The sequence below is a fragment of the Sphaerodactylus townsendi genome, linkage group LG04, assembly GCF_021028975.2.
Source record: "Sphaerodactylus townsendi isolate TG3544 linkage group LG04, MPM_Stown_v2.3, whole genome shotgun sequence".
Lineage (NCBI taxonomy): Eukaryota > Metazoa > Chordata > Lepidosauria > Squamata > Sphaerodactylidae > Sphaerodactylus > Sphaerodactylus townsendi.
Window position 1 is genome coordinate 59,623,853 of NC_059428.1, and position 60,948 is coordinate 59,684,800.

At 40.4% G+C, this 60,948-nt stretch overlaps 1 protein-coding gene across 2 annotated transcripts; it reads left to right on the forward strand.

Moving 5' to 3' along the window:
- The first annotated feature begins 19,839 nt into the window (after positions 1-19,839).
- CHODL (chondrolectin) lies at positions 19,840-58,872 on the forward strand. 2 transcript variants are annotated; one of them, XM_048495359.1, is made up of 8 exons: positions 19,840-20,478; positions 46,801-47,113; positions 48,452-48,609; positions 51,362-51,409; positions 51,787-51,870; positions 54,450-54,552; positions 56,449-56,527; positions 57,865-58,872. In XM_048495359.1, exons 1-8 carry the CDS (start codon positions 20,388-20,390, stop codon positions 57,865-57,867), a joined length of 879 nt encoding a protein of 292 aa, XP_048351316.1. In that variant the 5' UTR covers positions 19,840-20,387; the 3' UTR covers positions 57,868-58,872. The 2 variants fall into 2 exon arrangements, with proteins under 2 accessions (XP_048351316.1, XP_048351315.1); XM_048495358.1 differs by lacking the exon at positions 56,449-56,527 and having other exon boundaries at positions 19,864-20,478; positions 57,865-58,866.
- Positions 58,873-60,948: the final 2,076 nt, after the last annotated feature.

Sequence of the window (60,948 nt, forward strand, 5' to 3'; positions counted from 1 at the left end):
TCCTCACATCCTGGACATAAACTGTTTCCAACTCTTTACTCTCTAAACGCCGGCCAAGCAGAGCACTGCACACCAAGACAACTAGACATAAGAATAACAGTTTTTCCCCGAATGCCATCACTCTGTTAAACAAATAATTCCCTCGATAATGTTAAACTATTTATTATATACTTATTATATAATTACTGCACTACTTTTTTCATCATTCCTATTACCCATCTCCTCCCACTTATGACTGTATGACTATAGCCTGTGCTGGCATTTCATTTTATTTTTCATTTTATTATTTTATTTTATTTTATTTTATTTTATTTTATTTTATTTTATGATTTTACATTTTATGTTTTCATTACTACTGATTGTTTCCTGATTGCTTACTAGACCTATATGACAATCATTAAGTGCTGTACCTTATGATTCTTGACAAATGTATTTTTCTTTTATGTACACTGAGAGCATATGCACCGGAGACAAATTCCTTGTGTGTCCAATCACACTTGGCCAATAAAGATTCTATTCATTCTAATATACACCCAGATTTAGAGGCAGCAAAGCTTCATGAAGGTATCACAAAGAGATATAACTTTAAACAAAAGGCTATCTCATAACACGGAAGAGAGTTCCTTAATTGTACCTCTATATAAACCACAAGTTTTATCTGTCCATTCATACAAAGTTAAAATAACTTTCTGAATATACAAACAGCTAGGACTAAATGGATGCAAGGCACAAAAGCATTTTGGTTTTTAAACAAAACTGTGAAAACTTCACCAATAGAAGCAAAGCTCAAGAAAAACTGAAAACTGTGCATACTTTTAATCACTGTGAGAAAGAGTTGCCAAGCATTTCCTGTTTATTTGCAGCTACAACAGTTCTATATGGTTAATCACTTTAATTAGGCTTATGGAAAAGTTAATGATTACTTTTGACAAGAAAAAAATTGCTGGGCATGATTCTTACAAACACTTATACATGATAGTATCATTTAAATTCAGAGCCACAGCCAGTTGCCCTTGCTAGGTAGAGGAGCCACACTCTCAAGTGGGTTTTCCCTGTAACTTGTCCCAGGCTGATTTATTAGCAACAGAAACAGGTAATGAAGGTTTTCTAAAAAAAAAAACATTATCCGTTTCTTTGAGAATTTGTAGCCTTCCCCCCCCCCCCAAAATGAGCTTAAGGTGAGTTACAATGATAACAAAAATTATACACAATTAAAAAGCCAGAAAAACCAACAAATAAGTTATCTAGGAGTGAAAAAAGTCATACCGAAGAATTCTAGCTTGTACAATTTAAAAATCTCAACCAAGTAGTCACCTTTTAACAACTTTAAGAAGATCATTCCATAAAACTGGAGGAGCCCCTGGAATCTCTAGATCCCTAGATCTCTTAGTGGTCTATTTTGCAGGGTTGCCAAATCTGACTTGAGGAAACTCCTAGAGATTTTGGGGATACTACCTGGAGAGGGTGAACTTTGGGAAGGAACTTGGTGGGGAAGTAATAAATAAAGTTATCCCACTGAAACTTCCATTTCCTCCAGGGAGTTCAGGGCAGTATATTATTTTGTTTTTGTCTTTTGTACTCTGGCAACAACAAGGTTGGTTAGGATGAGAGAGTAACTGTCCCAAGGTCATCCAACAAGCTTCCACAACAGAGTGGGGATTTGAAAGTGGTTTCTCAGATCTTAGTCTGACACTGTAAACATTTACATACATACATACATAAAACCTTTATTAGGCATAAAACGAATATAACAACCAGCATTATCCAGACAGATGTTCCATATATAAAACCACCACAGGTATTATTCCAAGGTTCCTAAAAGGAAACCTAGCTACAGAATTTAAAAAAATCACAGCAAGAAGAGTTGTTTAGTAGGAATGCCACCCTTCCCCAGCAACAGAGTAAAGAGTTCCTTAAACTTAGCGAGGAAGGGGAAGGTCAAAAAGCCTGGTCCTAGCTTCCTCAGGTTTGGGGGGGCAGCAGCGTTGAGCATTATATGTCCCATGGATTGCACCACTATAGTATTGAAGTGGGGGCATTTCCCATCTTTTAAGCTAGTCTAATTTTAAGAAACCTCCCTTTGGAGTATAGAACAAGCGGGAAGGAATTACAACGGTGCCCTTGTGTAGTATCCATCTCTCAGCTTTGGCTCTTGGAGTATATACTCAGATAGTTCCTGCCATCACATTGGTTTTGGAATTTGATGTTGAAAAAGAAGGGGGAACAGTTACTTCGCGCTTGGTCTTGTAGAACTTGTAGCTCCTGGTCAAGGACGCCTTTTAGTTGAAAAAAGAGTCTCGGAAGGGGAGGTAGCATTTGCAAAGACTCCTTGAGAGAATCCCCAGGGAAAGTATTTTAATTCTCTGAACTGCCCGCCACCACTTAGGATCCATGCTGAGCTGGGGGGGAGGATATGACTTCCGATAAGTGCCAACAAAGTGTCCCTCTAATTAAAGCTAACAGGCGAACCCAGAACTTAAGGGTGGCCAGCCAAGCTTTCGTGAATCCAGCAGTGATGCTGTCCCGCTTCCAAACAGAGTAAGCAGGCATAAGGAATGCAATGTGGCATCTCCGAATATTTTGTATAAGAAGGCTGACTGGATCCTTTCTAACTTTTTTGGCTCCAAGCATTAATCCACAGGGGATTCCATAGAGCAAACGAGGAATCACTTTCATGTTAAAGACTCCTAACCCCAAGTGCAGGGATAAACCTATTGCCTTTCGTGAAGAAAAAAAAGTTCTCTCCACACCCACCATGGCAGTAGCCCTACAAGCAGTCATGGTTGTGGTTCTCTGTGTTTATACCAACAGGCTTTTATGCGATGGAAAAATCCATTCCTAAATATTTGCAGAAAACTTGGACTTGTTCAACCAATGCACCATCTAACATCCATCTATCTACTGGGTTTATGGTAAATGTTAGGCAAAAGTCAACCACCTTTTAGATTTAGCAGGGTTGATGGATAAAGAATTCGCGGTACAATAATCATCACTGTAACATTTGGATAAATAAGGAATTTAATCCCCTCTTCGCTCTAGAGAGTAATAACGCATCATCTGCAAATATAGAAGTAGTGGTAGAGCTCACATTACCAAAGCTAAAGGCAGCGTGAGCGCTTGACCGAATTTTAGATCAGTGGGCCTAGATCAGTTTTGGCTAACAGCGATTAACAGGGATGTCATAAACGCAGCCCCTTGTTTAACACCTTTTAAAGGATTGAACTTTTCTTGATGCTAATTTTCTCCCGATGGGTCACATCCTCAATTTGAAGGGTGGTATCATTTGTATATAAAAGCCTTGATAAGAGCAAGTAGCCTACCATCGCATTAACCCATTTCACCGTAAGTTTTCCCATAAGAGTTCTCTATTCAATTTGAATCGAATGCCCTTCTTTGATGATCCAAGCAAGGCAATTGATACAAAAGGGATTTACCTGCCCTGTTGTACATACTTGGCTATCATTGTATCTCAGAAGAAACGTATGCATCTTAGTGTAGATTTCCCTTTGATAAACCAGCAATTTGTCTCCGGACCAATGATCTTATTCTCGCTGGCCCATATGGCTTCAGTTTGTTCTGACAGATATTTAGCACATAATTTACTCCGCAATAGATAACAAAACTAATGGGGCCTAATAATTAGAGGTGGGAAATGGTTGGGCCACCCTTTTATAAATAGGGACAAGGATGGCATTAGTCCAAGCATCAGGTATTTTAACTATATTATTCACAGCAGTGAAAAGCAAGCTGTTAGGGGCTTCTACCATTCATCGTAAGCATGCTACCTTGTAAACCTCAGGTGGTAGGGCATCCCAAATAGCCTTCCTAGATTTTGAGAGCTGTTCAATTAGGGGTTGTGGATCTCATTTGCTTCAGAGATACAGGGTCCCAGCAAGTGCAAGTAAGGTTGCGATGAGTTCTTCCAGACCGGGCTAAGTGCCTATGGCGGAAATCCTCCTCTTATTCAGCTACGGTATAAAGTGTCTTTGGAAGTAACTATACCAGGATCGGGATCTACCCAAGTTACAGCTGGAGTAGTTGCACGTGTGTGGCTAGCAACCATTATGGTCCCAGAATCCTTTACATCCTTCGCTCTGAATAGAATGAAAAAGTTTGTCCCAGCTAGCCCTTAGCAGTAGCCCTCTCATTTTTCCTGTAAGAGCTGGGTAAGGTTCCTTTTATAATCAGAAGTAAATATTGGGGAGTAAGCCAATTTCACCCCTCTTGGAATTTTCTTACTTCAAACAACTGCCTCGAGTTGTCTTTTTTTGTGTTAACCAAGTTCTCGTAGTCTGTAACTATCAGAAGTTTTGGGCTTCCAATACTCAACAATGCAAGTTTGCTTTTGAAAGAGCATCGCTATGTTCTGCTTAGTAACTTCAAATAATGTAATAAGATTTCTCTTGTAGGAAATGCATTTGCAAAAATTCTGATCTAAAATCCTGAAACTGTCTGCTAAACAACAGACTCCCCGGTATCTTCTAAAGGAGTGATTTTTCCACACGCATTTTAGGGAATTGGAATCAGAATTGGTCATTGCTCCTTATAGTACATAAAATCCCAATTCCAGATACAATACTAAGGGCATAAGTGATCGCTCCATGGTTGGAATTCTACTGAAAAAAATTTAACATCTCTAAGTTCAGGATGCATTAAAACATAATCAGTTACTGTATTACCTAAGGGGGAAACAAAGGCATAATCCCCTTTGTTGTCCAAAGCAAATTTAGACCGCTCAAAGGCACTAGATTGAACTGCAAGCACATCCTTGCAAAATTTTTTCCAGCAGCATTGGCATGACAGTCTCTTGGAGCATCTTGGCAAGAAGAAATGATCGGGTAGCATATCTGGATCCAAACTAGTTAGTAATTGATAACTTGAATCATCTTTTGCCATCTTCTGGCATTGGAAATCTCCAAGCAAACCATTTCACAAGTTGGTGCTGAAGGAGCTTAGAGAGATAATTATGGAACTTTTTGAACAATCTCTGCATTTCGAGCAGGAGAAAGGTTAGATGGAAAGTAAACATTAACTACTTGTTAACATTATATGAATCCCATTTTAAAAGGAGTGCTTGGGCCATCTGGTCACAGGGGTGTAAGTGCTTAACAGAGACTCCAAGGTCTTCGTCGTGAATTCAACGTAATGTCAAACCCCTCCCTGGGTCTTCCTTTTATGTGGGTTTTTAAAGCTGGTAAGGTATAAACAATTTCTGAATCCCAGGAAGGGCAATGGGGGAAGGGGACCATGTTTCCTGTAACAGCACGATATCAAATAAGGCTGGGTGAAGTTACAAAAATCAGTTGGCTGTCTCTTTTTAATTCCATCCCGGCCACATTCCAGGACAAAATTTTTATGGTGGGGCTAGATGTAGAAGAGGGGTCCTGATGTCAATCGGAAGTTCATGTACTTGGTTGAATAAGCTCGCTTCAGTCCACATATAATGACACATCCATTAAATGGTGGGTCCTTGTTATGTCGAGATTTGCCGGCTTAGTTGTGATCTTCTTCCCGCTTACTTCTTCCGCTGACAGGCAAGTTGGCTTCCGTATTGGTTCTGTTTTATATTGGTTGGCATGAACTGGAGACTTCAGCCCAGCATCTAACCTGCCTTGTGGTCTAGGCCTGGTGGGTAGTTTGCTGTGCACTTAAGCCAGCATGGGGTTCAGGATTTCTCTCGGCATACAATTCGTGGATTAAGGCTGGGTTGTATAGTAGTTGGAGCACTGGAAGACTGTAAAGCTGGTTCATTCAACCCTCCATCTCCAACTCAAAAATATGGGTGGCAGGCTGAAGTGTGTGGACTCCTTTACATACACAGCTCCCTTCTTGGGCTTCGGAACCCCTTGAGTTCCCCTTAGTTCCTGCACGGCCCATGACTTCTTATTGTCATGTAGCACCTGGTCCTTTTCGGAATAACATTGGTTATTCCTATAGTCCACATCAAGATCATATAGGTCTGCCATTCGGCGCAGGGGTGGGATTCTACCATTTCCTCTAGGTTGATTATTAGGTCATAGTTGTGTCTAATTCTGTTACAGCTGGCACCTGGCAGCTATCTTCAATATTTTTATTAATCTCCTTTACATTATTTGTATGTCCCTCATTTGGGATATGCCCCTCAGCCGCAGTATGCACTCGGTCCCTATTAGAATCCTTCTAGTTTGCAGAAGGAATTCTTCTTGTCGGCATCTGTAGTTGTTTGATCTGTTTCAGAGAAGACCTTCAAAAAAAAAATCTCCAATCTCCTGCCAGATTCGGTTAAACTCTTTGTTTCTATTTGTTCAAAATGTGGCAGATGACTTCCATTTGTCTCCCCTTTTCCTGTGGCATTGGAGGGGAATAAGTTGGCAATGTTCAAATTTTTAAAAACTCTTGTTAACTGTATATCATACTCAGTGTTCAAACGATGCTTAATCTTCATTAACCGATTTACAGCTTCTGGCTGGGCAAAACTGAGTACTATTCTCTCTGTAATTCCTGCCAACGCTTAGGAGAATTTCATACCCCTTTAGGGAATTTCCAAGCTTGGTCTTTGGTCAATTGGACCCAGGGAAATCTTTTAATTTCTCAGAGGTTCCTCCATCTAATACTCATAGTTCCTAATCTGTTATTTTCCTATGGACATTGCCAGCTGGTTCTTTTGCAAGATTAGATTACTACTGTGGGTCAGGCACGGCCCTTGCAGATACTGGAGAAATTGTTGAATCAGTTTGTGGTAAATATATTCTTCCAGTAGAGTTGATAACAACTATTTGGTCTATGTGGGCTATACACATCGCAGATAGTTTCCCCAAATTCTGAGTGATGTTCTTGCAGTTAACCAAGACCAATTCTAGCGTCTTTGCAGTCAGGTCGGCTTGACTAGCAAGGAGATCTAACAAAACCCATCTGGCCTATAGAGGGTTCTAGGGTTACTGGAGGCCAGTATCCCCCTCATCCTTCTCTCAAAGCTGTTTCTTGCTCAGGGACTTGTAAATTTCCCTTCCTCCTGAGGATTCGGCTTAGTATTCCCCAAGCCGGTCCAAACCTATTGGACAATTCAAGGTTATTAAACAGAGTTTCTGTCTCCGGCTGGCTTTGTAAGTACAAGTCTATTTTAGCTTGTTTACTGGGTTTTTGCTCGTGGGTGCCTGACGAAGGCCGGCTCAGTCTTCATTTGTTGTAGGCATTTTATTTTCCACCCGCACTATAATTAATGGTCTTAGGTAGTTAAAAACATTTCCGAAGGAAAATGTGTAGGCTAGTGGGCTTATCAGCTGGAGTAGTTACAGAAACGACCACTCTCATTGCTCGGAGTATTCCAACCACTCAGCTGTGGCATAAATCACAATTTAAGCTGTTCATTATAATGATTTCTTCAAGCCCAATACAATTTAGCCTAAGGTTAAAATTATCTTTACTTATCTTAAAATGTGGAGGAGCTCAGAATGCGGCTGCCCCACTCAGCGACCGGAACCGGAACTCGACACTGTAAACATATTGACTCTCCAAGTATGGATACAATTTTTCATGACCTTCTCTTTCGCAGAGTGGGAAGCAATGTGCTTCCATTGCAGAAAGACAGATTTAAAATAACCTGCAGCATCTTTGCACCCATGGTAGACTGGGATCAGAAACTTCTGAATATGCAAGTATTTAATGCGATTCACAATTTACAGCTGTGATTATTCCTTGGATCCAGGTTTGGCAGCACAATTCCAGAATTGTATATTCAAAAATCACTGATCCAAGTCTAATTTTACACATTGAAAAAATCATCCAGTCCATTTCAATGGCTCTATTACTCAGGTGTAGAAGCTTACTTCCACCCACAGATTACCTTTGAGATAATTGAGTCATTTAGTTCACTAAGGTAAATAATATTGCTCTCAAAATAAATTTGGAAAGTGCAATATCAGATATATCTTTAAAAGTATTTCTTCACGATTTTCTAAACATATTTTAGTATTTTAAAATGTCTTTCTGTTACTAAAATTCAGAGAAAACTAGTATCTTGGGCTGCAATGTTAACACTTTTGTGGAAGTAAGTCCCACTGAATAAAATGAGGCTTACTTTTGAATATATCTGCTTCGGGCTTGTTCTTATAACCTTTTATTCATATCAATCAGCAGTACAGGCTCTGGATAAGTTTGGAGTTGGGTAAAGTTGTCTCTGACCAAAGTTTTTCTCTAAAACAGTGCCATTCTTTTATGCCAACTACCGTTGAAACCTCAAAAAAACCTTCTGTGGTAAGGATTGATGTGGGGTTCATGTGAGCCAAAGGTCATACAGCCTGAGGGACAGCAGGGAGGAGCAAAAACTGGACAAAACGTAGTGTGACATCAAAAGAGCCTGGATTTCTAGTGAGAGCATTTGTGGTACAAGAGGAAACTGAGATGATTTTACTCAGTTTTCCTCACTATAGTTCCCCAGGCCACATGGCTTTTTCCCTCACAGGCCCTGTGACCTCCAGCATGGGATAGGCAAAATTATTTCATTTTATTAAATACAGTCATAGAACAGCAATAAATTTAAAAACAAACAAACACAGAAATAATGTTAATGAATAATTAACAAGCAATTTCACATCACACCAATGATTTGTGTATTCTGCAAGGACCTTTTGCAAGAATCTTTCTCTTGAGTCAGGAATGTTTATCCCCCTCAATTAAGAAATTTGTAATGTTCAATGCAGTTAATGCATACATGTGTGGGACAGGAGATTAGGCCTGGAAATTATATTTGCTAAAGAACCACTATTTAAAATTAAGATGGTTCTTTCTCTCTCTTTAGGTCAACTGGTAAACAGTCAAATGCAGAAAAGATCTTATCACTAAGAAGTGTGGAACATCACTGTACAGAGCCAAAGACGTGACAGAGAGTATATCTTATAGGCCTTATAGGCCTACCCAGCTAGATAAGATGCGCTATGCAAACACAGATATGAAGAGGTCAAAGGTTAGAGGAGAGATGAATCTGATGAGATGATTGAAAATTTGTTTTTCTATATTTTAATTAACTCTGAAATGTATGTGAAATCTTTTTACCCTGGAGATGTCTGTCCCTGGGCATAACTCTCCCTCAGGAATGTTGGGAACTATTTATTTTGATAGAAGCCAGAAATACTGGAGTTCAGTTTATTGTCCTTTGCCTATGGGAAGGGACATACAGCTTCGGGCAGAGAATTAGGGCAGCTTTTGTGTAAAGAGGGCCATAGTAGCCAATTTGAGTTTAAGTTAAGACATATCTGGGAGAAATATGATCAAATTGGGTATGTATGTAATGATAAGAGTATGAATTGTGTCATATGTATTCTTTGTATCTATAAAAGATGAAGGTCTTTGTCTGGCTGTGTGACTCTCTTTTAGAGAGACCACCCTGTGAGAGATATCTATTCTACACAGTAAAAATATTCTTCTGTCTAAAGCCTGATTTTTGGTATTCTTTTCTATACCAGTCTTTCTAAACAAAACTGAGCAGGGCTAGAAAGGGGTTCTAGCCCTACACATGTTAAGGCCCCTGCCTCCCCCAATGTTGGATGCACTGACTGTATTGGTTTTAGGAATCCATTATTTTCCACTGATGAAATACGACTTAAAATCGGGCTGTACACCTGATGGTCTTGGACCTAGGATGCAAAGTCCAACACTTGTGTATGTGTGTTTGGGTGGGGAAAAGGAATTGAAAGTTTTATCAAATCTGTTGACTGCTGACTGTTCAAGAGTGTACTCTTTTTTTAAAGTTCAAGACTAGCAGAAGTGAATTGCACTAATAAGAGCCGCATGGCGAAGGGTAGTAAACTTCAGTATTTCTGTCAACACTTTGCTCATGACCTGAGTTCAATCCTGTCAGAAATCGGTTTCAGGGAACCAGCTCAAAGTTGATTCAGCCTCCTATCTTTCTGGTCAGTAAAATGTGTACCCAGGATGGGAATGGCAAGGGCAAAACACTCCATAAACATAGTCTGCCCAATAAACATTGTTATGTGACATTACCCAATGGGTCAGTAATGACCCTATGCTCCCACCTTTATCTTTTAATTATGCTAATGCCCTTTAATTTCCAGCACATCACTTTTGAATGTGAGAGACATTTCAAGATTAAAGAAGATGGATATGGATCTTAAAATTGTCCCTAAGTACCAATTGTTGGTTTAGATGTTATCCACCCTGCATGTTGACTACATAAAAAGAACCAAAACTGTTAATATTCACAAAGGGTGAGTAATATTCAAATGTTTATTATCCAGAGTATAGACTTCCATAAACTGCCCTACAGAGCTGTACATTTCTGGTAAGTCTGTACCAGCGGGCTGCCACTATATAGACTAGGTGCTTTGAGCAGTGTAAGCAATGGCTTAGGGCTGCAGTCCTGCACATGCTTATCTAGTTGTAACTGAGCCACACTGAACACAATTACTTTCAGATCAGCATGCATCACACTGCCTGTGCCCTATGCTGTTTTCCCATGAGTATCTTTGCCAGCAGAAGGGACTTTTCTGCATCCTGCACATGAGCTAAGTAATGTCTATGACTAGTAGTGTGTTTCTAGATCATTAATCATGCAAAGAGTGCCAGCCTGGGAGCCTTAGCAGTTTCTTTTTAATTACTTGGTTGTCTTCTTGGTTTATCTTGAAAGCACCATATGGATTATCAGTGAAGAATTCTGACTTGCTGATGAGGGTTATAAGGATTTTAGTCCCCAAACCTTTTGATTAGTTCTGTTGCTTCTCTGTAGCTTTTCATAAAAGGCAACAGTTTTCATTATCTCTATCTACCCATGGAACGATAAAGAGCAAGCCAGCATTTAAGCACTTCTGTCAGAATCTCCTGGTAGGAAGGCATGCTTCTATACAATTGAGAAATATAATGCATCCTCAATTAAAATGTGACAAAACTTCCAAATTTCTGGAAAATTCAGGCGACTCTTTTTTTTCAGTTTGTCATGGGCCATCCCCTGGAGAGCAGTGAGTTTTCAGGGGATGTGCAGAGCCCAGTAAGCCCAGACCAGGCTGGGAACTAACAAGGGCTGGGCTTGGAGTAGCCAGGGCCCCTGCAGGCTACAGGGTGAACAACAGCCAGGTCAAAACTCAGAATCAGAAGTGCCTGCAGAAGCAGGCCATGCATCCACCCCTATTCCAGCTGCAGAGACTCAAGCACCTAGCTCACCTGAGCCTATGTGTTAGCAAAGGCAGAAACAGAGGGAGTTGTTGCCTGTTAAACCAAGAAGCACGTGCCTGCTAGCTCAGAGAAGGCACCTTCTGCAGCAGGGGGAAGCGGAGTCTTCACAGGATGAAGCCTAACATACTGGAAGAGTTTATATCAATCGGCTTCACAGAATATCCCAGCCTGGATACAACAAAGCACATGACTGCTGCAACACTTCCTCGGACTTGTGGATTCTGTGCATTCTGACCCTCGGACCATACTTCTGATGCTGAAACCTGACTCTTGGATTGGACTCAGCTCCCTGCTGTTACCTGACATCTCTTCCTGGCAGCTCAAGCTGGGACACAGTTTTACTAGTCCAATCCATGGTAGGAGTGTGTAAAAGGCATGTGGAGCTGGGGTGACCCTGGCACTAGCATCCTTGCTGGTCCATGTAGCATAAGTGGCACTTACATTGATATGGGGGCACACTCCAAGGCTGGGGAGTTTCATGACTTTGCAATGTCCTGCCACCATCGCAGCCTCTATGCTTGTGCTCCTCCATAACAGGAATGGATGAGGGCCAATAAACTGACTTTCAATCCAGATAAGACTGAGGTGCTGTTTGTTAGTGGAGAAGCTGCTTCATGACTATGGAGTCAGCCTGTCCTGGAGGGAGTTGCAGTTCTCCTGAAGGAGTGCAACTGAATCCTGGCTTTTGACTGGAGGCTTCAGTCTCCTCTGTAGTACATAGTGCTTTTTATCAGGTCCAGCTAGTTCACCGGCTACAGTTTTTTTCTCAAAAAGTATGATTCAGCCTGTGTAAACTGAATATGCAATAATCATATTCAATTTAGATTACTGTAATGGTGCCTTTGAGAAGTGTATGAAAACTTCAATTGGTACAAAAAAGCAGCAGCCAAAGTACTGTCAGGGAATGTATCATTCCTGTGTTGAAAACTTTGCAACCATTGCCGATGTATTTCTGAGAACAATTCAGAATTATGGTTCTTACATTGGAGGCCCAAAACAGCTTGAAGTCAGGGTAGCTGAAGGGCCATCTCCTTCCATACTATCCAGTTAAATTTTGCCTTTGAAGCTCTGCTGTTTCTGCATGGCACAATCATACCTGGTTACAACCAGTTTCTTACAATCTGGGTCTGTTTTATCCCGGTTTCTCCCTTCATATGTCTGCCCATTTTGTAAAGGAATCTAGTAAAGACCAGGAGAAATTTCCAATTTCTTTTGCCCAAGCCCGGGACTTCTGTATTTACATTGCAAGCCTATCTGAGCATGCCCGGTATCCCGTATTCTAATTGGCTGTTGGTTTTGAGTGGTAGCTTGAATGAACATCAAGCAGGGAGATCAGGGGGGTGGGCAGAGGGGTGGGGAGATCATGTGGCTTGCTGGGAAAAATAAACTTGTTCTGCTCCCATAGTGTTTGCACAATAGTGGGCTCACCCAAGAAGTTTGGGAAAGAATAGGCAATTTGGTGATTTTTTAATACCCCTGGAGGAGGGAAATATCACTGAGCAAACCCGTTTGAGGACCAGGAACCGTGCAAAATTCTTATACGGAATGGGGTATTTCTCTTGCTCAACCCAGGATATTTAGACTGTGCAGAAATGGCTACTGTGCCATGGATTCAGAGGTAAAGCAGATGGCAATTAGAGACAGAGTGTTTCCTGTGGTGACACCTCACCCTTTGAAGCTAGCATGGCATACTAGTTTAGAGCAATGGACTCTAATCTGGAGAACCAGGTTTGTTTCTCCACTCCTCCTCATGAAGCCTGCTAGGCAACCTTGGGCCATTCACAATTCTAACTAAACAACATGAAACGAAACACTCTCCAATGGCCAATTTTGTAAATATAATGAAGTGCAACAATGCAATACAAACATGCAAACTCACAAACCAAGCCCATCTTAAATCTACTATAACATACATGAAGGGCCACCTTTTACAATAAATAACAACATGGCACTATTAGAAACACAATTCTTTTAAGTGCCTCTTTTTTTTCCCATCCAGGTTCCTGTTCAACAATGTATTGCTGCAGACCACTGAAAAAGCATTGTGCTGTATGAAAAGCAACCTCTTTTTACTTGCTTGATAGAGTCTATTCCATTGCTGTCAAAAGGCGGTGTTCCCTTGTAGTCATAAGTATCCTCAAATAGCCTTCACAAGAGTCCTCAAATTACTTTCCTTGCCATCTGTTGCCATCAGGCCTGGTCTGTGGTTTTGAGTGGTCTGCAGCAATACATTTTTGAACAGGAGTGACCATCTGGATGGAGAAAAAGAGGCACTTTAAAGAATTGTGTTTCTAATAGTGCCACGTTGTTATTTGTTGTGTGTTATAATAGATTTAAGTGGGGTTTGGTTTGTTTGTTTGTGAGTTTGCATGTTTGTATTACACAGTTGCACTTTCCTAACTGTGTCCCCTCTGCTATGCTTTGCCTCAAGGCAAAACAGCATCTTTTGGAAACCAGGGCGTGAGCTGCCACTTTCAAATTTTGGGTGCGCTTCTGTTTCTGCAGCCTGGTCCAAGTTGTGATGCATGAACTCCAGAACTCTGACTGGTGGCTATTAATTGAGGCTAAGATTTTCCCCTTGGGCTTTTCATGGGACTCCTTGCTCATGCTCACTGCCAATGAGATTTATCATCAATTTAAAAATAAATATTTGAGCAGGAATACCAGTATCTTTTGAGCAAGGCACAGAATTCCTGTTCACCTTTGTACTTTGGGATTATTCCTGGGAAGCTCTGTGTTGCCCATTATCTGGACCAACTTTTCAACCAACAATTTCAACTCAGATGGGCATTTTCAAGAGCAAGATGCAATTCTTTTTCCATCATCACTACTTCATCACAAACATCCCTTGGCATGATCAACACTGTTCTTTCTGCCCTTCTTATACTGACTCCCTTGAACACATCTTGCTCTTCTGCCTAAGTACAACAGCTTTAGACCTGACTTCTCTGCCTTAACCTAGGTCGGGTTCTCGGACCTTCCAAACTTTTTTGCTCAACAATCCTGAGGCTGAAATAACTGTAGCCAAATTTCTGTTGCATGTTTTGGATTAGGTTCCCTTGGCTTCTGGTTCACATTACTCACACTGTTCAATTCTTTGTCCCTATGTTGTATATACCTAATAAAGGTCTATGAATCTGTTGCACTTTATAACACACTATATTTATCAGTATTTGACTTACAAAATTGGCCATTGGACAGTGTTTTGTTTTGTGTTGTTTAATTATACTTTGGGCTTCACCATTCATAATTCTCTGAAAACTCTCTCAGGCTCACCTAGCTCACAAGGTGACTGTTGTGGGGAGAAGAAGGGATTGGGATTGTAAAATTCTTCGAGACTCTTTAAGAAAGATGGGATATAAAAATGAGAATTAACAAAAAAGCTACTTCTTCACCTTTACCTACATTACTTTTAGATGCCAAGACAAAACACATATTTTTTACCCTGTCTTTTTATTAGAGATTTTCTTTTTACCAGCTTTTTAATGGTCTGCTTATGATTTATGGAGAGAGATTTTTTAGATAGTCCAATGGTTTGGTTTTAATTGTTGTTTTAATACTGTGACATTTTAATTGTAAGCCATCTCAAACAGGACCCTGGAGGGATGGCACAGAAATATCCTAAACAAACAAATAAGATGTTGTGCAGTTTCAGAGGTTATCAGAGGTTATCAGAATTGGGTGTCAGGGGAGCCTTTATTGGCTGCCACCACTCTGGTATGGAACTAAGGAGGTCCCAGAGCACCATCTCTGCCCCAAACTGCTTCTTTTTCCAACAGGGAACACCTATTAGGTGATTGAATAAAGCATGAAGACCTAGGCAGAATAACAAGTGGTTTACAAAAGAGGTCCGATAGTAACAATATGGTAATTCAAACCACAAATTCAAACCGAAACAAGTAAAGGCCAGAAAACAAAATAATCAAAAATCTTAACACTTTTTATCTTTACTGTCCCTAGCTATCTCTTGGAACCAGGCTTCAGGACAACTCATTCATTTCTGGATGAGGAATCCCTCCATCTGCAGCAGCCCCTTTACAACCCTGCTCCCTAGGAGTGAACTACCCTCCCTTTAGGATGAGGCTTTTTATGCATTCTTCCCAGGCATCCCCACCTCTGCTCCAATTGTTCCTAGTTTTCCTTACAAACTGTCCTCCACCAATCACAAGGCCCAAGGGGTACCTGTGATATATTGCCCATCCTAGGACCCGTAGGCTGCATTCTAGGCCTAGGTTCATGACAAGAGGGCATCATTTTCTTAATGCAAATTATGGGAGTGGGCTTGTAGAGCAATATCTATTTGATTTCCCCTGAAGGATAAATAATATTTAGTTAAAAAATTCTAAGATACCTTTCCATACAATGCTTGGCTCTAGGGAGAAATATTTGGAATCAGTAAAACAGCATGAAGAGAATGGCTACCCACTCTGTTTCTTTCCACCAGCTATTCTTGCTTTGAAAAACAAAAACAAAAGTAGACTGAAGTGGTTTCTGCACAACTCAAATATAATGGGCTGAGGAAGCTACTTATCCCATTTTGGGGAAGAACTTTGCACAGGGTTCTCCCCCAAAATGGGTTCAGCCCCTTATTTCCCTCAACCTGGGTTTTACAAAAATCGCTAAACAAGCAATATTTTTGAAGAAACCAAAGGACCCACAGCAACCCAGACTGTTTGCAATTGCTCCCTGGGAAGGTGACATCTTCAGTTCAAAGACAAATTGGGGAAACCGGGTTCATGTTTTACACATTATTAGTGTGCTGTACAGAAACCACCTAAGTTTTGGAACTCCTGATCAGCTCTTTCACAAGCTGATCACTGGACCCAGCCTGATCTGCACGGAAGAATTTTTTGTTTATAGTTTAACAAGTGAACAATCTGGTTTTGTGTATTCAGAGAACAAAATGCTACAATGGGAACTAAATGGTAGGAAGAGGATCAAGCTTGCTTAGTATCTGGATCTACTGATGTTTTGTTTTCCACTTCTCCAAATCTCCAGTTATTCTGGCTGTTGCCTCTAGCTTGTTTCCAGCCAAAGAACAGAAATTTGAAACCTTGTTTTAAACTAACATCACAGATTAAGCTCTCACCCTATACATTCTGTAAAGGGTTGGGTGGAATATGAATTTTGTTCAGAACCTGTCTTCTGTAATGCTGTTCAGTTAGTTCTTCATTTCACACCATGGGCGCTGGAACTAGTGAAGACATCATGGTCTAATCACAAAGCTTTCTAAATTACCAGTGAGATAAACAGGAGTGCAGCCACCCATGGGTGAAACAGTATCAAAGACTCATAGGCCAGATAAACTGTGTGTCTGTATAGTTTATCTGACCTATGAGCCTGACACTGTTTCTCCTATGTGTGAATATTATTGATACAGAGCAGAATATCAGAGGATGTGCGAACTGGTTCAAATCATTCCACACAGACTGGACTTAAGGGCTTGCTATCAGCATAGAACCTGTCATGTGGAGCATCACAGGGTGCAACCCTCATTCTGTTCAACCACTATGTAAAGTCCTTCACACAAATATTTCATAGTTTTACAATTGGCTATCATGAATAAACTGAAAATGCCCAGGCTTATATCTCCTTATTTAAATCTCCTGTGATGTTGCAGAGGTCTCAAATCACTACCTATCTTCTTTGGTCAAATGACAAAGTGGAAACAAACTGGAATTGAATAATTACAAGTGCATTAAAGTGGAGAGGGAAACGTACTTTTTAATTGTAATAAATGAGTGCTGTTCACCCACTGAGTTCTGCCAAGAAGGTACTGCTTGGAGTCATTTCAATAAAAGAGGTTAGATCTTTAAACTAAGATGTTAATAGTCCCATATTTGGGAAACATCCTGCCCATCAGAACCTTTGTGAACATCAGAAAAAAATAAGTCTTAGAGCAGCGGTACCCACGGGTGTGTTGCCTGGCACATGCCACTTTCTTCTGTCTTGCAGACAGAACTCAAAGAGTCTTGAATGGAACAGGGAAAAGGGGATTTTAAAATACTTCCTGACAGTCTAACAAAGTACTCTGTTCATCTCAGGTAGGTGTGACGTAGCCATGTACCCTCAGCTGGGTACAGGCACAGTCTTATGATTCTGGGCCTGACTATTGTTTGTACAGGAAGCAAATCCTCACTTTTCCTTGAAAGAGTTTTTCCCTCCCTAGAGCAAAGAGCCTATCCTGCCCTTTCTTTTTGATTGGTACCATACCTCACAATTGCCCTTTTGTGATGGTACCTACTCCCTTCTCCAACATTTCCAAAGTGCCATAGGTCAGTGGCGTTCCTGCCTAGAAACAGGGGGTACCCTATGTCCCCGGGCACCCCCCATTTGGTCACGTGGGGGGGCCGCCAACATTTCAGGGTTGTTTGTGTGTTTTTAAATGTTTTAAGTTTTTTTCACGTTCCGGCCTTCAGGGGGCGCATTTTTAAGGCTAGCGGCACTAAAATTTCAGGATACCATCCAGAGACTGTCCTGATGATACCACCCAAATTTGGTGATGTTTGGTTCAAGAGCAGCAAAGTTATGGACCCCCAAAGGGGTGCCCCCATCCCCATTGTTTTCAATGGGAGCTAACCTGAGATGGGGGCTACCCATTTGAGGGACCATAACTTTGGTCCCCCTGAACATAACCTCACCAACCTTGGGTGGCATCATAAGAATAGTTAACAGATGATACCCTGAAAATTTGGTGTCACTAGCTTTAAAAATACTCCCCTTCCAGGCACCCCAAGAAATTTGCCCAAGATTCTTTGTTTTGCAGTGACTTTGCTCCATTGTAGCCAATGGGGAATTTCTGAGTGTGTAGGCAGGCTGCACATTTTTGAAGATAGAGGCACCAGACTTTCAGGGTGACTCCAGGAGGGCCTCCTGGTAATAGCATCCAGGTTTGGAGACCTTTGCTTCTGGGGGTTCAATGTTATGGGCCCCCAAAAGGCTTATTTTGTTTCCCTGCTCCTGCACATGAAAGCCTGTGGGCTGAGTTCTCTCAGAACTCTCTCAACTCCCCCCCCCCACTCCAGAAGCAAAGCTCACCAAGCTTGGATGCTATTACTCAAGGCCTCTTGGAGCCACCTTGAAAGTCTGGCTCCTCTATCTTCAAAAATGTGCAGCCTGCCTCAAAAATTCCTTATTAGCTACAATGGAGCAAAGTCACTGCAAAACAAAGAATCTTGTGCAAATTTCTTGGGGTGCCTGGAAGGGATGTATTTTTAAAGCTAGGGACACCAAAATTTCAGGTTATCATCTGGTAACTATTATTATGATGCCACCCAAGTTTGGTGAAGTTATGTTCAGGGAGACCAAAATTATGGTCCCTCAAATGAGTAGCCCCCAGGTTAGCTCCCATTGAAAACAAGGGGGATGGGGGCATTCCATTTGGGCGTCCATAACTTTGCTGCCCCTGAACCAAAGATCACCAAATTTGGGTGGTATCATCAGGGCAGTCTCTGGATGATGCCCTGAAATCATGGTGCTGCTAGCTTTAAAAATGCGCTCACTCCAGGCCGGAAAAACACCAAAAATACCCCCCCCCCAGCCCAAATGCCTTGCATTCGCATTTGTTCATATTTGGGCAGGACATAATCGGACAATTTTTGTCTGAATGTGCCCAAATTTTCCCAGATTCCAGCCGAATCTGCTATTTGTTTCATCTGAATCTCAAACCCTCAAAAGTGATGCTGTTTCAGGGTGGGGGAGAATCCACCCCCAAACAGCATCACTTTCAATTTTGTTTTAACCGGGGACCCCAGATTCTCCCTTTAAGGTGGATTTGAAAGAAGAATCTGAGCTCCCTAGTTTAAACACCATTGAAAGTGATGCTGTTTGCAGATGGATTCCACTGGAGGTGTTTTGTGAGAGATGATGCTGACATTTGTTTGGTAAATGTTTTGCTGGGGGTGATTTGTGAGAGATTTACATGCTTAATATCCACTTGCACTGGCTTGGAGTTGTTTCTCAGGCTAACAACCTACCTCATAGGGTTGTTGTGATTAGGAAATTAGGAAAAGAGTTGGTGAGGAGAGAGCCATGTATGTTTTGATGGGAGTGGGAGGTGTTTTGTGAGCTGGTACAAAAAATCGTTGTTTGGTCATGGTGGGGGAGGGTGGCCGCCCATACGCCGGGCTGGGGGCGGGGGCGCCAAACTCAGGTTCTGTCCCCGGGCACCAGTTTGCCTAGGTACACCCCTGCCATGGGTTCAACAAGGCTGAACACTCCTTCCTTGCACTTTAAAATGACTGACTGACTGATGGTAACCTGTTACATATCATGTTTTAGGATATGATGTCAGTTTGAAGGTTCTTGGAGCTGTTCATTACTAAAACAAAAAATGGTCAGAATTTAACATAAACCAGGAGCATCCTGTCTTGATAATAGCCATGTCAGTAGAGAAAGACATGGCAGACATAAACTGTGAAATTCTACATTAGCATCTCAAATGCTCCAGGCTGAACCTGATTTTCAGAATAGGTCCGTGGTGGATTGTGCTTGCTTGGAGCTGAAGAGATGAGAGTTTAATAAGTGAGCAGAAGAAAGTCATAAAGTATCTGACCCGCTAGAGTGGAACGTGAAGGAAATAAAAGGCGCAATATTAATCCGCATAGAGCGAGAAAGGGATGGAGGCAGCCCTCTGCCAGATGTGTTTTGGCAACTTCGCTCCGTTTTAATAGCCTTTGCAGCTCTGGAAACCCCTACTGCTCGCTTCTCGGTGAGGAGGGGGCTGCTGATTCTGCTGCTTTCGACCTCCCCTCCCCCACCCCCTTGTTGCGTGCCATCCAAAGCTGCAGCGCTGCGATAAATCAATAACCAGCCTGGGGTTGGCTCTTCCCGAGGCGAGACTGCTGGACGGCCGCAGGCTATATAACTCAGAGCAAGCCGCCTGAACCCTCTCTCTTCAGCAGCAGCAACAGGAGCAGCAGCAGCAGCAGGAAAAGCACCAGGCGCAGGGGAGGCAAGAAGAGACCCTGCAGCGGCGGCGCCTCCTCTCTTCCATCTAGCCCCCAAGAGCAGGCAGTTAAAACTGAGCGCTTCCTTGCTCTGGCTCAGGGAGATGCGTGCAGCGGTCAAGGCAGAGGCCGGGCTTCGGGTATCCCAGGGCCACTGCTGGTGGGTTTAAGAGGGCGCCTAGCCAGGAGATCGGCAGGGACTAGCCTGGGGCGCGCCCCGTCTGCTGCAAACTCCGGAGGCTTTGCTTGTGAGACGCTGCTCCGATAGTCGCTGCGATGCTGCCTTTGCCTTGTAGGAGGTCCCTGCTGCTGCTGGGCGCCTGGATGCTGTGGGCGCAGAGTTGCTTCTCTCTGCGCATCTTTAGTGGTGAGTAAAGGAAAGAGGAGAACACTTCAGGGAGGGCTGTAGTTGATCCAGAGCTCGGAAGAGTTCTGGATTCTGCGGGACTCCGCTGTTGGAATCTCTTCCTCTTTTTCCTCTCTTGTAAGCAGAAGTTGCCGCGGGCATCTTCATAACTTTGTATGTGCAGCTATCTAAAGCAGCTGGATAATGAATAATAATTTGTAAAGAAACAAGTATGGAGTCTCAAATCTTTTGATTGGGACTTTCTGAATCCCAAAGGGTCGCCTCACTGATGGGTAAACCTATATTTAGCACGTGCAAAGTACTGTCTTCCTTGTTACTGGGGATCAGCATTTTCAGAGCTACTTGAGGCTTTTTGATCTGTGTAGATCTGGGTTTCCAGTAAATAATATGTGAGATTGTAAATCTTCGTAATTCTGAAACATGATGCTTTACTGATTCTTCCCCCATTAATAGTTGCATTTCCTTTCATTCTCCCCCCACCTCCAAACTTTGATGCTCTTGTTCCTCATGTAGAGAGCTATTTTGGATTCACATAAGCTTAGAACCATGCATCTTTCTTCTTACTCTAAAACAAGTAAATGTAATAAGGTTGGCAAAATCTCTTTAATCACATGCACCGTAGTTAAAGGACAAAGGACCTGCTTGCTTTTTTGGTACAGGTTTGTGAATGGTAAGTGTGTCATAAAGCAGCACAGAAAAAAACCCTTTGTCACATCCTATAGGAAGGCAGTGGCCAATCATCTGAATTAAAAAAAGAAAGAAACCAAAAGAACAACTGTCCAATTAATGTCACACCAGGTGCAGAATCTACCCCTATTATTGCACAATACCAGAGATAGTGTTTCTCTCATGAATGTGTGTGTGTGTGTGTGTGTGTGTGTGAGATAATGGTAATAATGGGAGATGTCTTTTACTCATTGGTCATAATTGAGAAGCAGGTTGATTCTGCAAAGAGTTCCACCACCCCAACCTTTTCTATTACCTGATTTCAGAGAATTTAATGTAAGCTGGAAGAGAGAGGAGTGTTCCTTCTTTAAGGCATCAAGTGCCAAAGTGTGATATTCCAGAAAGCAACAAAGCCATAGCAGAGACAAACAGACTTATGCTGTATTAATGAGGATAAACATTTTTCTTTTCTTTGCCGGGGGGTGGGGGGGTGGGAGGGGAGGTTGTTGATGTGGAGGTGTGTGCATTTGGGCACAAGTGGCAGTAAGTAAGAAAACTGGGCAAGATCCATTGCTGTATTTTAGTATGTTGCTCGACAGGGTTTGGCAGCAATGGTGCTTAATTTATCTTTAAGTTTGTACTTAGCTTAAACTTCTATCAAACTTCAAATTTAATTAATATTTCTATTACTTTTAATTTTCTATAAACATATTCCATAATCAACCAGCATTTTCTTTCTTTCTTTCTTTCTTTCTTTCTTTCTTTCTTTCTTTCTTTCTTTCTTTCTTTCTTTCTTTCTTTCTTTCTTTCTTTCTTTCTTTCTTTCTTTCTTTCTTTCTTTCTTTCTTTCTTTCTTTCTTTCTGTCTGTCTGTCTGTCTGTCTGTCTGTCTGTCTGTCTGTCTGTCTGTCTGTCTTTCTGTCTTATGAGATGCTGTAGCACCCGTGTAACACATGCAAATAATTCACTTTGCTCCTAAGCTGTTATTATTTTGTTACTACTGAGGTGATGATAACAACATAGAAATGCTATTTAAATTTTTTTTCTTGGAAAGCTTTTTACCCAATTAGTTGGTGTGCCGAATCAGCTCCTTTAATGACAGTAGGATAAAGAAAAGGCTGGAATGTTGGTTTTAGACTTGACTCATTGGAATGGAATAAATGGAATAGTTGTCCAACTTTGTAGCTCAGCATTTCTTGTACACTAACTGTGCAACAGTGAAATGTAACGATAACATACAGAGGAATCTCTAGGGCCTCTCATTATATGTCATCTATGCATGACATCTACTTTATACCATGTACTGACAGAAACGTATGAAATTAAACTTTTCCTAGTCCAATTGTATGTTCTACTGTTTCAATGGAATGTATTTCTGACTTCATGTTCATTGTTATTGGATTATAATATCATGGAATCATAGAACTGGAAGGAATCTAATGAGCCCCCAGAATACTTGGTTCATAAAGAGTAACTGAGTTATAAATCTTTTGTAAAAGATACACCAACCAAATAATGTTACAAGGACATTTAAAACCAATCAAAAACCTGAGGGAACAGAAAATGTCAGTTGTTAGGTTCATGATAGAGCAAGTTATTATTATTGTTGCTACTGTTATTAGCCCTCATATCTATTGAGACTCAAAGTGGAATACAAAATATGCAAAACAATTCAATGACACAACTAGGATTACTTGACAAAACAACAAAGAGAGACTGGGAGTGAAGAACAGAAAATCTATGCAAGCAAACAACCCCAAGGTAATGAAATTATTAACGTGGATGAAAAACTGTTTAAGGCAACAAAATGAAAGGCCGTTTCCGCATGGCAGCGGAAACAGCTGGGTCGGTGCTTCTCGGTGCCCGACCGAAGGCGGGACCGTCCATGGGCCGATCCGGAAGAGGCGGGCAGCCGGCGCCGCGGAGCGCCGGCGCCCGCACGACCCGGCTTGTCCCTGGGCCTCCGGCGCGTCACGGAGGCCTGGGGACACGCCCCGCTGGCCCTGGCGCCTGCTCGAGTGGCGCAGGGCAGGCGTGTCCCCAGGCCTCGGCGATCGCCGGAGGCCCAGGGACAAGTGAGTGCCGGGTGGGGGAGTCGAAGTGAAGCCGCTGCCGTTCGCTCGGCAGCGGCTTCACTATGGCGTTTCCCCAAAAAGAGCGCTAGGAAGCGCTCTGGGGAAACGCCGGCTCCAGGCTGGGCGGGCGGCGCGAGGGCGGCCTGGAGACGGTGTTTTTACCGTCGCCAGGCCGTCATTTTCTGCCCGTGCGGAAACGGCCAAAGATTCGACATACTGAAGATACAGTAACAAAGTTAGAAGACGCTGAATTGCAGACATTGAATTGAAGACTATATAATAAACATTGAATATACTACAGTACTATACCTTATAGAAGCAACCTCTTGAACTATTATTCAATAGTTCTGAGTCCTGTATAAAAAGGTCTTCCTGAACTGAGCCAGTGTGGTTAAAGTCGAATCCCCACTACCATCTTAGCCAGGTTTCAGAACACAAACTAACCAGGTTTGAGGGACGACCTCCCCGGTCGAATCCCCACTACCGTCTTAGCCAGGTTTCAGAACACAAACTACCTCAAACCTGGTTAGTTTGTGTTCTGAAACCTGGCTAAGACGGTAGTGGGGATTCGACCTAAGAGACTAGTATCTGGGATATCTGGGTTTGAATTCCACTCATGCCATGGAAGCTTGCACATTCTCAGCCTAATCAACATCACAGTGTTATGAGAATAAAATGGACGAGAGTACAATGATGTAAGCCATTTGAGAGAAAGAAAGGGTACAAATTAAGTAAATACCAGCCCAATCCAGATGGGGGAGGGAGTCCTGTGGTGGTCGGTGTGGCAAAGATGGTGCCACACCGCCTTTAAAGGGATTTTGGGTGGCATAGAAAGGAAGGAAAAATTTAAACCCTTCTGCTACTCCCTCACCCCTATAAGCTAAAAAGACTTATACCACACTTTTGGGTGGCATAAGTCTATGACCACAGGGGGGAGGCAATCCTGGGCAGGAAAGGTGGTGAAAGTCAACTCAAGTTGGTTCCAACCTCAGAAACTCCGCCCCCTCCACCGCTGTGCCGGCATGCACTTGAACATGCTCTCCCCCCGGCTTAGGTGCCTCTTATGTCAGCAAGGTGGGCAAATGTGTCAGAATAGCCCTCTGCAACTCCCACAAGCCAATTGCCCTCCCCCTCAGGGTTTGGATTGGGCAATAAATAAAATTTCTGTTTTGCACATTTGATAGCTACAAGTAGACTTTTCCACAATTCAGGGTTCACCAGAGAGAATGTGCATTAATGGGCAGTTGCTGATTTTAGAGTGGCACCTTAAGAAGGCTTTGTTCAGATGAGTGTAGCTGTTGTGATGGAATATAGGAGGAGAGATGGTTTTGTGAGTATGTGGGTCCAGGGCCATGAAGCTCTTTTGGGTGATAGCTGGAACCTGGAATTGATCAGGAACCAGAATTCTGTTCACAGAACAAAAATGAGATATACATTCCAACTGGAAATTCTGAGTAGCCTTCAAGGGGAGGCCCTTATAATCATGGTCAGGTCACCTGAGTCAAGATAGTGGTCCAAGGCAGAGAGAGCTAAGTGAAGTTTATAAAATATCTTTTTTAAACAGATGTTTTAGCTTGCTTTTTCAGCAATAACGCTGGATCCAGTATCAGTTCCTAAGTTCTTAACTTGAGTCAGCAAATGTCAACTGGATACCATCAGAAGTGAAAGCAAGTGGTTCTTTACAATCTCTGGACTAGATCATTTAGGATTGTAGTCATAACCAGCTTGGGACTATACCTTGTTATGAGGCTAGAGAGCTTCATACTTAGCACTACATAACATATTCTTATTACTACTATTGTTATTGTTATTTTGATATAGAAAACACTTATTTGGAGTAAAACATATAGTCTCTAAATGTTTGCAATGCAACAGTTGTTGTAGATAATTAAGTAACTGATGTACATATTAACTGTTCAGTTCATGTAACTGTGTACTGTAATAATAAGGAAACCCTGTGGCATGTTTACTAAGAGGTAAATGCAAGTGGGACTTACTCCCTGATAAGATTCATAGAATTGTAGCCTTGTTAGTTACATGAATCACTTATATCCATTTATATACACCAAAAATACACAGTTGTAGAAAATTTACCATTTCCCTAAGTGTGGGAAATACACACTGAGGGTGAAAGGCAAACTGCATGGCTTTTTAATAATACAATTTACTCTGTTTCTGATGCCATGTACTACTTTTTATTAAGACCAACTCCAAAACTATTTATTAATATGTTTATATCCTACTTTAATAATCACCAAGGAAGACTGGGTTTGTTATGCAGAGGAGCACAATGGCAAACCGCCTTGATGGCTTTAAATACATTTAAGTGAACCATAACAAATCTTGTTACTTTACCCTTGCCAGTCACATGGGACACATAACCACATAACCTGTATACCTTTGAACAACACTGGAGAGGGAACACAGGGAGGTCGGTTGCAAACCATATCTTCCATACTGGCTCATTTGCTAGGAAACTCCATTGAGAACAGAACATTAATCAAAGGACATGTTGGCTAATGTTCCATAAAATTATGCTGTACACATTCCAAACTGATCTTTGCTGGTTGCTTGGTCTGCACTCCAATATGGTGCTTTTGTTTTTAAATGTTTAATAGGGTTGATACATTAAACATATGAAGATGCCTTAAACTTAGACTTTTGATCTAACTCAGCAGTTTTCTTCTCAATAGCAGCAGCTCTCTTCACTCCCTGAAGAGAGGCAGAGGCCCAACAGGGAGGGAAGCGTGTTGCTGAGGTTAAATGTTTGATAGCTGTTGATGGCCTAGGCACTCCCCAACTCTCTCACACACAGGCCTTTTCTGTCAAAAATCCTGTCAGGAAACTAAAATATAAGCTGCCACCGAAATCTGAGGTAAAAATTGAAATTTAGGCACATTCTGACAGATTCCGCATGGGCCCAAAACAGTGGTGTGAAAATGGTGTAAAATGGTTTAAAACAGTGTAAAAGGGTTTACACCATTTTCACACCATTTTCACACTGCTGTTTTTGGCCCATACAGAATCCACCTTGGAGAGGCTTTTGAAAGATAAAACAAAACTAGATTTTATTTTACAAGTTTTCTTCTCAGGTTGTTGTTATAGATAGGTACTTAACTGTTTCTGGTTTCTTTAGGCAGACATTTACTTAGGGGTTACAGAGCAAATGGTTTCTCTTAAATGGCTGTTTCAGTTTCCAGATTATTTCATATATAGTTTCACACACGCACAGGTGTCTTTGTTTAGGGTAAACCTTTTCAACATGGTCCTGAACACGCTCCTAAAACTCCTATCCTTAACTCCAAAGGGAACTCACACTGGCTTGGGACAGATTAAGCTCTGGGATTTCACTAAACCCACTCTTAACTCTGCCAGTTAAAATAAACACACCATCACGGGGTCTGCGGCTCCAGTATCTAGGTGTGGTCTCCTCATGAGACAATAGCCAAGCCCTCTGTGTGGTTTTAGGAGTATCCCTGTGAGATAAGCTTCCCACTTGTTTTCCACCACCAGCAGGGCTCCAAGCTTCTGGTGAAAACAAGGCTCTTTCCTCTCAGTCTGAGATCTCTTTGAGAAAGTTGGCCCCCTAGCCGCTCTCCCTGTCTGTCTCTCTGCCTTTAGACACGATCTCCCCTGACTGAATTTGAGGACTGACATGATTTGTGTGTGTCTCAAGCTGCTTTCAATATCTTTCTGATCTGTTCAAAGTCTCTTCTCCCCGCTGTCTTTCTGACAGGGTGCTTTTATATGCGCCAGCCCCCCCTTTCTGTGGCTCCTGGCTACTGCATCTTAGCCAGACAATCAGGTGGAGCTTTGGTTAACACTTGGTGCTCCTGCTGTGGCTGAACTGAACCTTTTCAAATTAACCATATAAAAGCCGAATCCACTCTTCATGTAGAGAAAGATTTTTTCTGATTCCTGTTACCCAAGATCTCTTTTTTAATCTGTAGATCAAGGATTAAACCCGCAAAGCCCATCGTCTGCCATATACCTATCCCCCTCTGCCTTAGACTGCTACTGTGCCTCCTATACCACTACTCTGCTGGTTTGTTTGCCCATTTTGCTTTGTTGTCTGCTACAGATTTGCCATACAGGTTGGAGAGAAGGATGGACTGTAGTGGAATAGTAGTGCAGGCACATGACCTGGATAGCCTAGAGTAATCTGATCTCTTCAGATCTTGGAAGTTAATCATGATCAGACCTGGTTAGTATTTGGATAGGAGATCACCAAGGAATAATCTGCTTGAAAACCCAGCTTCAATGTCCGCTTGCTATGAAACTTACTTGGTGGCCTTGGGCCAGTCAATCTATCTCAGCCTAACTTATTATACAGGGCTGGTAGGAGGATAAATCAGGGAGGAAGCTTGCTAGTTGGAAGAATTGTAGATAAAAATGGAATACATGAATATTCACCTGTGCTTTGAGCTCTGACATTACATTCCGAGATGGACAGCAGAATGGAGAAAATTATGGCATATCCACACTGTTCACCTCAAGGGAGTTAGCTTTGCTTTCAAAGCTGTCCAATGTAGTAAGACCCTTTATAGGTAATTCATTTCAATAGGCATGTCTAACTCTGTCTAGATTTGGACTGATGTTTTTTCCCCTGTTCTCATATTCTGATTCTAATTACATTTCTTGTTAGAGCCAAGGAAAATAAATAGGAAGCTGAGCATTATACAATTTATTTTTGTTTCTGCAGCCATTTTGGATTTTTAACCAAAATGAAAACAGTAGCTGGATTTATTCTTCTATTTAAGGTTCACTGAAGGGCCTTTGTTAACCCAGTGGAATCCTTAACTTCTTTCCCTTTAAAAAGCTTACCTTCTCCACACCATTTTCCAATGGCAGTTCTTTCAGTTTCCAGTACAGGTTATCAGGCAGGTTGGTTACCGCTAAAGTCTCTTGCGCTCTGGCCACTAGCTTTACAGTTCTTTGTATCCTAGCCAGTGTTACTAATTGTTGTAACAAATAATATCATAATGAACTTCATAATATTCACTTTTAGGGTTGCCACCCTCCAGGTGGTGGCTGGAGATCTCACGCTATTACAACTAATCTCTAAGTGACAGAGATCAATTCACCTTGTTAAAATGGTTGCTTCACAATGTGGAGTCTATGGCATTATACCCTACTGAAGTTCCTCCCAAAGCTCATCCTCCTCAGTTCCATCCCCCCATAATTTCCTGGTATTTTCCAATCCAGAAATGGCAACCCTATTCACTATGAAAATTCAGCTGCATCACTAGAAAGACTTCTTTTGAACTCAGGAAATATTAGCAGCAATAATAAGAGTCATCATGTTAATTGCACTCAAATGGTGTCTATAGAGAATGTACCACAATCATGCACATACACAAAAGACATAATTAAGCCAGTTATTTTTACCACATTATCCAATAAATCTACTTCTTTGACAGGCCAATCCAGATGGGAGGGGGGTTGAATTGGTGTTTGAGAGCAGTGGAAATACATTTGCCTCTCCACCACTGTAAGGGACACCTATTCCAGCAGAGAGAACAAAGACGTCAGCATGTGGGTGCTGCTAAGCTCTACAGTGGCCAAACCGGAAATGAGAACTGTTGAGGAGCAATGACAGTGTTCAGGTGAACATCAGTACAGGGGGCAGCAGGCCAAGGATGTTCCCATGATGGAGGTGACTTTAGTTAGCTTCCACCAGGCTTTTAGCCCAGGAAAACCCTGGCACAGCACTTTGACTTATACCAAGGAAACTCATGGCATAGTTCATTTTATGCAGTGGAGCTTTTCTGGGTGTCAGCAGGGTTTTTCTTTCCCAATGCTTGCTGTGCCACTCGGAGCTCCATTGAGGTGGTGTGGTGTTGCTTCCCCTGCACCATCTGTGGCCTCAGCATACCCCTTCCCCGCATATCTGGATTGGGCTGTCCAATATGTAGCAGTGTGTTATTTTCCTCTCAAGTTAAATTATTTTTCTTGTTCTCCTTTTGTTGATAGGATTAAGCTTTGCTACTTCTACAACATTAGTGAATACACTGAGTCTTTTAAAAAATGTTCATTAAAATTATCTGCATTACAATAAAAGCTAGAAATGCAGAAAAATGAAGATAGCCAGACTTTTAAGATTTCGGATAGTAATCACAACATTCTAGAACAATAGAGTCAAATGGGACAAACCTGTGGATTGCATCAATTGCAAATTCCATAGTCCTCAGAAGAGCAGACTATTCTATTTTATTATAATTAGGCTAGGAAGGGCTTATTCTAATATTATTTCCAAGTTAGTTCCCTTTATCCGAATTGCTTTCTGTGCCTTTTTATGCGTGGGGGTAATAAGTGCAATGAATTAGGAGCATATGTTGTGGGGTAGGGATAGTCTTAGTTTTAGGTGATCATATTGAATTATTTTCTGCAGTTGAGGTTTATACTGCAGTAGATCAAAATGCCTGGAGTTGGCAGAAACTGGGCTTTTAAACCATTGGGAAAGTTGGGCCAGGAAAAACTGCTGAGTATTACATAACCCGCATTGCTGTCCCCATGACATCATAAAACACATAAAGTGATGATAATGCAGTTTGCAAAAATGCAATTACTTTAAGTATCTATTGGGCAGGAAAAAGCGAGCTAATCTTATTACTAGCCACTTAACAACCCATGTATTAATCAAAGCCATTATGCCTTAATGACTGCTGTTTACTGTCAGTTTGTTTTTGCCTTTTTTAGAAGTGACATTTTTCTGGGCTATGCCAATGCACAACCCAATATTTACCCTAAGCTCATATCAATATAACACTCCATGTAAGAGTTATAAAGACACAAAATAGTTCAGTGCATATATACACAATTTTCTGAAATGCAAAGAATTTAATAATTTGGGAAGAGTTGGAAGCCAAGTCAAGGACAGATGATATAAATAACCAGTCGTGCTTGGGTAATAACTGTGCAGAAGCCCAAGCAATGAATGGGTATGGATATATGCCAGTCTGTCTATATCAGAAGGACAGATGGAATGGCATATCCACATTCTCCTTGTGCAGCGCTGGTGGGGACTGTGCGTATATCGGACAATGGGACATTTCATTATAACCCAAGAGGGAGCTGTCTTTCTGCAAACATTTCCGAGGTGACTGAACTAAGATTTAAGTCAGCCGAACAGTTCCAATGCTTATGTAAACCAGTGCTATTTTGATGCACCACCTGGGTTTTTAATAGTTTATTGGTTTGAATTGTATTATGATTTTAACATGCTTTGATTAGTAAGTCTCTTCAAGTAGGTTCTCTGGGGAGGTGGAATATAATTTTTCTAAATAAATAAATAGCCCATGTTATGGGGGTATTCTCACAGAACTAGCATATTGAATGGGATTTTTCTCCCTCTGCACAACTGATCCCCACTCATGCCAAGGAATCTCATTTGGTGATCCTGGGCCAGTCATAGTCTGCCAGCCTGACTTATCTCACAGGATTGTTGTGAGGATATAGTGAAGAAGTGGAGAGCAATGTAAACTACTTTGGGTCACCTTTGGAGAGGAAAGTGGGGTACAAATTAATTAAACAAATAAAAATACAGAGTCAGAATACATCTACACATGCTCAAACACACTCTCCCCCAGACTGAGAAGCATACCTTGGCATTTACATAATTTATAGCTGAGCCCTAAACCCTGGATTAAATCAAGCAGTAGTTAAGGGCTTTTTAACATTGACCCAAGAGAATATGGCTTGGATCCAGCATTGCATGAGTAGAAAGGAAAATGCACTTAGTGCAGTTTTGCTTGCACAAGCAGTAGCATAGGGATGCAGCAGCACATGGCACTTCAGTATCATTTTTAATGAAATAATAATGGGCAACAAGAGCAATGTGATGTAGGAGATAGGTTTGTATGATTCAGTATAATTACTCCTGTTAAATTAACAGTTACATTAAACTGTTTGGGGAAAAATACCTGCACTGTGTATTGTGCATGCTTGGGATAAATGAAAGGGGTAAAATTGCTTTCACTGAGTGGAAGAAGAAATCAAGGAGTGATTTTTAGTACTTTGGGCTTTGGCTTTGCACATGGATTGATGTACATACAGAAATCTTCTATAAGTTCCATCCCTATGCATTTCTACTGTCCAGATAGTGTGAACAATGTTTTCAGTTAAAAAGAAATTGGAAGAAGAGTGACACTATGTTCCTGACAAGGCAGCACAGTAGTCTGTTGCATGACCGTTTTCTTTTTTTTATTATAACTTCCAGAAAGCTACTATCCCACATCTTCACAAAATCCCTGTCAGAGATAAGAGGATGACAGGCATTTTTTGGGGCTAAGATCACCCAATAAATGGTTCTGCTTAAAGGTAAAGTTTCCCCTTCAGTCGTGTTCAACCCTGGGGTACCACTACAAGCAGTGATTTTATAGGCAAGCCGTTTTTGTGGGGTAGTTTGCCATTGCTTTCCCTGGCTATTCTCTACCTCCTATCTATGAGCTAGGTACTCATTTACCAACGAAGGAATGGCTGGCTGGCTATTGAGTCAGCTGCCAGGATATCCGACCCACAGGGGACTCAAACTCCTGACTGTGTAAGGGGCAGTACAAGCACTTAACCACTACGCCACGCAGCTCCTGCTTATAACCACTGAAACCCTAAATAGCCTGCATCATGAGTGCCTCATCAAGCATTTCCTCCAGAACTATGTTCATCCCTGCTTTTTGTTCCTTTCTTATTCAGAGACAAGATAGAGCTCCATAAGAAGCAGCCTTTCTGCAGTAGCCGCAGAGTTGTGATATTCCTCCTAGGGTTATCTGTCTGGTTATCTACCTGTCATTTTATTGCAGGCTGCTGATAGCTATGCCTATTTTTTTCTGTCTGCTATTAGTGAGTGAGTTTTCATCTCTTTTTTATCTTGCTTCTTCTGGATTCATGGTTGCTTTGCTGATATTTTATATCAGTGATTTTATTTTGGTTTTCCTTTTTCTAAATTCTCGTGCAAATTCTTTAACTAAAAATTATTTAATATTTAAATAAATAAACTAAGCAGCAACTTAAACCAAAATGTATATATACAGTTCACTAGGTATCATTCCATATTTAATCTGCTATACAATCTACTACCTCCAAGTGATAGGATCACTTTCTTCTAAAAGTACTAAAACGATTCACTCTGTATAGAATTGCACTGTAAACTATGCTTCTCAAATATGATCCATGCCAAGCTAAATCTATGCCAAGTGGCTCTACAACAGGTGATTTCATGGTAGAAGAAAGAAAAGTATGTCTGAATCTTCTTCTAGTCTTACAAATAATTGATTAAGCAATTCCAAACAGTAATTTTGTGCAGTGTAGCACAGAGTGTTGTATGGCTTATTTCTGAAGTAATACTTGTTCAAGGAGAACCAACCCAGTGGATGTGGGATATTTCTTTGTGGAGATTAATCTGCTGAGGATTCTGCACAGTCATCTGTATCCTGTCACTATATTAAGCAAAGTGGCTCCAATGGAAGAGCCTCTTGTTGGAAGAAAACTTCCTGGATTGGAAGAATGCCATCTAGTATGTTCCAGTCACATTTGTATTGGGCTTCTTTTGACCACTGTGCTCAACAAAATTGGTTCCATGGCTGTGTGAACTCTTTTGAACCTTGTTCAGAGACTAGGTACTATGTCCTATTAGGTAACGGCAGGATGCTAGCTACCTGCCCTCTCCAGATTGTCTTTGTGTAAATATAAGTTCAAGTGAGAAACTAAAGCAGTAACTAGAGATGGGGTGCTATAATGGAGATAGGTGAGCTGAGGAAAGAATGTTGGATGTAGAGTCAGTCTTATCCACTTTCAGACACACTGGGTAACCATGTCTTCATTTAGCAGAACAATATTCTTTTAAACTTGGCTATATGGTGTGAAAAAAATCAAACCAGAAAGTGTAATCCAGACTTAGCCACACTTCTATTACAGATTGAGAAGGTGAAGGAGGCAGAAAGAAGAGGCCATGACCACCTGGCTGCACGGTGCCCTCAACACAAAAGGTTGAAGGCTAGCAAGGGATGGGACTGGGAGCCTGCAGGGCTTTATGAGCAGACTTAGCACTGGTTTTGGCCTTACTCGTCTTTGGCAATTGACTGCTTGCCCACCTATCTTCCCTGTTTCCTTAGCAGTTGTCATTTATGTTATCCAGGTTGCTTTGTTTTGCATTTTGTTCACTTTTTGTCACAACTTGATGGGTTAAGCATTAGGACAGACCCTTTTTGGGAGGAAGCTGTGCCTGCAAACCTGCCTCCTCATTGTTGGGGGCTCAATAAAAGGCCTTGGAGTGTACAGCCATTTAGCCACATGCTCAGGTGAGGCCAATCAGCTGGGCTGCGGGATGGATTCATCAGATAGCAGGCAGGCCACCCAATGCCAGGATCCATCTATATGCTGTATCTTTGATCCTTTTTGCCTGGATGTTAATAAACAGGCCGTGGTCAGCATATTTTATCAGAGATATGGTGTATTTTCACTGTCACTCATGCCTCCCCACCTATCTCCCCCTAAAATGTGCAATGATAAAGGGCAGCTCTGTTGGTCTGCAGTAAAACAGCTAGATTTGAGTCTTGTAGCATCTCAGAGACCAACAAGATTTTGGAGGTGTAAGCTTTTTTTGAAAGGGACCTTTTTATACCCTGAAAATCTTGTTGGTCTCTTGAAACCAGAATGAGGTTCCTTCATGTGGATTTAGGAAGAAAAATATTACTTTCATTTTATGTAGATTATTAATATAGCAGTTAATGAATCACCAAGAAACATTTTCAATGACAGCTGAATGAGCATCTAGAAGAAATTAAGAGTGTGTATATTTTAAGCAAACATGAAGTTGTTGTCTTGGGTTTCTATGTGCTTCAAGTAGTGTCACTGTTAGAGTCAGTCACCTATTTCAAGGTTTTCTGTGCAAATAATGCTACAGAGGCAATACAAAATATAGTGATACAGCCTGGGTTTCCTAATTTTTGAAGTAGCTATATTTATCATTTACCAAATTACCACATTGGTATCTTGAGTTTCTTCCACAGAGCTCAGAAGTTCTGTACTCACAATCTTTTTCGCACATTGACTGAATGCATGGAGAGGGACAGTGGGTGTGATCTATTGTTGGAGGCAGTGTCTACTTCTGTGTGATTGGGAACCATGCATTCCAAATGTTGCTGATCGCATGGAATGAGTGTATGCATGGGTAGTGCTCTGAACAAAGGGGCCGTGCTCACAAACTAGTGACATAGGGAGGTGTGGGCAGAGCCTGCTCTCCATTTCTGCTCATTCAGTAAATATTTAGATGGACAGTGCATATCAGACTATGAATATAGCTATCTGTTGATTTTCACTATACTCAAATGAGATAACCAGATGTGAATTTTGCTGTGATTTGCTACCAGTATAAGTATTGCTGAATGAGGAGGGAACTCATTGGGAAGGCGATTCAGTGGGGTATACAGGGCACTATTAGCAATGCACAGTTGTGCACATTCATCCTGTCCTTTGTGATGGCACTGGATCCCTGTTTTCATTTCAGATTCTTAGAGGTGGAAGATGGACTGGTAGTACTGTACTGACTTGCTTCAGGAATAACCTTGGAACTTACATAGGCTCATTCCGCACATGCAGAATAATGCACTTTCAAACTGCTTTCAATGCTCTTTGAAGCTGTGCGGAATGGCAAAATCCACTTGCAAACAGTTGTGAAAGTGGTTTGAAAATGCATTATTTTGTGCGTGCGGAAGGGGCCTTAGTTTGGAAGATAATGGCTTTCCAAAGGCCATCTTATGTGTTTTGTGGAGAAGTAGGGAATCCCCTTACTACTATGCTTTCATCTAATACATTAGTCAGATTATTTAGTTCTGCTTTTCAAAAGCAGGATATGCTTTGGAGTGTTTTCTTAAGTGGAACATTCTAAGGCTAGAATGGGGTCATTAGTGCCTAAGACAATAGGCCCCTTCAGGAAGACAAAAGTATAATGCCATAAGTTCATCTTTTGTTCCAGAGAGAGAAGTTGCTCTAAGATATTTGAGAGTTATTGCCAGTTTAAGGCAGAGCATGTGAAGGTACCCATGACCTTCTTAGATGAAACTGTAGCTGTTTGACAACCAAAACTGATCCTTTAATTTATGGCTGCAAAGTCAATGGATCAAGAGAAGAGGAAATGAAGCATTTATTATAGAAGCAACAAAAGGGGTCTCAGTCTTTCATTTTATGGCATCTTAAATTCATGGATTAGAAGTAATTCCCCCCTCCCCTCAATGCTTTCCATTTGTAAAAGAAAATAACTCTGTCAGGATGTTAATAGTTTGTTAAAAAATGCCACAAGGAAATACTATCCCCGCCCCCCTTGGTAAAGGCACACCACTTTATCCAACAATAAAAAAAACAGTGTTTCATTTGCTCTTTCAGCATAATATCCATTTCTAGTTGAGAGCCATTTATCTTGTATTGATCCAGGTAATTAGACTTGAGCATTTCTTCTGCAAATGTAATCTGGAAATGCAAAAATGCTGTCAAGTTTCTTTTAAATCAGATGCACAAATGAGCCCCCTGCATGTACTTAGAGCTCTTTTCTGTAAGAAACTTCTCTCTATTGTAGAACTTCTCTATTTTTGATTATTTGGGAAAACTGTACCATTCAGTAAGTGGCATGTTCTGTCTGTCTATCAATCTATCTATCATGCTAAAATTCAGGAACACTCTAGGAAATTGATGGGCAGTAAATTTAGGACAAACAAAAGAAAATACTTGTTCATATAATGCATCAAGAATTATGGGGAACTCACTGCCACAAGATGATACTTCTGCCAGTTGCTGGGTTCAGCGATGGAAGGAGGCTAGGCATCTTTGCCCTTGCCATGGGCTTTGAGGGGAACCAGGCTGGCTAATATGGGAAGCAGAATATCTGTCTAGATTGGTCATTGGTCTGATCTAGGACAATAATTCTTATGGCTATTCTCATATGCAACTTATCACATGCTGTTGCATTCATTAAATGATGATTGCTTTGGAGGAATTAGAATTTTGGAAACATGAGACTTATAGGCTCTTTAAACCTGCTTTGGCTTCTGAAAGCAAACTGATTTTATTTTATTTTTTAAGGTTTCACATACCTTAGCAGTAAGGTCTGTTGTGGTTCTTGAAGACAAATTGATTTTTAAAGATTCTACACACATTAAAGATAAAATGCTGTCTTTATACAATTAATGAAGCTTTAACCCAGGATTTTGAAAATCTGTTTTGTTCTATTTTGTTTTGTTTTACTTTATGTTCAGGTGTGTGACCTTTAAAAAATCAGTTTGCCTTCAGAAACCAGTGCAGATTAAAAACAGACCATATGAAAGGGACCTTAGCTGCTGAGTTTCTCCAAAATGATGATGATGATGATGAAGTAGAAGAAGAAGAAGAAGAATTTGGATTTTTTACGCCCCTTTCTCTCCTATAAGGAGACTCAAAGGGGGTTACAAACTTCTTTCACTTCCTCTCCCCACAACAGACACTTTGTGAGGTAGGTGGGGCTGAGAGAGTTCTAAACAAACTGTGACTAGTCCAAGGTTATCCAACATGAATGTAAGGCCCCTTCCGCACACGCAAAATAATGCGTTTTCAAAACCACTTTCACAACTGTTTGCAAGTGGATTTTGCTATTCTGCACAGCTTCAAAGAGCACTGAAAGCAGTTTGAAAGTGCATTATTCTGCGTGTGTGGAATGAGCCAGGAAACAAATCTGTTTCAAGTCTACCACTCATGAGGAATAGTGAGGAATCAAACACGGTTCTCCAGATTAGAGTCCACCTACTCCAGATTAGAGTCCACTCTACTATACCCTGCTTTTTTCCACAATGTGGATCCATAGTAGCTTGCAATATTGTTCTACAGAAAAATAATAGGATAAATGATAATTACATCTATTGTTTTCTCATTATGGGAAATGCACCGTAATTGTTTGGTCAATAAATATATTAAAAAGCACATTCCTTTTGGGATGTCTTCTCTAATTGTCCAGTATTTAGATAAAATCTTTGGATTGGTATTCTTTGGTGTAGATCTTTCTTGCTAGAGCTGTACAATAATATACCGCTTTGTAACGGGTTCTCCTTAGATTTAAGAGAACCAAATGAATTACTGTCATCAAGACTTGCCATTATTGTGTGAGGCATCTGCATAAGCCTATGTTGCAATAGTTCTATTTGGCCCATTAAACAAATGAAGCTGCCTTATGCAGAGAAAGACCATTGATTTACTAAAGTCAGCATTATCTAATCTAACTGGCAGCAGCTTTGCACAGTCTCAGGCAGAGTTCTATGATCTATGAAAATTAATTTTAAAAAAATCAGTAAGAATACTTCTGATCTCAAAGCAATTATTTAATTATTTAAACTGTGATCTTTATTTCCTAAAAGTTTATCACATTACTTTTTCTGTTGGTGAATGGTTAAATACAAGTTTGATTAGTGTATGATACTAAGTTGATAAGCTTTGTCTTCTATTCATTAACTAATTATTATTACCTGTTTACAATGGCCTCTTTATGACAGATTAACACAGATATTTAAGCATAAGCATAAGCATTTTATTGTCATTGTGCACGCACAACGAAATTTACAGCAGCATTCCTCGATGCACACAATTTCAGACTCATACATCATCCTCACTTTCCCCTTCCTCCACCCATCCCTACACAGCCCCAAATACATCAATATGAAGCAGCGGAGTTTAGCATAGCCACAGCTCTAGAGTAGAAGCTGTCTCTAAGCCTCTTTGTCCTAGTTCTGAGGGCCCTGTATCGTCTGCCAGATGGTAACAGTTTAAAAAGAGAGTGTGCTGGATGAGACGGGTCCCTCAGAATATTTTGGGCTTTATTTAGGCTTCGGGAATTATAGATTTCTTCCAAGGAGGGAAGAGGGCAGCCGATAATCCTTTGTGCAGTAGTGATCACCCTTTGGAGCGCCTTCCTATTCGCCACTGTGCAACTGGAGAACCATACACAGATGCAGTAGGTTAGGACACTCTCTATAGCACAGCGGTAAAAGGACACCAGAAGTTTTCCATCTAGTTGTTGCTTCCTTAAAAGTCTCAGAAAGTACAGTCTTTGCTGGGCTTTCTTAACCACCGCGGCAGTCTGTACGCCCCAGGTCAAGTCCTCTTTAATCATAACGCCCAGAAATTTAAAATTAGCCACCCGCTCCACTTGATCTGAGCTATTCCTTCTATTAAATTGATTTAATGGACTTATTTGGTTCTCAAAGAAGCATCAGAATTACCCTGTGCTTCAGGGGGGCTTTGCACTTAAATTGGGTAACAGTTAACCATGTGTTTAGTGTTCCTCTTTATATTGATGTAGTAAAGAACAAATATAGAGAATGGGTCTTACAGGCTACAAGGATATATTTAATTGAGAACTTTTTAGGTGCTTTGAAAGAACATTATGAGTTCTGTAATATTTCTTACTGTTCAACTGTTTCTTTTTAACTGTGATTAGAATCCCTTTTCAGACATTATGGTGATGACTACCTGGAGTTTAGCAACCACACATAGATTCCAGGGGCGTATCTACAGAAAAAGGTTCCTGAGGCAAGGGTCGAATCCCCACTACCATCTTAGCCAGGTTTTAGAACACAAATTAACCAGGTTTGAGGGACCACCTCCCCATTGCTTGCGTGGCAGATTCCATTTCTGGTGCTCGTTCTCCCCATTAATCCGCATTCCGGCAGGACCTGGTTGCAAGTGGCATAGACCCCACTAACATGGCTCAGAGCTGATCCGAGGGGAGGGATGAGGGTTGAAACCCTGACTCGTTTCCTGTCCTGGAGTGTGACGTGGAATTTGGACAACCAATCAGTGCTGCAATGCGTGCGCAGCCTTTCCTTGGTTTCATTTTCGCTTTTGTGATCAGCCAGCAGAAGGGGATGCAAATGTTAAACAGTCAAATGTGTAACTTTGAATTGTTAATGATAATGATTAACTTTTTGCACAGTTAAACAGTTAAACGTTAAACTTTTACACTCTGGTTTTTTTGATCATGTTCCTACAATGTACGTTTCCGCAGTGGGAAAAGGTCCCACCCCATTAAGGCACGCCAGCCAATCAGGGGAGACTAGCAAAGTGAGCTTGCCTAGTAGTGAGGATTGCTAAGAGTTCTGCAACCGGGTGTATTTGCTGTTTGCTCGCTGTGGTGGGGAGGGAGAAACTCCGATGAAGAGGACATTGTTTCATAACAAACAGGTTTGGATTTGCGTGCAAATTTCAAGTGGGGATTCGACCAAGGTCTCAAATTATGTCCTCCCCCAAACATCTAATACCCATCTTTTAGATACCTGTACCATAATATCAGCTCAAAAATACAAGAAACTCAAAGTAGCATATCCAGTTCTTCCTGTCCCATTTTTACCCTCACACCAATCCTTCATGGCAGTGTAGAAATGTGAAACTTGGTCTCCTAGCTACTGGTCCAATCTACTTCCCTTATTAACAACAACAAAAGCTATATCAAGAGGAAAAAATGTGAAGTATTTTCTTAATGAATTCACCTGTATGCAACTGGCATTTTTTCATTTGGATAAAGTAACTAAAATTAGCTCAACCTCCCCAACTTTTGGATCTGTTTATCATTCCCCCACTCCCAACTTCTGATCTGCCTCTCCCTCCCCAAATTTTATATCTGCAACATTTTACTTTTAAAATAACAAAATATCCACCACTGTCTAACTCCAAAGAAGCTCACACAATGACATTTGAACAGTGCCCTGAAATTCATTTTTTAGAATTCCAATGAGTGAATCATTTTGAATCCCTCTTTAAAAATATTCAAAAGTACACAATGTGCATGGAGTAAACAAAACAATTAACAAAATGAAGATCAGTGTGGAGGAAGGGTCGTGAAAATGGATAAACTTGACAAAGAATTAGGAAGGAAAAGAGAAAGGGATCACAACAATGCCTTCTGTGCATGCTACATGTCATGAACACTGCAAGACCAACAGGCAAGCTGAGAATTGCAGCACTTTGGTGCATTCCTGGTGGGGGGTACATTCTGGGCTGGTGAGAAGCCTTTCTTCATCTGCATATCTCCCAATCTGGGGGCTTCTCTTCTGTCTTTGGCTTCCTTGCTTCTCCACCACTGCAGGATGAAGGGAACATGGATAAAATACTTTGGGTAGGAACAATCTTTTAGAAGTGATTTATTAGGGACAAATGTTCTATCCATTTGGAATGCAATGTGAGGGTATCCTACTGGCCCGGCAGCACAGCTTCTCAGAGGGCAGGCAAGCTCTGGGCTTGGGCTGGCTGCTTCACAAAGAGACAGCCTACCTACTCTCCTGAGGGTGCTCTGTAGCTTTCTGGGATGAGCTGCGGCCAGGTGGTGACTGCTCCAACGCTTTACTGGTGTGGGGGAGGGAAAGGTGGCTGGCTCAATGGGCCTACCATGCGAGTTGCTGACCCATGCGAGTTGCACATGGGGTTCCTTGCCACCCTCTGCCTCCCTGGTTATGAGTCTAATTACATGACTAATAGATCCATTGTGATCACCATGTTGACTGATCAGGAGCTGTTCGTGTATTTTGCACACTGTTTTGTTATGTGCAAACCAACCAATACATTTTCTAGAGTTTTGGTTTATGCATGCAGAAACAGTATCCCTGTGCAAAATATGCATGTCACCCCTGGTCAGATAGTATGGATGCTGCAGATTTGAGAGTCTGAAAAGCATTATACTGTCCAAAGTTTCAATGGTTTCCTAAATGAATTTCAGTGTATTGAATTCATTGTATAAATATCATATATCATATTTGTGTCCACTGGATACACAACAACCAGGACTGGATGTTCATTTGAACATACTACTACTGCTTTAAAAAGCCCTGTTACTAATAGAATTTTCAAAATCGTCAACAAATCACACTTACCTGGATTCCCAGAAAGGTAATGATGATGAAATCTGAGAAACATAATTGCAGTAGATGTACCTAATTATGTTACGGCATTGAAAACTCTGTTTCTAAAATCTTTTCAAGTGAGTAAAATAAAAATAACTCATCTCTCAAACTTGGTAAAATGGAATACATTGGATTAAAATAATGTAATTGCTTCTTTAAATCCAGGTACTCCATTTTGTTGTTTTCTGTTAGAGAGTAAGACTTTTTTTGGCACAGCAGTGAGTCATATCAGTTGAATAGGCAAATTAAACAATAATGTCTTCAGTGTTTGTTTGTTTGTTTGTTTGCTTGTTTGATTTAATAGGCTGTCCCTCCACTTCTGGGCTTACAACATAAAATAACTACAACAAAATAACATCTATACACATTAAACATTCAACATTAAAACAGCTTCATTAAAATGTTCCAGCATTTCCATTAAAATAGAATCATTAAAACATTCTGTCATTTCCACAATTCTACTAGATTTCAAGAGGCATTAGTATTATTAGACTGTATTTGTGCCAAAAGACTGGCTTTGAACCTGGTTCATTTGCAGCTTTTCAGTACAGGTAAATTCAAAACACCAAAATAAATCAGGTAGACCCTCAGGGGATATTGTTATACCACAGACTTAAACTGATGGAAACAGACACCAAGCCAAGAACAGACCACTAGTATGTATCATGGTCCATCAGCATCTTGACAGATTTTCTGCTTTTGTTGCATGGATCTTCAAACAGAGGGATGTTCAAGTTCCCTGGGGTCCACAGTGCCATGACTGCCAATTTGAGTTTAGTTTCTTGGATCCCAAATTGTGTAAGCTTGACATAAGATAGCCAAACAATGTTGATGAAAGACAATTCTCAATGCCAGAAGAAACAGTTTTGGCAGAAAAGATGCTATTTATTTCTCTGACTAATGAAGACAAAGTACAGTTATGAAATCATGCTGCAGCAGTTGTTTTTGAAGAGACATAATGTAATGTGATTTATCCTAAAGTAAAGATAAAATCATACTGATGGGACAGAAGAGGGCATGCAACAGTAAGGCATCAATACATTATGAGATCTGCTTCTGAAAGTTCAGTCAGCCATTAAATCATTTTGATCATCGATGGATCAAAATATGACTACAGAAATCTCTTGTTCTTTTCTGCATTTCTCTGCATTTCTGCCTTATTATTACGAAAAATTAGGAATTATGTGTGATGTACCAAGTAGACATTGTGATTTGTTGGACAGTTAGACAGTTCAAATAATTTAGCACATCAACAAAGATGTTAGTTAAGTTGTTATCATTTTCAGGCTCCTTGGTGAAAACTCACAACAGTAGTAAATGCAGACTTCTTTCTGACTTACAGTGCCATCCTAAACAATGTTATTACCTCCATTAAAGTCTACAACTTAGAACTGTACAACTGTACCTCTATTTAGGATGACACTGTTAATGTTCTTTTAGCCCGCATCCTCCCTCTGATATATAATAGCAAAGGAACTGGCACCCATGTAAATCATGAAAGCACAAAAACAAGACAATCCCATAGAGAAAGTGGGGGTCTCTGGATGGAATCCCTAAATAAGTCCATAGTATTTTAAATTAGCCATCAGCAGAGGTGGGATCCAGCAGGTTCTCACCAGTTCCTGAGAGTGGGTTACTAATTATTTGTGTGTGCCGAGAGGGGGTTACTAATTGGGTCTGCTTTTCCGTCTCCACGCCCTCGCCTCCCCCTCTCTTCTTCTTTCTCGTAGCCCGGAGCTTGCCGGCTAGTAAGAGGAGGGACCCTTTAACTACTGTTGGGTCCAGGGGACTCTTTACTTGCTTGGTAGGCTATTTATTTTGGCACTGTCTGTTCATTTTATGATAAATTGTGATTCACCATGATGCTTGGCCACTTAAAAGCTCTGTATTCCTGTATGTGAGAATGTTATGCTAATCTGTGTCTCTAATCCTGGATTAATTAATGTGAAATATTTGCAGAATATACAGTATGGATTGTGAATTCTAGTTCACAATGGATGATGTTCTGGTTTATTTTTTAAACAGAAGAAGAAGAAGAGTTTGGATTTATATCCCCACTTTCTCTCCTGCAGGAGACTCAAAGGGGCTTACAATCTCCTTGCCCTTCCCCCCTCACAACAAACACCCTGTGAGGTGGGTGGGGCTGAAAGCTGTGACTAGCCCAAGGTCACCCAGGAATAAAAAGGGAGTGTTAATGACTGATTTTAGGTATTTATGGGGTAAAGGATTACAAAGCATTTTGTATAAGTGAAAGGTTAAAGGTACTAACTACTAATGCTTACTCATTTTTTAAAAAAAAGTCATGACCTGTGTATGCTGGCAGTAGCCTTGATATCTAGCTCTTGAATATGCCTATGCAGTAGGAATGGTCCATCGGATCCATGTTTTAATGAATGTGTGTCTTAATCTAAAGTGCAAATTATTTTGAGTATTGAATGTATTAGCCCTTCAGAATATAGTTACAAACAGTGGTGATGGTGAATCTTCACTAAACTGTAGTGACCACTCATGATTTCACAGTTGGCATAAAGTCCTGTTGTTTCCTATGTGGCTGGTTAGCGAAGGTAGAAAACGGGATAATTCTCCCTGTTGGGCTGTTTTAAAAACATGTTTTAGAAATATGGTAAAGTTCCTTGTTTAAGGAAAGTATCCTTCTTTTGATTTCTAGAAACAAAATTAAGTATTTGAAAGTATTAAATATTTGACAGGCAGTCAATTAGAGGAGAAGTAGTTTCTGTTGGCAGTAGATGACGATAGGACTTGCTATAATGAGTTTAAATGATGGACAGAAAGATGCCAGCTGGAAATTAGGAACTTTATTTTACAGTAAGAGTTTTTTACAGTAACGGAGAAATTATTAATGCCCTGCCCCCATAATGCCCGGCCACTCCCCCTTCGTGCCCCACCCAGCCCCATTGGTGCTACACCACTGTTTGAATCCCACCACCATGGGAACCTGTTACTAAAATTTTTGGATCCCACCACTGGCCATCAGGTTAGGAAAGCAGGACAGCTGAAAAAAACCCCATTACTGATGAGAACAGGATACATGCCCAGGAACAGAGATTGAAGTTAAATTATCCTGTTCAGATTCACACATTAAATGAATTTAAAATTAAATTAGCCACTCAGAGTTCTTGAAGATTTGAAGGAGGGGATGGAATTTTGAATTGTTTTACTCTTCTCATGATTACTTGTGGGCCTTTCAGTTTGTACCCTCTGACAGTAGACAATTTCATGCTATTTATTAAATTAACTACATAGTCCAATCAAGAGAGTTACTTTATATTGAAGCCTACCACCAAATGTAAAGAAAAATAATAGCTATCCCCCTTCACCTTCCCCAGAAGAAACAACTACTCCGAGTAAAGAAAAAAGGAACTACAGATGTATGATTTTCTCATACTGCCATGGAATGTTAGTAGCATGAAGGCTCTGCTACCAAAAGGTAAACAAAGAGGAAAAGAAGAATCTGAGATATTTTTTTGGGTGAACCACCTACTGGACCTTACCCTGTGCCTAAGTTTGTGAATCAATCAATCAATCTTTTTTCCCCTTTACTAACTTGCCTGGGCACAAGATTATTTCCCCTTGTCTCTACTGTCACAATAGAGGTATATCCTTACTTAGCAAGACTTCCTTCGATTTAGCATGGGATCTGGGAGAGTGTATTGTATTTCTAATGCTTCAGGAGAGGTTTGGTGCTTGTGCTCAGACTGATGGTGGTTGTAAAGCAGTGTGCCATGCCCATGCTTGGCAAGCTTTCTTGGGGTTCACACAACATATGGAAGATATGTATGTGCCTTGCTCAAAATGGCCTGTTTAGAACTGAGAAACCTCCATCTAGGGTGCACGGAATGATCATAATTGCTTTTAGTGGTAAAAGAGGACGCCTTTGGAAATCTGACACAGAGTAGTGAGTGAAACTGAAAAATGGCTGCTGCAGGAGGTGGAGACAACCACAAAATGGCTGCCACAAAAGTCAGGGTCAACAAAAAAAATGGTTGCTGTAGGAAGTGGAGCCAACGGAAACTGTCAGGGAGTTTGTTATACAGAACTGTAATAGTAGCTTCTCAGTATTTCAGTCAGAAGTTCCATTTTACAGGATGTGATTTAAATTAACATATTATTATTAATATATATATACATAGCTTACCTTCAGTCAGAAAGTGAAGATCCTTGTGTTATGTATGTTGGCAGCTGTTGTCAAAGCAATGTTGTTGTTATTTAAATCTGCACAAGCAATCAGATCTCCAATGGTCAATAAGAAGCCCTGATGGGCAAAAGCCCTATTTGGTTTCTTCCACTTTCTAAAAACATTTTGTGGGTGCTAGGAAATATGTCAACAGGTGCTATGGCCTGGGGATTCTCATGTTAGAAGATGAGAATGCATCAACTGACACCAATTTCCATTGTTACACCCAGTACACCGTTCTATATACTTCATTACTCAGGCTGAAAGGGCAATTTGCTCATTATAGCTGAACCTCAGCAATCAATACTATACAGCTATTGTACTGTAGCACAAGCATAATGAGATTCAGGATTAGGTAAGCAAAATAAACCTTTGAAATGTACATCTTGTTCTCCATTACTACAATCCCATTTGAATGGAGGGGTTGTTGTTTTTTTGTGGTAATCTCCAAAAATTATGTTCTGGCAGTATGTACTATATCATACCTGCTTTTGTAATGTTGCTAGAACTAATCAAAAAGAAGAAGAAAAAGATGGTACATGGAAAAACAGTGATGGTTCACAACAGCTATTTGAAGAGTTTTACTAAATCATTTTCATTTAATGGACAAATGGTAGAACACATGAGTTTTTTCTTTCTCATTTCAGACTTGGAACATTTTTCCTCCTTTTGAATAATTATGCCTACATTCCATCTAATATTTTATGCCTCTGATATGGTACTTTCTGACATTTCACACACAATGTAGCGGATTTAAATCTCTCTAATCTAGCCTATTTTGTCATGGGAAACTAGAACAATAAATTAGAGAATAATTTTTTTATTAAGGCAGTGAACTGGGATTAATGTTTGAATTAGCCACACATTTCCTGATTTCTTTGAACAATTTGGGTGTCCTTGGGTGTTCTTATCTTTGTACCACAATCAACTCATATATAATGTATTATATTTATGTAATATATACTCTTATACTTAAGGAATATACAACTCTGTTTTATAAATATGGTTGTTTAATTTATAGCTTTTATTGTTGCAAACTGCTGCTTAGGTTTTAATGGTTTTAATGTTTTATGTTGTTGATTTGCTGTTCGATTGAACAGCCATATTGTGAGCCGCCTTGAGCCCTTCGGGGATAAGGCGGCCTATAAGTTTAACAAAATAAATAAAATAAATTATGTAATATATACTCTTATACTTAAGGAAGAATTGTTACATAATTATGAAGTTGGGAATAGGTAAACAAAATGTAACCATGATATGGACTTGTATCATCCCCATCTGTTGGTTAAGGCTTCTCTGTGTTATTTGTTCTCAATTTGTTCTCAATGTGTTCCCTGCTAAGAGCACTAATTAAAAGCTGAGGAAGAGAAAGGTCAGCCTGGCACTATGCACATGTAGTTGACCATGGAAGCAGTATGTGAAGCAAACCATGCATCTAATATCCAAGCATATCTAACTATGAAACATGTTGGTTATTTTAGGTCAGAAGGTATGCTATGGTGATTCAACACATCCATGTTACAAGATAGCTTATTTCCACGATGTGTCCAGACGTGTGGGTTTCCAAGAGGCCCGCCATGCCTGTGAAATTGATGGTGGTGTACTCCTAAGCCTACAAAGTGAAACAGAACAGACACTAATAGAAAATATGTTGCAGAACCTAACAAAGTCAGGCTATGGAATTTCTGATGGTGATTTTTGGATTGGCCTGTGGAGAAGTGGAGATGGTCAAGCTACAACAAATGCCTGCCCTGATCTTTACAAATGGGCAGATGGTAGCACTTCACTTTTCAGGTAATGTTTGTGTGGTTTTATCCAAAGACTTTTGGCTTACATTACAGGTGAAAATTATTTGGGTTGGATTTAAAATAGTCAGATAAGGTAGCTGCATAAGATTTCAAAAAACCCTGACAGAAAATGAGTCCTATGCAGATTGTCACTATGTGATATATATGAAAATTTAGTCAGAGGTATCCCTAAATGTGTAAGGCAAGTAAAATCCACCATTACTTGCCTGTCCTGCTGCTTTTTCCCCATCTTTCTTTCCTTGTTTATGGATTCCTTGGGAACTTTTCATCTTTCCACAGCCTCATCTGCATTCTTCAATGAGGTTCTTGTCTCCTTCAGCTATAGTCCAACCAGTCATATTCAGCTATAGTCCAACCATATTGCAGTGATATTGAGATTAGGACTGCAAGGCTGAGTGGGCCATGAGGCCGTGACATTACTGTGTCTACCTTACTGTCACTTAATGACCCAAAGTGAGGTAGAGTTGCTTTAAGAATCACCAGACATTCTGTGATAAAATCATACAATTCCCAGTGATTTCTAGATTCTTACAACTCTTCTGGATTTTCTCCAGAAGTGATGTAGTGGCCCAATGGTATCAGTTTTTTTCTCCTGCAGCCCTAATAGTGGCAGGCAAATAGGACTGCCAGTATTCTTCTGGTAGTCCTAACTCAGGTGTACACAAAATTATGGGACTATCTGGAGAGTACGTGTTGATGCCTCTTGAGAGGTAAGACCCTGCAGAAACAATACTGTTTGTATTTGTTAGATTCAAACCTGGAAGAGTGTTGTTGTTTTTCCCAGATAGTAACTGTGCAGCCTGTTTCTCAGGTCTGTAGGTTTACATTTATTCTTGAGCTTTTGGTTTCCAGAGCAATTAAGCAAGGCAGTCTTTGCCATTTCCTTAAGAGACAATTCTTACGTGACTTTTTGTTTTTGCAAGTGAATAGGGGAATTGTGTGACAAAAAGCCACAGAACAAATAGTGGCTGGATATGATCTACCTTGTTATTCTGTTTTCTGGAGAACCCAAAGGAAAATATAAAAGGATCAGACTAGCATATTTTTGGTTAAATGCCATTTTACTATAGGTTTTATTTTATGTTCATCTCTGATATAGCAGAGAGCGGGTCTGTTTATCCATATCCTAGTTCTATTTGGGGAGAATTATATTGAAGTTCTGAAGGATACATCTAATCTGACCTAACCTCAAACATTTTAGGTGCTTTATATTTTATTATGAAGTGAATAACTATCCCGAGTTGAATAGTGCCTGAATTCAAAAGAGGAGGAAAGATTGGTGGATTTCCAATGTAATTGTTGCTTTATTTGTACATTATGTCAGAAATTGGTATACAGATGAACCTTCCTGTGGGAGTGAAGCATGTGTTGTGATGTATCATCAGCCAACTGCTAATCCTGGCTTGGGAGGGCCCTACCTTTACCAGTGGAATGATGACAGATGCAACATGAAGCACAATTTTATCTGCAAGTATGCTCCAGGTAAGCAATGCCAAAGTCAGTCTTCATGTGTCATTCAGTCTTCATGTGTCATTTCAGTTTAACTTTTCAATATAAATATTGGTTGTATGTTGCAGTTTAAAAATTCTTAAAACATTGCATAACAAAAGAAGTTTCAGACAAAATCATGCCACCAAAGGAAAATAGCCTCATCTTGGTAATTTTCGTTCTAAGCTGCAAGAGTGGGATTGTATTTCTATGATCGTTGTTCTAAAACTGGAGTTGCTTTGATACTCAGCCTAGAAGTGAAACACCTTATAATTCCTTATCAGTATAGTACTTATAAAATACAGCCCTTACTCCAAGGAGCAACAGGTTGACATACTTCATCCTTCCTTTCTCCATTTTATCGTGTAGGAGGTAGGTTAGGCTGAGAATATGTGACTGGCTCAAGGTCACCCAGCAGGCTTTCATGGCAGAGCAAGGACTTGAACGTGAGCCTTCCAGATCCAAGTCCCATATTCTGCCACTATACTATTCAGACAATTAGGAAATGGGGGGAAAAAGCTGAATCAACTTGTCATTTTTATAGACATAGGCAATAAGAACATAAGAAGAGCCCTTCTGAATCAGTTCAGTGGTCCATCTAGTCCAGTACCCTGTCTCACACAGTGGCCAAACATTTCATCTATAGGTCTAACAACAGGGGATACAGGCTGAAACATTCCCCTGATGTTGTCTCATGGCACTGGCAGGGATTAGCATATTCAATTAAGTAATATTTTTAGAGCCTCTTCACTTTCATATTTGAAAGATAACATGCAAGAGCCTGCACATCGCTGGGGGTGGGGATGAGCCTGATGCTTTGTGTGTCTGCATCATGTGACCAAATTACAATAGCCTCAGCATGGTCATTTTAGCTTCTTTACCAACCAAGCCACTAGTCTCTGAGACAGAGATTTAAGATCTTATTTCTTCCTTAACAACTGAAAAATGTCCTGGGGAGAATATGATTCCCTTGGAAATATTCAAATTCTCCCCTGACTGGTAGGTGCTGGAAAATAAGCATCATGGTTCCGATTCACAAGAAAGGATATGTTAACTATAACTGCTGAATTGTACAATAAAAATATTTTGACTGAATTGGAGGAAATGGAAGCTTTTAACTACATTATTCACCTCCATCAGGCTGGCTTTTGTAATGGCCAAAGTATTGTTGAACATTGCCAAACTCTTTTCTATGTATCTAGCCTAGACGTTAATGGTCCTACTAAAACTCTTTTTGTGGCTTTTATAGACTTGGCAGTTCGATTTCATCAACAGAGATTGCTTTTGGACAAAGTTAGCCACAACCAACATAGACCTATTATTCCTGATCTGGGAACTATATACAAACCTAAATTAGGGTCAGATGACGTGTACCACCCGGGGGACATATGGGTTAAATGTCCTTGGGCTGTGGCCATTTAGTCATGTGGGGGTGGAAAATTGCCCCCTACACCCCTCCTCCTTCCCCCAGGTCTAGCGGGTGGGGCTGAGAGAGCTCAGAACTAGGCCAAGATCACCCAGCTGGCATGTGTTGAAGTGCACAGATCAATCTTAGTTTCCCAGATAAGCCTCCACAGTTTAAGTGGCAGAGCAGGGAATCAAACCTGGTTCTCCAGATTAGAGTGCACCTGCTCTTAACCACTACACCACTGCTGGTCTTAAAAGGTGAAGGTCAAGAAAGTGTTCTTGGAGTATTCATGGAATAGCTATCAACCAATGTAGTCCATTCATATACCTGGGTCTGATCTTCACTAAGATTCTAAACTGGAACACACACTTGGCAACCACAAGATAAGAACATAAGAATATAAGAAAGAGCCTGCTGGATCAGACCAGAGTCTATCTAGGCCAGCACTCTGCTACTCGTAGTGGCCAACCAGGTGCCTTTGGGAGTTCACATGCAGGATGTGAAAGCAATGGCCTTCTGCTGCTGCTGCTCCTGAGCATCTGGTCTGCTAAGGCAACTCCAGGAGAACATGGTCACTCCCACCTAAGGATCCTACCATTGCCACTTGATTAACCAGTTCATCATTGTTGGTTAAGGTAAGATCTAAAATAGCCAATCCCCTTGTTGCCTCTTAAACCTCTGGACTATGAAATTGCCTGCAAGGTCAGTGAGGAATTTGTTCGACCTTATAGTCTTGACTGAGTTTGAATTCAAACAAGTATCAGGATAATTCAAATCTCCAGTTACTACTGCTTCTCTCCTTTCTGGTGAACTGATAACTCTGCCCTGTATAGAAAAGAGAACCTAAGTTTTCCCAGTATTTGAATCCACTGTTGAAGTTAAGAGTAAACTCTGAAACACATTGTTAGCAACCCAGCAAAAGGGAAGGGCCATTATTCAGTGACAGACCATAAGATTTTCATGAAGTAGTTCCCAATCTCAGTTCTTAATGCCGCCAATTATAGGTTACCAAGTAAATTGTGTTAGGAAAGATGGTTCTCAGTGTGACTCCCTGGAAAACCACTGACATCAACAGTGGACAATTTTTATCTAGGTTGGTCAATGGTGTGAGGCAACCAGCTTCATGTGTTCATTGCCTTTTTCCCAAGCACAACACGGTATTCCCAGTGCATGACAGCTCTCTTCCTTTTAATCTGTTAAAAGAGGAGGTTTACATTTAAAAAAAATGATACAGGGTTTTTTTTAAAATGAATATTGTCTTTCAATATATGGTGATGTGTGTAAAACAATGTAGATAGTCTGCTTTTGTTTTTCATTGTTGACCCATTGATTTAACAGATGACATCCTTGAAAAAGAATTAGGAGATAGAGCAGATCCAGATTATGGTAAGAAACATTTGGATTGAATTGCAATTGTGAAGTAATATAATCTCATTCATCATTTACAAAATCTGAACAATCCTATAAATTAGAAAAGCAGACTAGCAGTAGAATAGATGAACCCTATAGAGAATAATATTTGTCATGTATGTTTTTATAAGCAGATAGATATATTTTGAAATATTGTAGGTTGTAACTCCTATTCCAGATGTGATCCCAGTGGTACATTAAAGTCCTGTGGACAATAGTATCACCCAGCCTTTATTTGCTTTTCAAGCTGATGAGCTGTGAAATCGGCATTGCCTCTCAAAGTACAATAATGTGAGCAGATGCTGCAACACAGAAATTAATTTTGTTGTTGTAATGCTTAATTTCTTTTTCAGAAGTCCAAACAACAGTGCCAGCAGGGAAGCCTCATGATTCAAGCAACCCAGAAGATAATTTTCCTGTGGTTGTTACTGAAACTGGTAACTGATGCACATATGATTGATTCTATTTGAGTAATATTTTTGCAAAAGACATAAACCCTGAAGGCATGCAATTATCATTTATTACTAACTTGAGTAAACTGGCTGTGCTCCCAGAAACTAAAAATGAAACTAAGATCCAGGATAAGATATCAAGATGTTGTTCTTGCAAACATCTTTTTAAGGGAAGGCAACAACTTTTTAAGGTGAAATTTACCATAAGACACATTTTTCCTATCAATTCTGCCAAACCTCTTCTTCCTGAGAGGATTTCTTTCTTCCTCATCTTTTTGGATCGCACAGAATAAAATAAACTGCAGTTAGATTTACATGTCCCATCTTGATTCTCTGCATGATATTTGAAGGGAATAGCTCCCTGCATAGTTAGCTAACATGATTTTGCAAAAATGTTTTATTCATAAAGAAGTTTTAGAATAATTGCTTTCCAGTCAGTTATTTTGACAATGAGTTGATGAACTGGGGAACAGTTTGCTGTAGTAGTTTGGTGAAGCTTGTCATTGCTATCCAGATGGAAACCTTAGAAGATGTCTTACTTTTAGGTGTGTGGCCTCAAAAATACCTATAAATTACAGTTATGCACTAAAAAACCTTTGAAGATGAAAAAACCCTAAACCAGAGAGATCTGTCAATACACTATAGAGATAACGCTGAAAATTGCTGTATAGTACATACATTTCTCAATAAACAAATCACCACTTAGATAAGCATCATAACTCAGAACTAACTTACCCTAAATATGCCCAAGCTAAGTCACTTAAATATTAATAATTTTTTTAAAAAAAATATTCTATTCCATGCAGTCTAAATCAGTGTCATTGAAATAATGGTATCAGTCCACACACCTAAATGTAAATCTTTGGAGTGCACTTAAGTACAAACAATTTTAAAAATTCAACAATAAATAAGGTATCTATCAAATATGACATGTATCCAATATAACTCAAAATATAGAAAAGATAAGGAACAAAAAGAAAAAAGACAAAAAGATATGCAAAGATAGAAGATTATACACACACACACACACACACACACACGAATGGACAGCAAGAACAGGAGGGTGCAAGTCAGTGCTTGATGGCACGATTTCCTTCACTCTCCTCAGTTAAGCACCACCACTCCCTTTGGCTGCCTTATAAAATTCCCTACTTAGGTTACTGAAGTATTTCCAACAGCAATAGGATTGAGGCAACTGCTTCTATAGCCTCCGTTGTTTTCCTGCCCCTCCAGTCATGTATACTGCAAGCTGTCTCCTTTGAGTTCTTGACGTCTTCCCTTGCTCCCTTTGCTTTTACATGTTTAATGCCAATGGGCATGATGTGATGCAGTCAATTCCTGACAGTAACTGCTGACAACTCCTGGGTGAGCCCCGGTCACCTGCCCCACCAGTGAGATGCTCAATAGCTTGCTCTTTCTGAAGTTTGGTGAACTTCATCCTCTTGCAAGCAGCCGCAAAACACCCTCCCGACCGATGAGATGGGTAGTATTCTCTAAGCCTCTAGTATTGAGGACTTGAGTAACTCCCAAGCTGTTTCCAGAGATTTAACCCTCCTAACTGTTCCTTTCAGCTTCTTTTTCACCAGGTTCCTCCTTTTAGAGAAGTCCTCTCTTTTAAAGTCAAATGTAATTGTATATTCCCCAGATACACACATATTCTCTCTCTCTTTCTTTCACACTCTCTCTCTCACACACATGCATATGTCTTATCCATTTAATAGGGACTTAATAGGTAGAAATTATCATTTGAATTTTTACATGGTATAGAAAGGAATAAACTGCTTGGTAAATAATTTCCCATTAAGTCTCCATTAAGAACAGATGAAAAAAACCTTGGATTTATACCCTGCTTTTCTGAGCCATAAGAAGGCTCAAAGTGGCTTGCAAACTCCCTTTTTCTCCATAACAGACAGCCTGTGAAGTAAGTGGGACTGAGAAAGTTCTGAAAGTACTGTGATTATTCAGCTGGCTTCATGTGTAGGAGTGGAGAAACAAATAAGATAAGAATCCAGCACTCATGCAGAGGATGAGGGAATCAAACCCAATTTTCCAGATTAAAGTCCACCGCTGTTGACCACTACATGACACTGGCTCACAAGATGTTAAAGAAACAGGACTTTTTTTTCTTCAGCCACTCTTTACATAGCAAAGAATGACCTACTGGGTATGTTGTGGGAAGGATACTCAATTCAAGCCTGATGGGCCTCATCATTGTCCTGAATAAAGTGCAAAATTCTCCTGCAATTGCACATGAGTTAATTGCAGGCAAGTTTTCAGGTTTAAGGTTTTGTTTGTGCTATTATCGATTGCTGCTTAAAGAAAAGCATTTAAAAACTATTAACACTTTGGTATCCTGTGACATCCTAAAGACTAACATGTGTGATATAAACATTCCTGTGCTATGTTGTCCCTAACTCAGTATGTGAACAACTGGTTTTAGGTATTTTTTTAATTAGTTGTATACAATGGTATAACAAAAGAGGCATTCCATATAGTTTAGTTACATAGAAATGCAATGCTATAACCTCAATGAAAAGGCATTAATGGAACCCTTTTTCTTGTAGGTTTAATTCCCAATCTAATTTATGTTGTTATACCAACTATACCACTGCTCTTGTTGATATTAGTGGCTTTTGGGACTTGCTGTTTCCAGATGCTACAAAAAAGGTAAATATTATATATGGCCAAGATTGGATCTTATGCTCATGCACTGTGAAATTCATACTTCCATTTGCAAGCTGTTCATGTTCAAGGCCATTTCATATGCAAAGCCATGCACATTTTCACTGCAATATTAACTTTGTCCCAGTGATATATGCTGGAATAAGGGAAAAGTATATTTAATAATCCGCCAAAGGAGTTAGAATGGATACACAGACTGCAGTACTTAATGATGTGAATGTCCAACAAAATCTTTTTGCTTCTGGATATTTAGTGCAGAAACAGCATTCTGGTAGAATGGCTGGAAAAAGCCACCTTCCCATACATATGGAAAAGATTTAAGAATGGCAGACTGTCATTATATTTGATGTATGTTGGTTTAGTGCCTCTTCAACTAAAAACTGAATTTATCATTGGCCGTTTCCGCACGGCCTCCCTGTCGCCTCCACGCCGGCGAGAATTCCGCCGGCGTGGAGGTGAAGGCCGTTCGCATGCACGCATGCGAGCGGCCGCAGCAGAGGCCGGCAAACGGCAGGCGGCTCCGCATGGAGCCGCCTCTTCTCAGGTTTCCCGTCCACTCACCTTGTCCCGGTCGCCAGCCTGCTGGCCGTCGAAGCCCATACGCCGCTGCCCTCCGACCTCCAGGGGTCGGAGGACAGCGATGGGCGGGCTTCGACGGCCAGCATGCTACGACGGGGACAAGGTGAGTGGGACGGGCCAGGGATACAGCGTGTTCCCGGTGGCGCGGTTCGCACCGCGCAGCCGGGAAGACGCTTTCCCCCCAACAACAACCCTTTAAAGGGTTGTTGTTTAGGGCGGCCTGACGCCGCCCTGGGGGGAAGGAAGCGCAGTCAGGTCGGCGCTGCTGCGTTGCAGCAGCGCCGCCTTTGCGAACGGCGGCCTGGGGGCGGCGTTTTTACCGCCCCCAGGCCGTCGTTTTTGGCCCATGCGGAAAGGGCCATTGTTTTTTTTTCTTATTCTGCTTGCATACCTTTCCAATATTTAAAAAAACTCCCTAAAAACTGTGGAGCCAAGATCCATAGCCCCTTTCGCACATGCGCAGAATAATGCACTTTCAATACACTTTCACAATCATTTGAAAGTGGATTTTGCTATTCTACACAGCTGCAAATGCATTGAAAGTGGATTGAAAGTACATTATTCTGCATGTGTGAAAGGGGCCCATGATTGTCCTCCAAGACTGGATCAGTACAGTCCTTTCATCCATAGTGTGCTCACTTTCAGAAAATTATGATCGTTCTGTGCTGTATGAAACCAGTGCTTTTAGTCTCAGACAATACGAGGAGAAACATCACCTGGGTGTAACTCTCAACATAGGGCTCCGACCAAAACCGGCACTAAAACTGTGCTTAATCAGACTTATTTATATAACTTCCTTCTGCATTTTTGCTTCTGTCTGTAGCACCTATTGATATGCATGTAGAATGTGGAAACAATTGACTGAGGACACAGGAAAGTCTGAATAAAAGTTTGAGGAAGATAGAGTTGGCATAGTATCCTGAGTTGGTTCCACTGGATTTGTTCTGCTAGTGATAGCACGATCCTCTGACATAACGTGTCTCTTCTTAACACTCTTGCATCAGAAGGAAGTACCTTGTGCAAGAAGAAGGTGCCGCTAATCGGAACAAATCCATATGAACCAATCCCCTTTGTTGATCTTTGCATCCACCTTGAAAGAGGGGTTCTCAGTCATGTTATTTTTGCTTCTGTAGAGATAACTTATGATAGTGCCCCTTATAATATTAAATTTAAAAGTAAGGGCATGGAAAAGTCTGTGTTATCCTCCCATTAAGGTGGTAGTAAAGCCAAACATTTTCCCTGTGCTTCATGGCAACCAACACCTCATTCATTCTTAGCTACTTTCCCTTTCCTTTCTTCCAGGGAAGCAAGGAGAAACTGCTTCAATGACACATCTCCATTATCATCTGAATGCCTTGCAGAAAGTTTAGATTCTAACTTGGTATATTTCTCAGACTGAATGAGTATATTTCAAAGTTGGAACAGCAATTCCTGCCAGTTTCCGCAAACTATCCCATGGTCTCCCCATAAGTGTTGCACAAATTCCTGAACTGGTATTAGTTATCCTCATTCAGCTTGAAAGTTAAGATTATCTGTATTAATTATAGATGTGCTTTATGGTATAGTTTTCTACAATACACACTTGTACATTGTTACAACTGTGGTATATTAGTCAGTGTTCATTAGATTCATCCCACAGTGCTAGTCTAATGTTTAAAAGCTGACACCAACTGTGAATTATAAGTTGGGTGGGTCCTTATACCCAATTGTCTTGCCTGATGTAGGTTGGGTAACAATTGAAAGAGAAATCTTGCATGATTGATACAGCAGTGTCCTGAAGTCATGGAAAAAGAGCTGCCATGACAGCATTGGAGAAGTATAAAGGAAACCTATGGTAATGGAGAAATGTCTTTATACACAAAGTTGGTTTCCAAGCACAGTATATTAACAATAGAGTGAAGAATCAACACCATTTTATTAATTATAACGTGCAGTGACTTTATGTCCAAATGAGGTACTCATTAGTAGATATTTGAGGGATTTAGGATCACTTACAAAAGCTTTCAATCAGGTTATTAATGAAAAAGTCTCACATAATTTTCACAGGTAAGTCTAAAATGCTCTTGGTTTAATATTGTTGGTATTAAACAGTTAAGATGTGAAACAATACCTACAACACATGAAACATGTTTTTTGAGTTGGGGCCAAAAAAAGTGAGTGGAGCTTCATTTACAGAATGAACCTTTCCATCTTTTCCTTCATGCTTTGTTTCCTTTCAAAAAAAAAGTTGCCCATGATGGTCAGGAGTCTCTCAAAAACAATGTTGGATTCCACAATGAGAAAGAGGGACATTCCACAATGAGAAAGAGGGAGGGAGTTGGCAGAAATAATTTCCCCCTCTTCTACAAATAGAAATGCGCTCCCACTCATGGAAAGAAAATCCAGACCATTTGTATGGTAAATTAACTGGGTTTAGCACAGTCCAAAAGCAGGCATGCATGGACCATTTAGATCCACGAAGTAGTGCATGTCCTGTAAAATAACTTATGTACTCTTAGCATGAAATGTTAAGACTAAAACTAGTTTGCAGTTATGTGCATAATTTTGTTACAGGTGGCCAAATAAAGCATATTCAATAGTAGAAGCAATTCTGCATCTTTTTATAATAGTTATTTCTACTGTATCATTGATCTTCTACTGCACCCTTAGCTAAAACTAAGAGGGGAATATATATCCTGTAACACTATAAATGTACAAATGTGTTTTTAATTTTTTCAGTAAAGGAAGAACAAAAACTAGTCCGGACCAGTCTACGCTATGGATTTCAAAGAACCCAAGGAAAGATAGTAGCATGGAGGTATAGAACTATGACTGAAAAGCAAGGAGAAATAGCATTTTTTTACATGCAGGGTCTCTTATATTGTCATGTCAGATATTAGCTTGGAATGGCTTGAAATTGAAAAGGATCAGCAACATGAACTGGAAGCTCCCCCTTGAGGCAACTGTTCAAATATTTTTTTTTATATGCAATGTTTTATTTTTAATTCAGCAGCAAAATGTGTCATTTTAAAATGAAAAGAATGCATTTATTTTGCTAAGGAAAATGACTCCACTACAGATTGCAAGAAGATGGACTGAACATTTGGATTATATATTGGAAAATGTCTACTGTATAGGTCAGTTCTAAAACAATTGTTTCTAGTTTAAATTTAACCTTTTCCCCTTAGTTTCTCATACGTTGTATCTAAATTGATGTTCTGTAAATTCAGTTACTATAAATTTACAGTGTAACAAAGTAATTTATCTTTGCATAAAAATTTGATAAAATATTGATTGGTTTCAGAAGTGATTTCCCTGTTCTAATTTTCATCCACTTCAGTAAAGGTGCTTGAAAGTCCTGTGGGACTCATCTGCGGTTAAGGATGCACAAACTTGTAAATGTTCTGTTCTTTGGTATTCTTTAAAGTTTGAGGAGTCCTTCTCCTTTACTAACTAGTTCCTTTTTTAATAGCTAAAATCAGTCCATTCTTTTTATGTCACTATGATTCTTATTTTATGCTTTTTAGTGTCTTTTGTGGGTAGTAATCTTATTTTTAAACTCATTCAAATATGCTCCTTCACATGAAAAAAAAAACACCCCTTCCATTTCCCAGAGTTGTAAATGGGCTGGCATTTATAATCTATTGTTTTGGTTTCCTTCCCTATGTTATTTGTTTATTTATTTAGCTTGTACCCTGCTTATTATTATTCAACAATAATAATACACAATTTAAATTCATGAACTCATTAAAAATTCAGTATAAAGCTAAAATTAAATGGTGTCAATTCAGTATAAAGCTAAAATTAAATGGTGTCAATTCAGTATAAAGCTAAAATTAAATGGTGTCAATTCAGTATAAAGCTAAAATTAAAAACTAAATACAACATGGGGCCCAATCATAAAGAAGGGACAAAATAATCAAATCAAATGAAGATATTACAGAATAATTATGAAAAAGAGAAAGGGGAAGGGGAGAGGGAAGGCCAGCAAGATGGAAACTGTAGCTGCCTTCAGCCATAGTCCTGGCAGAACAACTCAGCCCTGCAGAATTGCATCAGGTCCCACAAGGCCCGGGTCTTATTTGAAAGAGAGCCACCAGGCCAGGGCTAGAATAATCAAAGACAGTCAGGTTGCTTTAGGGCCAGGGACCACCAGCAAGTTGTTGCCTGATAAGTGACGCACTCTGGGAAAGGGGGAGGAGTGTATGGGAGAGGCAGTCCTACATGTATGAAGATTTTTGCACACATTGGAAAGCACCTTAACCTTCTGTATAGGTTACTATGGATCCTATAGATACTTAGCTTCCTGATCATTCTGCTGTCTCCAAATGATCGGCATCCTTTGTCCGCCAACCATTAAGTGTAATTAATATAACTGAGGCATGGCCAGTACAGGTTCAGTGGTTCAGGTCTCTGAGAATATCTGGTATGAGGGAGCACACTTAGTAAGGGACATGATAAGTACTTGATTTTAAGTATTGTCTGTGTTTTTAATACTGTTGTAAGCCACCTTGAGCCCAGTTTCGCTGGGAATCGATAGAGTATAAATCCAATGAAATAAAATAATAAATATACAATATCCCAACTCAGAAAAAAAAGGAACAAAAACAGCTGGAAAAAAACAAAACAAAAACCTGACTAGACTATCTGAAATCTGTTAGCCCACTATCTAAATCTATATCTATAAATGTGAAATACCACTGACTGACTCACTAACTCATCAAAAGAACTCAAAAACCACCTAACCTACAAAGTTGAAATTTGGTACACCGGTTGATTATGTGGTTTAGGTGCTCACTAAGAAAGGATTTTTCAAAATATTAAGTTTTACTTGAGTTATTACACATTTACTGTTGAACTCTGGCCATCTGAATTACTGTTGAACTCTGGCCATCTGCACAAACATTGTAAAGGTGACAGTTAAAAACCTGCTTGCCAAGCTAAAGGATGCAGTACAGGGAGTAAAAATGATTCGTTTCACAGGAGATTTTAATGAAGGGCACTTTGACTCTCTACTTCCATGTGTCAAATCAACAATTTCTGATAATGCCCAGCAAACAACAAGCACAATTGAGCCAATGGTGGCCCAACTGGATTCTATCACCGACCTCCTCACCGCATATGAACCTGTTCCTTCTGTTGAAACAGCTAAAGGGAGGAGAGGGATTAAACGCAGAAAGTGATTTACAGATTCTATTAGAAAAAGACAACTACAGGAAGCTGCTGCAAAATATGCAAAAAACAACCCAGAAGTTCACAGACAGGCTGTGATGAGGTATGTTGAATGTCACCCCAAAGTTCATAGAGAGGCTGTGATGAGGTATGCTGAATGTCACCCCGAAATTCATAGAGAGGCTGTGAAAAAGTATTCCTTTAACAACCCTTATGTTAACCAGACCGCTACAGTCAAATACAATAAAAAATTACAAATCAAATTATCATCTTGGACTAAAAAATATGTGTCAGGGTTTTGAATATGGATCTCACATTGATTACTGTGGAGACAAGGTGATTGATCTTGGACTTCGATCGCCCTGTGCTTGGTGTCATGCTCTGAAGTGTCGGGATGAGCCCCCAGGAATGTGCTGCAGTGGTGGTAAAGTTCAGCTCCCTGCCATTCAACCCTACCCTGAACCTCTTCACAGCCTTCTCACACATCAGCATCCAATGGAAGAAACTTTTGCTTCCCGGAAATACAATGGGTGCTTCCAAATGACGTCTTTTGGTACCCGAGAGGTGAAAGAGAGCAATTTCATGCCAACATTCAAAGTGCAGGGACAGGTCTACCACAGGATAGGAAGCCTCATGACGGGACCCCAGCAG

Excerpts from the sequence above, each read along its gene's own strand:
- CHODL (XM_048495358.1), top strand. The coding sequence starts at position 20,388 with ATGCTGCCTTTGCCTTGTAGGAGGTCCCTGCTGCTGCTGGGCGCCTGG. Across the intron at positions 20,479-46,800 it reads CTCTCTGCGCATCTTTAGTG|GTCAGAAGGTATGCTATGGT; the intron begins GTGAGTAAAGGA and ends TGGTTATTTTAG. Across the intron at positions 51,871-54,449 it reads TGTGGTTGTTACTGAAACTG|GTTTAATTCCCAATCTAATT; the intron begins GTAACTGATGCA and ends TTTTTCTTGTAG.